General features: G+C 38.4%; 2 protein-coding genes across 2 annotated transcripts; one reads left to right on the top strand and one right to left on the bottom strand.

The window, feature by feature from the left end:
* The first annotated feature begins 8918 nt into the window (after positions 1-8918).
* Positions 8919-26196, top strand: LOC139717003 (uncharacterized). The gene is made up of 4 exons (XM_071628520.1): positions 8919-8984; positions 13447-13522; positions 14990-15805; positions 26129-26196. Exons 1-4 carry the CDS (start codon positions 8934-8936, stop codon positions 26194-26196), a joined length of 1011 nt encoding a protein of 336 aa, XP_071484621.1. The 5' UTR covers positions 8919-8933.
* A 799-nt stretch (positions 26197-26995) lies between these two features.
* Positions 26996-49262, bottom strand: LOC139717002 (solute carrier family 15 member 2-like). Its single transcript, XM_071628519.1, has 18 exons — positions 49175-49262; positions 46011-46152; positions 44677-44769; positions 44085-44184; positions 42617-42785; positions 40870-40952; positions 39602-39685; positions 38737-38871; positions 37718-37750; positions 36804-36974; positions 36198-36314; positions 35211-35372; positions 34128-34174; positions 33470-33601; positions 30490-30622; positions 29753-29884; positions 28852-28959; positions 26996-28025 (listed from the first exon to the last, which is right to left on the bottom strand). The coding sequence occupies exons 1-18, from the start codon at positions 49260-49262 to the stop codon at positions 27822-27824; spliced, it is 2133 nt and encodes a 710-aa protein (XP_071484620.1). The 3' UTR covers positions 26996-27821.
* Between the last annotated feature and the right edge of the window lie 4846 nt (positions 49263-54108).

Genomic DNA, 54108 nt, shown 5'->3' with positions numbered 1-54108 from the left:
AAAAAAAAGTGGTAGGACATGACTGTGATCCAAAAGAATGGAAGGAAAAGAAGGAGAGACTACATGGACGATATGAAGGAGAGGTGACTATGAGATGGAAGAGAAGAAGTGGAGTGAGAATGATGTAGAAGAGATGAAGGGAGCAGGCGAGATAGAAGAGAAGAAAACACTTGTACATTTTATCTTGGTTAAATTGTCATGAACTCGGAAAGCTACCTCCTACAACTGCGTTTGGGGCAGCATTACCGGCCGTGATCGTATCAGGGCGATTACCCCCCCCCCCCCCCCCCCCCCCCCTCCGGCTAAATACTGGTTAGTGATAATATTAGAGTAAAGATTAGGATTAGGGTTAGGGTCAGAGGAAGGGAAGGGTCTGGGGTATAACAGCCAAGGGGGTAGGGGAGAGCGGGGAGAAGTGAGACATTATTTCAAGCTCGCCGATTTTCTTATACTGTATCTTTTTATAGAAGAGATGATTACACTTCCTTTCGGGCTTGCATGAAGGTTCATATGGTAGGTTACATAAAGAGCTGTAGTGGCTCGATTAATATCAATAATTTTCCCACAGAGCTATAAACTGGGTGTGGCACTGTTCTCAATTTTCTGCAGTCAATGAAAAGAAAAAACCTTATTTTGGGGGAGAAGTTGACCCACCCGTGGGTAAAGTGGGACAACGGCAAGGGAGAAATGAGACGATGTTGGTAAAGTGTGACATCTTATAGAAATGTCGGAAATGTCAAAGTTGGAAGGTGTAATGAAACATTGGTAATGAAAACAGTCAAACATGCTTAAAAATGATCTTTATTTCAACAAAACAAGTTTGAACAATATGTTTGAAAATCTGAACTGTTTTACATGTAATGCTATTGGTGACACGACATTTGCTCCTGCGACAATTGCTCCGGTCTTATTTTCTCCAAGGACTTAGGGTTAGGGTTAGGGTTGTGATAGGGTTTCAGGTTTATTTTGATGTGAGGATTAGGATTAGGGTGAGGGTTACGTGTTTGAGTAGGTTTTATGTTTGGCTTAGCGTGCAGATATTTCATGGGAGCAATTGTCGCAGGAGCAAATGTCATGGAACCATTATGAGCGACAAATGGGACACGTTGTCCCAACTGTCCCTCACATGGCATATACATAAATGTGTACGACTGCTCAGTAACCATGCAGGCATTTGTCAAAAACAAGTTATATTAGTTGCATATCAATAAGACTCATCACCAGCTTCAATTGTGCCCTTGAAATCATGAATACAAAGACAACAGGTTAATTAACCTGATTTCAAAAAAATATATCATATTTTGGGGCAATTTTTCAATAGCAATTTATACATACATAATGTACTTAGAATTTGCCGAACTGTATGGCTTTTTTAGTGTGATGCATGGTTGCTAGGGGCTTATTGTAGATATAAGCCAATCGCTGATTGGTTGAACAGTTTTTGATTCAGAGAACGTGTCGTGTTACGGTCACATATTTCATACACTTAATAATATACGGAGAGGGGTAATGTCGCAACATTTACTGCACGAGCTGCTATTTCTGCAAATGAGGAGATCACATACATTTTCGCGAGATGTTCTTTTCTCGTTTGACACTGAGGTTCTCGTAAGTGCACAAATATACTCCATACGCCAGCATGTGACGATTATTTTCGCGTGTTGGTAATACAAAATAAGCCCTTCCAAAAAGAATGGAGTAAGTGAATGAACGGTATGCGCAAATGACGCACCTATATCACACATGAAAGAAGCAGAAGCGGCGTTCGGGGTCTGCCTGTACAGTACTCTCCGCGTAATCGGGTATCGTTTAAACGGGTACTCCGTTTAATTGGGTAGTAATATCAGAGTCAGTTCCAATGAATGCACATTAAAATAACCTGATAATCGGGTTGCCTCTCCGCATAAATGGGTAAATAATTTTCATCTAATCTAATTTCTACCCACATTTTATCGCAGATATAACACTTTAAGAAATCATGCGTGTCAAGCACGGCAAATCGCATTCTCTGTTTAATTTGCAAAGAAGACCGATCATTTGGGGAGTGATTGATCAAGTCATGAAAACACATGTACCCGTACCGACTTGCCACACGAAAACGAACATTACAAAATGCAGCTGGCACTCACGGATCATAATTGCATAGGCAGACAGGAGTTGAACACAATTAATTGCGCTCCTCCCTTGCTCCGCAACAACATTTACAATACGAGAAGTTTGCAACGAAAGTCAGGCCATGCACCAGCTCCATAATTTTGCTTTTCCCAAGTCACTTCTCGAAAATTTAGTAACCCGGACGTTCTACGTGACTATATAGTGCACGCAAAGAGATGTGGTCATTTCAAAAAACGCCTGCGTGTTAGCGAGGAGTGTATATATAGTCAAACGACAAAGTTTTCTGAAGACATATTTGTCCATAAAAAGAGTGTCTGTTGCTCGTGACTGAGCAAGTGTAAGTTATGTATAATGTGCCGTGCAAGCACGCGTGTTATAAGCATACAGTGGAGGTGTTTGATGCAGTGTACAATGCACGTAGATACACATTGTGTGTCTATTGTGAATGAGACGTGTTCATCTGTTTAAATCGGGTACTCCGCTTAATCGGGTAAGAAACACTCTGCCCGAGCCTACCCGATTATGCGGAGAGTACTGTACTTCCTTTTTTCTTTCCGTCCTTACTTTACTTACTTACAAATACTTACTTACTTGTTTACGTACTTACTTACTTAACTATACTTTTACCTTTTCGGAACGATGGTGTATAGGACAGGGCCTGTTCATCAATCATGGCTGGGTTATCCTCCTCTGCTCTCGATCCTTCCAACATAATGGCCTCCGCTAATCTCATTCAAATAAAGTTATATCTTAAAATAATATCCTGAAATTAAGGAACACACATTGGGGGGGGGGGGGTGAAACCTGCTGGAGACTAAGGACCTAATGTGATTACTCAATAGTCAAATGACACATTTAGCTTTCTTATACTGCACTAAAAGAAATATACACTCAGCAAAAAAAGTACGTTCCCCCCTAGCATTTGTGGATATATCTCAAAAAGTATTCAACCGATTTTCATAATTCAAACGGAAATGAATAAAGAATTTTATTACTCATAACATGAGTGGAAAATCATTGCCACCAGATATCATTATTGGTGTGAAAAAATGCATTTTATGTCAAAAATGCAAGGAAACAAAAGTTGCACTTTAGTGATTTGCAATGACTTTTACACAAATAATCAAACAATCACTCATGATTCTGAACATTTAAGCATGGGTTATTGCATATTTTTCTATCTCTTTCTTTTCATGAGCATATAGTGAAGTATTTGATGATTATGTCCACCACCCGCAATGACCAGCCGCCATCTCCTCCTCAAACTGTTAACTAAAGTTTGTACTTGGCGCTGCTCAATGTTGGTCTATGCTCTCTGCAAGATGCGCTGAAATTCTTGCAGTGAAGTGTCATCTTTCAACTTCTTGCTCGCTTTCCACTTAATGATATCCCAAAGATTCTCTACTGGATTACAGTCAGGGGATCTTGCAGGCCACTCCATACGTTCGATGCCATTTCCCTCAGCAAACTGATCTACAACTTGAGGGCATGATGCAAAATGCCCACAGGCACATTAATGTGATCAACCTGAATTGGAATTACAAATCACATGGCTTCTACCAATATTTTCATATTGAGAAGGCCTATTGTTCAAAAAGTATGCATAACATCTGTTTAATAGGGAGGCACATTGTACCTGAAGAAATTCCTGAGAATTACACAATTTAAAAAGATCATTTGATAACTTACATAGGAAATGTATACAATATGCTCTCTATGGCCTAAAGTGCAACTTTTTTCCCATGCATTTTGACATAAAATGCGATTTTTTACACCAATAATGATATCTGGTGGCAATGATATGCCATTCATGTTATGAGTAATGAAATTCCCTATCCATTCCCGTTCGAATTATGAACATCCGTCAAATACTTTTTGAGATATATCCAAAAATGTTAGGGGGGAACTTACTTTTTTTTGCTGAGTGTATATATACTGTATATATATATATATATATATATATATATATATATATATATATATATATATATACATATAATGTCACAATAGAGGAATGCATTAAATGCCGATTGCCTTGATTTTAATTAAAAATCCGAATTTTCGGGGGCCTCCCCATTCGTCAGGGATGAAAGTGCTAGTAGGGAGCTTTCGATTTATGGATGCGGACGTAAATTGAGCGTGTAATCCGCGTCCACAAATCGAAAGCTCCCTATTAGCACTCTCATCCCTGACGAAGGGGGAGGCCCCCGAAAATTCGGATTTTGAATTGAAATCAAGGCAATTGGCATTTAATGCATTCCTCTATTGCAACATTATTATTGCTATTTTTAGTACTGCCAATACGCCTAGCAAATACAATATACAGGATATACATTGTATATATATGTGTCTTTTCTTTTGCGCGTTCTAATTTTACAGCAATAGCAGTCAAAATACCAATTTAAGGTGTTTGTGCAAATAACCTTCGATGTCCTGTCGAGCAAACAAAATCCTAATCAAAGGGCCGTTGGTATAGTTAGGCTTCCAAGGGAAATACCTGATGAGAACAGATTCAACCCGAAAAATAAATGTGAAAACGTACAAGTGTGTAGTACCAAGTAGGCAGTGTAACACTAGCGGAGCAGGGATATTCTCGGTTACTTTGTACAAGGCCATACCTCCTTAATTCACTTTATCGATTCATTCGTTTAATCCGGAGGTAAAGGACGTACAAGCACTGCATTGAAGGAACATTTTTGTGACGAAATAAACAGAGCGCAGAAAGCAAATGTGCACGAGTTCGTAGGAATAGTGCTTGGAAATTTTTAGGACAATGATAGAAAAACTTCACCTCTTCCTAAATATTGGATAATATTCCTCCTTTAAAACAAAGAATTAAACTGTGAGCTATACACGTAGTATTTAAGCAATCACTTACCCCAATTTCGTTTTGAATCCGCAAGAGGCAAGGGCGTATCATCTTTCCATCCAAGCTGCACGGGTATGCATTGTTTTGTCTCTGATGGGTTTACGCAATTTGATAAGAATGCTAAATAATTGCGTGCATGCCGTGAAAATTCTGATACAAATGAGATGTATGCTACTGAAGGGCGCCAAAACGCGATTGAATTGGGGTCATTTTTCTTTACAGACAAAAAAAGTTGGCCAGGGGCTGCACCCCCCCCCCCCCCCAATTTGTCCGACAAATTTGTCAGACAAAACGCTTCTTTAAATGTTCCCAAATCATAATTAAGGGCGGGGGAAAGGGTGGGGCACTCATTGATGATGTTTTTTTTTCTTTCGATTTTTTTTTCTTTTTTCTTTTTTTCTTCTTTACAGACAAAAAAACAAGTGAGCTAGGGGCTGCACCCCCCCCCCCTCCCGCGGTCCCGCGGTCCGCGACCCCTGGATATGATGTGCAGTCTGTTCCACAACGCAACTTAATGGTTAGGCTGAGGAAGGGCGCAAAACCCCAGTAAGTCACAAAATGAAACATATATAATTGTTGACGAAAAAGAAGTGTCAACGTAATAATCATACTACAAAGTAAGCTCTATGTTTATTATGGCTTTATGGCTTTTATGGCTTAGACTCATCCTCTTGTCTTCACTCATGTCATTAACATAGGCAATGATAGGGAGTGTCGTTTGACACAACTGTTACTGAATAGCCAATGAGCCGATTTTATTTCTGGTGCCCTGCTTTCAAAGTATGGAGCCATGCAAGTAGCTCCATCTTCAAACTAAGCGTATGTCCCATTTACTCTATTCATATGCGTCTTCCATTCCAGCGTACCTGATAAAAGACGGTGTGACTATGTCAGCGGGACGGAACCTCAAAGGGAATCTCCACAATCAATCCTCAAGCGCCTCGACAAACATCATTTGAAACAAAGAAAGAAAAACACTGTCCACTGTATGTATAATAGTTGCTGCAGATCTCTGACTTTAAAAGCCGCACAACTGACGCAACATGCAGGGTACAGGCAAGAACACCTCAAGTTTTCGTCGTAAGGTATGTACTCACGTATGGGCCATACATGGGCGAGCCTATACCATCTTAAGAAACCTCATATTCATCCATTTTAGGTTTATTAACTTTAAATTTATCAACTAGAAATTACTAAATTCATCTAAACCTTTTTTATATGCACCTCTTGAAAGTAAGACTAATCTGAGAAACACATACAATTTGAGAAACTATACAAACAACAGGCAAGAAATCATGTGTTTGAAATCCTCTGTTTGCGAATGGCTATCCCCAATTTTCATCATCTCAAATACGAATACATCAAATAGGCTAAATTGCTAAGAGCTTAAAAAAGATTTAAAGCTTTTCCTAAACATTTGAAATATTACGATGTGATGTATGAGCTTTCTTCAATCTATCTGCCCTCACGATACAAATAAACATTCGTAAGATCGCAACTGCTGATCTACATTTTTGACAAATGCTTCGGGGAAAGAAAAACACAGCGGGAATCGAACTTGCCATATACTGCTTTTATATTCCCCCTGGTTCTTTTGTTCGTTTTTGACATATTTGTTAAAAGCATAGATCAGCAACCTTATTCATTTGTACAGAGGGCAGACAAAATAATTGATGAAAACCTGGCACCTCACTGCCTCATAATTCTTCACCCTCCTACTTGATAATCACTTGCTTTAATAATAATGTGATGCATTAAAATGTTGAACGCAAGTAATTTCCGTTTTGTTGTTCAATGAATAAACAAACAAAGAAACAAACAAACACATTACTTACTTTCAATTCTTCTTCTGTGATACATTCCAGCAATAGAAATGGTTGATTTTGTCTAACTTGTATTTGAAGAGCTTTGGCTTCCAAAAGGCGCTAAATCCATCATTTTTCAATGGATTTAGCGCCTGTTTGGAAGCAAGCTCTTCATTTATTGCTATAGTCTGTTCTCGCACGATATTTCTTCATCTAAGGATCTTCTTCTCTTTTTCGTATTACTGCAAATTTCGGAAAGTTCAGGTAAAACCACAAGCTGTCTTTTAAATCTACAAAATCTCTCTCTGATTAAATTAAAGTTTATATGATTTTGACATAGAGACAAATAATATTTTACACATGACTTGCCAATGTGGTTAAATTACTATGTATCTTATTAAGATTACTTTAAGATAGGTCTTCCAATTACATAGCATCACTATACATGACTGTAATGGTATTTAGGCGCTACATCTCATAATCATTATCTCTATGTTCAATGTTCATCCAAATCCTTCGAATTCGCCTTGCTATTTTGTATGCTTGGGTATCTGTGTTTGTGACAAAGGATAGAAGTAAGTTTAAATAAGAAAAAAAAAGTATTCTGTTTTGCAGCCACGAGTTTAAAGTAGCGAAAACATTCAATCTATCTAAGTAGCTTAATCATGCAAGTGATGCCATGATTGAGTCTGCTCAATCTGCACTATCATATTCTAACATCTTTTAAATCTCCGTTTTCCCTCTTGCATTCCTCCATTAACTGAAATTCTCTTTCTTTCTGTCTAGATCTACATTGTTCTTCTTCCATACCCTTTCCTCACTCATTAATTTTGCGATGACCCTTTATCACTCTATACCATGAGTCTCACATTCCTCACTCTCCCTCTCTTCTTTATTCTATCACCTTCTTCTCGTCGGTTCCTGAATCTGTATCAACCTGTTTATAGCTATCTCTACGTCCCCTATTTCTAAATTGCAAATAGTACTCGTGTACTTTTGCTCCTTTTGCTCTGTTGCCTGCCTATTGTGAAAAACAAAAGACATTTTCGTTCGAGCATTGCGAGGTCTGTTTTAGCGGCTTCCAAAGACATTCGATTTCAGGATGTTTTCTTTCGCACTTTCTGGTCCGGCGGTAAATCTAAACAGGCACCACCAAACCAAGGAGGTACTTGTCTAGTACCTCACCGATCAAACGAAATTTGCTTTGGACCCATTTCAAATGACTTTTTTTTTTTTTTTTTTTTTTTTTTTTTTTTGGGGGGGGGGGGGGGGGTTCTTGTTTTACATTGTCATGCATGTGTGCTAACGATATACCTGCCCACCCACCTTGTACCAGTACATGCGTGCGCATAGTGTTAACTCACACACGCACACACACACACATACACACACACAAATATATATATATATATATGCACACACAACACACACACATGCACACACACACACACATACACACACACACACACACACACACACACACACAATATCAAAGGAATTTGAAAGAGAAGTATACAGTCAAAACTGGGAACTGATGCTGTTTGCTCGATGCAAATCGTAGACGCCCCACAAAATAAACGCCACTCCGACGAGGCTTGGCCTGAATCAGAACCAACAATCCAAACACGATGGTAAACATTGCTGACTGACTCTGCATACAGGATGAAAGATTAGCGAAAGTTCACGAGATGTCGCCACCAGAGAGACGGCCTTACTTTTATGTCCCTGTACACGCATAGAGCGATGTGATGTACGAATTAGCATTTTAACAACCACGGAGAACCTTAAAAACATTCCGCTGCCTTTTCAAACTGAATCTTCAACAGAATTCGTTCCAGATGCCTCGGGCAGTGATGACACCCAAACACGGACAGTCGTAGATAAGAAAGGAGGAAGCCAAATTTTCTTCGTTAGTGCGCTTTTTTTTACTTCACACGCCGGGAGGGAAAAACCACGGTATTGCAGTCACGGCCCGCATTTGCATAAAACTTTGCTAAGTAGCCTCGGCAAGCATAGAAAATCGTTGGAACTTCCCACGAAGTCTGCATCCCTCAACGGAAGAAAATGGATGAGAGAAAGTTATTTCTTGCGTAAAATGTGAAATAAATTTGCTTGGAGCTGAGGATGTCTACTTCATCAGAACTATGAAGAATGATGGAGAGTCCACTATGAGGATACCAACAAGGCATATGCAGGTAAACTCTTGAAAATAGCTTGACCATTCCTGAATCGAGCTTGTGCCGTTGAAAACTCGCCATACCAGCAGCGGAATGATCGATAGTTATTTTGTTTTGCTCTGTTCAAAAAAAAAAAATAATAAGATAGAGGAACCGCGATTTACTAGATGAACACAGATTTGGACGTACAGCATTATTACATTCCACCCCTTTTTTAAGGGCGGTTAATTATATGATACACTGTTTTGTAAATCTCCCTCATAAAGCATATGATATGATATCATAAGATTATATCTATACCTCTATCTCTATCTATATCTGTTTCTATCTTTATATCATTTCTGATTATACGATATATTAAATCAATCTCCTTTGTAAGTAAATTTGTGTTCGTAGTAATTGAAAGATTCTCTTTGCAGATTTAAATGATTTTACACATGCTTCTGATGTGTCTCTTCATTTGACATTTCGATCTCGTTAAATCTTAATGACTGAAGGGATTGTAAGTAATTTTATCTGCACTGTTTGATGTGTATTACGTTTAATTTAGTTGAATTTACGAATATCGGTATTCAAGAAAGCTATGAAAATGAAGAATGGCATAGTTTTGACTGATACGGGGCTCCATATCTTTATTCATTTATTCATTAATTCATTTATCTCTCTTTAATTCAGTTATTTACTTATCTATTCATCTTCAATTGAAGAGACGATGAGATGCTACTTATAGAATATGATAGTGTAGACAATAATCGAATCCAAAGTTTATTGTTATTTTGATTTTGTTTTAAAAATCAGTTTTGAAATGGCTGAGATATCCAAAAATAAAGTGGTCCTAATAAAAGATGCAACCCGCCTTTTTGTTAGGGCTACTTTGATTAGGGGTATCTCAACCATTTCAAAACTGGTGTCTATCAGATAAAACACTTATAAGATATGAAAGAGTGCGCAATTCTAAGAGGAATTCAAAATTCATTTGATGAATATTGGTTTGAAATGTCTGAGATGTCAAGAAAGTGGTTCTGATAAAATGTGGGATCCACCATGCGTAAAAGACATCTGCTGTAATCATTTTATTATCAAGAAAAACAGTGCATGCTGTACATTTCAGCCAACCACTAAACTGTTTCCATGTAATTTACTGTTCAAATATTACTCAATAACTGCTCAATATTGACCTCCTGTTATATTTCTGTATGGAAAAAGGAATGTAAAAATCAAATCAAATCAAAACAAATAAAAAAATCATCAACGGTTTGCAGGTCCTGTTTACCTTTGGAAACAGTGATTCAAAAACAAATTTCAAGATATGACAGATTGAAATGCATATTTGTAGATCTGTTGTAACACACGGAAAACATCCTATCGTATAAAATTTTCGCGATAAAGCCTAAAATATAAGGAGACATGTGTATTTTTCTCAATAAACCGTAACTGTAGACGGTTTAGTCTGGAAACATTTTTATTATAACTATTGTTCACATTTTTTATATTTAACAATACTTAACATCGATTTTACCAATTCAATCTTTTATCCCTAACTCACATTTTAGAGCTATTTTAAAGCACTAATGCTGTGTGTTGTTTTTTTTTTTTTTTTTTGGTCTCATCTGCAAATCGTAAATTATGCCTCTAAGGTTTCTTCTCTCCCTTCAACCAATATTGCTATCAGACGGAGTATTTGAGCTGCAATGGCAAAGAAATTGAAGTGTAGTAGGAATAATTCGCAAGGAGAACGACTATTATAACATGTGTAAGAGCGGGAGAGAGGACAATTCTTTACATATCGAATTTAAAACTGTCTGCTATCAAATTTCAAGAGTTAGATTAGTGTCAGTGATCCATGTCAATTGTTAGATCATCTTTTGCTTATGTTCTCTTAAACTTTTGTGTGCCGACGGACTCAGAAGACCCCATAGTTATACATATCTTCCAAAGTACTTTACACGGAAAATGTTAGATGAGGCAAAGGGGAGAAAAAAATTGAATGCATGTCATCCCCCCCCCCCCCCCCCCCCCACGACCAAAGAAACGGCAAACAAAGCCATCGGCTAAGTTTACTTTTGCCTTTCTAGAACTCTCTTTCTCTCTCTCCCTCTCTTTTCTTCGCTATTTCTTCCTCATCACTGTGGTTCTTTTGATGTTTGCCTTCACACTCATGTCTGGTTCAAATAGGGAAGGAGGAGTGAAACAGGGTATAGTTACGTAACGAGTCTAAAGTTGCACCCATACGTTCATTGTCAATTGTATTCCTAATCGACAAGTTTGAGCTGCACCGTCCAATAGATCCGTTCAATAGTATATAGTTTGACAACTCAATTAGCCATAACTCTGGTTCTGGATCTGGATCTGGATCTGGATGTTTACGATGCAGGGCCCTACTGGGCATAACGCATCGGATGAGAGAGGGCGCAGAGGTGATTAGAAAGTTCTATCAATGGCCTTTTTGAATGAGGCGATTGATGGCGAGTTAATAGTGGCGTCACTCAGGTGGTTCCACTCGATGACAGTAGACGGGAAGAATGAGTTTCTGAATTGTTCTGTTTGTGCTCTTATTTGATTAAAGCACTTACTGTTATTTGTCACTTGTCTGTCCAAGATATTTACAGTATCGCAGTTTGTGAATTGCTTAACACGGATACGTCGTCTAAGTTTTTTAGGTTGAGCAAAGGTTTGAATTGGGAGAGCTGGCACCAGCCCCCCGACCACTTTGAAGAAGAGGGTGAGCTTGAGATTCCTTCTTCTTTCCTTCAGGCTTGGGAGACAAAGTTCAGCCAGCTTGTTTGTGATAAAGCCGTCATCTCTGGACACGTAATCCCCTGTTATGAATCGGACAGCTCTTCGTTGGACACTTTCAAGTCTGTTTATGTCCTTTTGTAGATATGGGTCCCAGGCAGTGGCACCGTACTCAAGGAGTGATCTAACGAGTGAAGTATAGGCAGTTCGCTTTTGCTGTTCGTTTTGCTGCTGTCACAAAATGAACAATTACCGTGGCATGGCTACGCGTATGGATGAGACAGTCATCCCATGATTTCATTTCTAGCAATCATTCTTTAGTCCGTTGTGAAAGAGATGCATTGCATGCAGTTTGCTTACAACTTTGTATGTAATAAACAACTAAAATGGCATTAAACCGCTTTGTCCTGGCGAGGAAAGCGCATGTTTTAGAAACAAGACACCAAACAGGTTAGTCAGAGACTCCTGAAGAAGGTGGAGGCCACCGATAATTTGAGTATAATAAACTCATTCTTATTGGCGAAATAATGCATTACTCGTTTATTTCTTGATTCTTCGTTTTATATAACATATATATATATATATATATATATATATATATATATATATAATATAATATAACTGCAATATAATACAGTTGAATATAATATAACTATATTATACATATATATATATATATATATATATATATATATGCGGGTTTTTTTTTTTATATTAGCAAGCTTTAGATTTGCGACGCGAACGACGACGCTGTTAGGCCACAAATTGTGTTCTGCACATGCGCGAGACAGCTGTTTCCGTTGTCCTACCAGGGAGGTTGCGTCATCTTAGCGTTCACGTCTCGGATCTAAACCTCACTACTGTGTTGGGGGAGGGGGGGGGGGGGGAAGGGAATTCTCTGGTTATTGTTTCATAAGATTGATTAATTCTAATATCAAAAGCACATTGATTTATTACGCTTACCCACAACCACATATAATGATTAGTTTGAAATGTACCACTCGTCAACAATATTACTGCATGAAAGATCTACGAATAGGTTTTTCTTTTTAATTTTTCCCCTCGATAACTCCAGACTTCGTGGAAGTCATTGGTAGCCACGTTAAGCCAGTTATAACTTTGTCTCGTTATACACACTCTCTTTCTCTATCCCTTTACCTATCAGTAATGCTGCGTGTGTGTGTTTGTGCGCCTGTGTGTGTGTGTGTTTTAAGTGTGTCCTGTGTATGTCTGATATATTATGTGTGCTCATGTATAGTTGATGTGATTTGACTTCACATAAAATCATTGAACCATATTTTAAGATATATTATAAACTACGGCGTAAACTACGGCATAATATATATATATATATATATATATATATATATATATATATATATATATATATATGTGTGTGTGTGTGTGTGTGTGTGTGTGTGTCTGTCTGTCTGTGTGTGTGTGTGTGTGTTTATATATATCTTTATATCATATATACTTTTTTTCTTTAAGTGACAAGATCATGCTAGCACAAGATGCGTTCAATATTGCCTGGCTGTTTTTGTAAACGAAAGGCCATGTGATTTATTACTTTCACGTTCGTGTTCTCTTTTCCGAATAATGTCCTAAATTTGCCTCAAAATAGTCATCTTATCAATTTTCATTATATAGCCGAACATGAAGTTGTTTTGAATTCACTGATGTTCTATAATCAAAAGTTTTAATAAATTCGCTTTCTCTTATCCGCACTCTCCTCTCCGTACAGCTCTTCTATCTTGCCCCTGTTTTCTGTCTCGGATTCATAGGCGGCTTTCTGCTGGCATGGGATTTCCAATACGGCAGTAAGTACCTCATCATTCGACCTATAATAGCAGAACACTGAAAAGTAGTTTTAAAGAATTTTAAAGCTGGAGATCAAATTGCAGGGAAAGTTGGTAACAAACAAAAGAAGAAAATGTCTCATAAAATTTTGTCCATGCAAATGAAACTTGGTCGTATACGAGTATGTTCCTTGGATGCTTCTTACAGGCTTGTCGGTTGGGTAGCAAAACACGCATTTTCCTTGCCCAATATATTCGATAAGTCATAGTATATAAGAGACACGGATGTTCGTATATAGTATAATTATGATAAAAGTATTTATAGTAGGGTAGGCCTAACTATATAAGTGGTAGTAGTAGTAGTAGTTGTAGTAGTAGTAGTAGTAGTAGTAGAAGTAGTAGTAGTTGTTGTAGTAGTAGTAGTAGTAGTAGTAGTAGTAGTTGTTGTTGTTGTAGTAGTAGTAGTAGTAGTAGTAGTTGTTGTTGTAGTAGTAGTAGTAGTAGTAGTAGTAGTTGTAGTAGTAGTAGTAGTAGTAGTAGTAGTTGTTGTTGTTGTTGTTGTTGTAGAGGTAGAAGCAGCAGCAGTAGTGGCAGCAGTAGGCGTATAGGCTAGTAGTAGTAGATGTAGAAGTATAGTAGTAGAAGTAATAGTAGCCATATGTAGTAGTAGTAGTAGTAGTGGTAGTAGTAGTAGTAGCAGCAGTAGCAGTAGGCATAGTAGCATAGAGGTAGAGGCAGCAGCAGTAGTGGCAGCAGTATAGTCTATTGTAGATGTAGATGTAGAAGTAGTAGTATAGTAGTAGTATAGTAGTAGTATATTAGCAGTAGTATAGCAGTAGTAGTCAGTGGTAGTAGTTGAGTAGCGGCAGTAGTAGTAGAAGTAGTAGTAGTACTAGTAGCAATAGTAGCAGTAGTATGCCCTAATAATAGCAGTAGTAGCCTAGGGTACAACAACAACAACAACAACAACAACATGAACAGCAACAACAACTGCTGCTGCTACTACTACTACTTTTACTACTACTACTACTACTACTGCTACCACAGTGTATGGAAACAGGTGTCACGCGCACGTGCAGAAAAAAGCATTATTTTTAGCCCAACATGAGCGTCGTCTTAACGTTCACGTCGCAGATCTAAAGATAATGTCAAAGGTTCGAACATTTAATTGCCATTCTCAGGACTCAGCACGCATACAATTTTATTTTCATGACAACAACATGTAATAGGTTTAAATGGCAAAACCAAAGACTTCAAGAAACAACCCTTAACCTATTATGATCATCGTAACGGACACACGCCAATTATTCATAAGTTAGGGGGAAAGAAATGGTTAAAAGGGATTTCTTGGAATAAGAAAATTAACTGAGCGTATATGATTGACGTAAGAAGTTTAAAATACCATTCATTCACATCGCGCATTTATTGACTTCTCCATCTTCTTCGATCTTTTATTTTCCTTATCCACCGTCCATGTCATTGCTGAAGACATTGAAGGCAGGTCTTGGCGGTCCGTGCCCCTGCCCTCTCAACCAGACGAGCCCAAGTCCATTCTTCAGACCCTTCAACTGGTCCTGGACCAACACACCCCGCCGGCTGCCGCGTGTCGAGAGACCCAGTCGGAGACCTCATCGGTGGAGACGCCACAGGGCAGACGCGTGATACTGACGACGTCCAATTACGGCTTTGTCAACATGACCAAGAACTGGCTAAAGAGCCTGCGAAACAGCGGAGTCCAAGAACGTGTGGTCATAATCGCAGAGGACAAGGCCTCGCACAGCGAACTCCGGGCCATCCGCAGGCCGAACTTGACCGTCGAGTACACCGAACTTGGACGATCGCAGCGTAAGGTTATGACGTGGGGCGAACAGAGCTATCGCGACTTCGTCAGCAAGAGAGCAATCTACATCCTGCGCTTATTACGCCGCGGCGTCGACGTTTTGTTTTCCGACGCGGATGTCGTATGGTTGAAAGACCCTTTACCGGTGTTCACACCGCCCGAATACGACGTTTATTATTCGAAGGCGAATCAGATGCTCGCTTGTGTCGGATTCGCGTACTACGCGGCTACGGAGCAGACGATAAAACTCATGGAAGAATGGATCATACGCATGCGCTCGAACCCGACGATGCAGACTCAAGTGATTCTAAATCGAATTATCACAAGCAAATATATCCCCTCTCTGAAAGTGGGTATCCTAGACCAAAGCGCATTTACGAATGTCAAGGGATACAAGAACAGTAGTGCAGGCACTGAGAGGGAGGACATTTATATGGTGCATGTCAACAGTGTCACGGGTAGCAGTGAGAAAACAGATATTCTCAAATCAATTAATCTTTGGTATTTAGAATAGACAGAATCAATGCATGAGATGCATTGTCTATGTAGAACGGAGAGCAGATCCGATGTGGCTGCCTGCGGGGTCATCATTTTCATATTTCAGAAGTCGTCGGTTTCACGATAGAGTCGGCAAATATTTGATTTACCCCGTCTGACTCCTCAGTTTCAATTCAATTCCAATGAATTTATTGGAAATTTTCTGCATTGAATATAACATATAAGAAATGAAATACAGTCATTTCTTTTTGTTTTCAAGACAATAAAACATACAATGTGTACATCCGAACATATATACTGAGATATACGTGTACAGAATAATGAAAAGAATAAGAGAACACATCAATTGGGAACCACTCGGGATAAAGTGAATCATTATGATCTGACTGAATTATGGCACATGTATTGGGAGTGTGAATGCAGAAGACTGTCGTCCCGGGCATATAGCTTGAAGATACGACAGCCTTGAAAGAGAAGAAAAAAAGGGAAAACTCCTCCGTAGCTCGTTCAATTGTCAAGTTAACAAAGCTTTACCACGTTACTCCCTGCCTTTGACCAAATCAACATGAAACTAATCTGTTCACATCATATTTATGTGTGTGTACGTGTGTTTGTGTGTGTGAGTGTGTGCGTGCGCGCGTGTTTCAATGTGATAAAATAGTTGAATTCACGAGTCTTTTTCCAATTATGAGTGCACGAAGACAGTACAGACAAAATTCATTTTCAGTTAAGTTTATCTAGCTTTATGTACAGCTATAACCATTGACTAACAATCAGTGAGTAAACCTAAGGTTCGTTATGTCGAAGGTTCGTTGATTCGAAAATGAAATACAAGGTTCGTTATTCCAAACTATGTTCATTAATCCGACAATGAAATAATGTTCGTTACTTCGATGGTTCGTTTATACGAAAATCTAATCAGGTTTACTATTCCGAAGGTCCGTTTGCACACCAAAACTGAAAAAGAAAAAAAAAACGCATCTTTTTTTCTCTTCATTTTCTGATTAACGAACCTTATTTCATTTTCGGATTATCGAACATTTGGAATAACGCCACAAGGAATGTTCCGATTAATGAACCCTATTTCATACTCGGATTAACGAATATCTGGGTGGAGGGAATTGATGTGTTTCGGAATAACAAACCTTTACGATAAAAAAATCTTATTACATAGATTTTCTTCTTTTTTTGATGAAAGAACCTTTCGGAATATCTAGCAACGTCACTCGATTATCAAAATAAATGACAATGTATAATGACAGAGAGAATGTAATGCACTAACTTTATCTTTGGAGATGCTCAAGGCATATAAGAAGACTTCATCTACACATACTATGTAATTCAAGAAAAATAAGGTTGTTTTACAAAAAAAAAAAAATGACCAAAGGATTCGTGGATGGGAAAGACGAGACGTAATGATATTCCCCAGAGACCTTGATGCAGAGACCAAAGCACTGCTAGAACATTTTACAACTTGTATTTAGTTTTCTGTTATTTGATTTGATGGACCAATAATTACATCGACACTATCTACCAGGCCAACGATAAGTGTAACCTTGACTTGTTCTGCCCTGTGAGCTCTATTTCTCGGGTTCAATTTGAAGGTATTTTAGTCTATTCAAGAAATAAAAAGATTAAGTTGGTTGCACCGTTTCCCTATTCCACCGCACATTTCACAAAGCCTTTTTTTCGGGGGATATTAGTTATTCGGAAGATTTTATAGCTTTTTGATATCATATTGAACTGAGTATAATGACATAGCCCGTTGGTCAAAGGGTTGTCGGTTTGGTAGAATTCTTGTTCAGAAAGATTCTTCCAAATGGCTTGTTTTTGTTTTGTTTGTTTGCTTGGTTTTGCATGTCCTGTTCCTTTTTAGGCTCATCGTTGTTCAAGGGTTTCTACAGTAGGCCGATAGGCTCATCGTTGTTCAAGGGTTTCTACAGTAGGCCGATAGGTAAACAGCGATATTGTTCCAAACTGTTCCAAAAGCTCAGGGGCCCTGGAACGTTTGTGGGCTTCCGACCGGGAGGGGAGGGCTTCCTCCACGGAATAATTGAAAATTCGTGTGTTTTCTGGCTTGCGTTGCTGCTGCTGTTGTTGTTGATGGTGGTGGTGGTTTTGTTCATTTCGGATCGAACCGAAAGTGCATCTCCACGGCAGTCCCCCAGTTCCGCGGCCCTTGAGTTTTTGTTAAATAGAGACTTTGTTGTCCGACTTCAAAAATTACTTCTGTCAGCTGAAAACCTTTCTTATTAAGAATGAATGGTATATTCATACGGAAGAAACAGTGCCCCCGAGGGTCAGTGCGCATGAAGACAGTTTGTGAGCTATTAAAAGGAATCACTCGTGGTTTGTTTCACCGGGAACGTTCAAGAGCTGGAGTTCCAAATGGCTGTATTTAAAACAGCTGTCAGTTTTCTGTGGATGGAGAAAACTATTCCACAGGTGCATTTCTGCCTTTGATGTTCGGGGTTTGAAGACGCCGTCTTTTTGAGCAATGAGGATTCATTTTGAACAGAATTATTTTTGGCGTATATTTTGCTTGTTTTTAATTCAATGGATTGGAATTTCAGCTAACGATAAAACGTTTAATATCCCGTCCAGAAACAATATGTGTAAAAGTGTTCTTCAGAGCTGTAGGCCCTACATAATGTTGCGAAGTGTTTGAAAATGTGCCCTTCTGCAAAGGTCAATCAGATCTATGTAATTTTTCTGCTTAATTCCTACAAATAATACTGATATCCATAATCTTCAAGGCAAATATAGTTCTTTATTAACCGATATATCAGATTAGTGCCCGGAAACACTCTGTCGAATAATTCTAATTTTGATTTTATCAATCTTTGCATAACTTCAATCTGAGCTTCCCCCTTGTCTTTATTATTATGTACCGCTCAGCGTTTATAAGTGGATAGGGATGACGAAAAGTAATTACTATCATAGACTTTTCTTTCTTAGAGAATGGCTGGTCATTATGCAATGAGACAATGAATTGAAATACTTATTTACTTATGTAGTTAAATTTATGACCGTTTCTTTCCCGGGGTCCTCTAACAAGGATCCGAAAATGAAAAAAAAAAAAACGTATTCTTTAAACAAATCGTCGGAATTAGAACCTTATTTTGTCCTCGGATTAAAGAACCTTCAGATTAACGAAATTTTGTAACAATGAGTTGTAATCACGTACTGGTATACAGTGAAGTGATTCCTGTGGCAGATTCATAAATTCTACGTTATAATGGTAAAATAACCTGATATTTATGCTAATTGAGAGACTTTGTGTGACTTTTTAGATAACAAGCTGTATCTTATAGTACGAGAAAGTGGAAGCGGAGAGGTAGAAGATGAATTTTGAGGGAAGGCGTGATGAATTGTGATTATAACAATAAAAATGACGACACAGTTATCATTCATATTGTTGTTATCATCATTATGATTTGAACAGGAGAGCAGGATAAGAAATCAAAAGATGCGATGAGATGAAAGTGAATAATTGGTGGTGAGCGGGACTTTTTTGTCAGTACACATGTAATATATATAAACATCTATATTATTTGATTGTAAATTGCACCTACAAACATTGTAAAAGCATTACATAGATTACAAATGTAATTATAATAATGATGATAATGATAATAGTAATGATAATAATAATAATTATAATAGTAATCATTATTATTATTGATACTACTACTACTACTACATGTATTACTATTGCTATCATTGTTGTTGTTAATGTATGTATTAACACATTTACATAAATATCAAAGGCATAATGATTTATTCTATTTTCATGTGCTGGAATTTTACAAATAAGAAACCCATGCAGTGCCTACCATTCTCCATAAACTAATTGTAATATGTTCCCGTAAGGATTGGGTTGGATAAAACGGTTCATACTGGATGCTACTTTGCCATTCCAATCTGTTGATGCAACTTTGAGAGACAGAGAATGATTAGCTGTGTGAACACACCTGGCTTGGGTGTGTTTACACTTGTCTCTGTTTCATGGACTTGTACCTCCCCGTTTCATTAAAGTTATCACAATTCGGTGAAGACAAAGTTGATGAGTCAATTTATGATGAAAGCAATATATACTTTATTTCTAAAACCTTGAAAGGAGTCATCTTTCTAATCATTCAACAGCACATTTTATACTGAATTCACATTTTAAATGATACATAGGAACATCTTTACCACATTATGTACACATAAACCTAAATAAATATTTCTGAGTAAGCAAATGTATACGCTAATACAAGTACTGGGTTACACATAAATACAGAATAAATCATCCCAAAAGAATCAATGATGCATTTAATGGGAACCAATAAAACATTTTATGATCTTTCACAAAACAGATCATTAACATAATTATGCTCTTCACACATGTAAACTTGGGTACCTAACGTTACTGCAAGGAAACTGAATCTGTTTTTCTACTATGCATATCTATACTTGATAACATTTCAAGTATTCAAGATTGGTCCACAAGGGATTTTGAACATGTGCGATGTTTTTCCACAGAAGTCAAAAACCCATCATACCCCTACCTGCGCAGACAGTCATGCTTGGAAGGAATTTCAAAATGTATCATGTAACATCTTTTTTCAACCATTCATGATCTGGCAGGTACTTGTGATTGAATATCTATTTTCTATGAAGACAAACACAACAAAAGGAATTTAATCAATATCCCATAATCAGCTGTGGCTAAGTAGCACATCTGTTCTTAAATGGAGTCGAGATGAAAATAGTATCGTAAAACACAGGCTAAATTGGAAGAAAAAAAATTGTATTACTTAGATATGAAACATTGAGCTAATACATTAATTAAACAAGTAACTGAAAACACAATATGAGCATAAACAAAAACATTCAAACAAAAGGGAAACACTTAAAATTCCTCTCTATTTGTGCACTGGCTTAAATGTGTGTTTATCACAAAGAAGGAAGCTAGTTTGGAAAAAATGTAAACTTGGCAATGAGGTTTTATTCAAATTAGAACCTGGATATACATTCCACATTTCAAATAAAAGTTTCTAAATAATAATTCATATCTTCTTTATCTTTCTTTATCTTGTTATAGAATGAACAGTAATTTTGTGTAAGCCAATATAAACCAGAGAATTGTCACCTTTTTAAAAAAAAATTTACATGCATTTTCATTTCATTTATTTATTTGTTCTTATTCACTTATGTATTTAAGGCATAAAACTACCACCTTTCTTTTTGGAAATCAAATGAAGTGTAACAATGGCTGTGTGTTTAGATGAATTATACAAGAGTTTTCATGTCCTGATATAAAAGGTTAATAAGTTTAATTTTGTATGGAAGCTCATGACATCAGTTTTGATTTACATGAGTAGATGTTTTCAGAGCAAGAAAAAGACATGTCATCTAAAGTGACAGTAAAGTCCACAATGGCATTTTTCATTGATATTGCAAAAGTAATATAAAAATATTCTATATGAAAATTCACATTCAATCTAGATAATGATGGTAATATAGCTGGTATATTTTGTGGGCTTTTTATAGCATAAAATGACCCAAAACAGATATGAATAGCAAATAATTAGTGATGTGCACAATTAATGGAATTTTGAGACTAAATATTTGGCAGTTCAACCACGGGACAAGATAAAGCTGTTATCAAAATTAATCATTCTTGCATCAAGTTGTTTACATTACAATTGATCTATCATCAATGCTGATCGGGAGTTCTTGCAGACCTTTATAAACTGATATATAATTACTATTAGCACTTTCATTATCATTCATTGTTACTATGACTACTACTAATTACCATCTTCTACGATCCTCATCATACTTGGTGAGTTGGTACTGGCTCTGCTTCTTCCTACCCCCTCTTTGCTTACTTACAATTACTAGTACTACAGCCACACAGCTGTGACAAACAGTGAACAAATAGCAAGCATAGATAACACTCAAGCAATAGTCATTTTCTCCTGTCAAATTTACCCTGTGTATCTTTGGTATATCATGATATCAAAAACATTTAACATGTGATACATGTGCAAAATTGTGACCAAATTATGGGTTCTCTCGCAAGTTCATGAGATACGAAAGGGCAATTCCATTAATTTCTGATAGGGACATATTCCACTTTTGTGAAATCATTGACGTGCTGTGCAAACATCTTTTGATGTACATCAATATTCCACATTCTACATTCAAACCACACATAGAAACTAATGTTGGAAAACAGCAATCATTCAGCGTAATGGCTTACTGAGTCTGGAACTTACGAGTAAACTTTGCAATTTCGATCACGACATGACAGAATTTGCATATCAATAGCCGAGGTCACACTGGCAAAACTTCGAGAACACTTCACAGAGTTTGCTCGTCCGTTCACACTGGCAGGCAAATTTCTCAGATATCAGTTCTCGGGTTTTCAAAGTTTGGATCACTGGTGCGCATGCACAACAAAGACACAAGCATGCACGGTCTGACAGCTTTGGAGGCACCACAAACAGAAAGAGGACTGGTCATGTGATGGACTTTGAGAACGTGACAAACTTTGAGATGTTTTAACTGCATGCGGTCAGACTGCACAAACTTGGAGAAGACTTGTGGGGGGGGGGGGGTCAGGAAATTTCCCTAGTTTAAAGTGGGAAGTTCCACAAGAACTTTGGTGAGAAGTTTTTAGGAAGTGTACGGTCATGCTGACAAAGTTTGAGAACTTCTAGAAATATTGTCAGTGTGTCTGCGGCTGATGAATAGAAAAGAAATGCACTCAAGTCTCTTAAGATGCTAGTGACATTGCATATGTAAAAGTGACTCACGACATGAAGGACTATAAAAGCAGCACACACATATGCTTGCTTCACAAAGAAAATGAAAACAAAAAGTGTGATTGCACAATATTAGACCACTGGAAGAAAGCTCTCTTACAAATGAAGTTTAGAACACATCACCTGCACCTCTGTTGGATCCACAGTATAGAGATTTGGATCATTACAAAGGACAATTACACTGATTCTATCTTTATGTCTAATTACAAGCAATCTCTTCTAAATAGACAACTCAAATACTGCTACAGATGCAACCTCTGAAGATCTAACAATCCCAAACAGACTAGGATATCGTTAGACTAGCCTCTTGTCATTTTTTTTAAATATTTGCATATGTCCCAATTCTCTGATTATACATTAAATCTATACAAATACTGCCTCTACAACATAGATCTACACACAATCATACAAAAATATCTCCTATTGTGACATAAGTGAATGCTATAAATAATCATCTGATATTGCAGAATCTTACTGAAGTATCAGTGAGGTACAGTAATTGGTTAGAGCATATGAAAATAGAACATTCCTCTACAATTGTACCAGCATTTTGGGTTATAAAGAATGTGTGAAAATCACAAACACGTAAGTGTGTGTGTGTGTGTGTGTGTGTGTGTGTGTGATTTCTCATAATCTAAAACACACATGGACACTAAAAGTTAGCATATTTTTCAAGAAAAGACAATCATAGACATATCATCAACCGCAGACCAATTTAGTATTACATGTACTTTCAATCTTACCTATTTAAAGCCTACCTGGCAAGAGTTTAAAAATCATCGAGGTCAAAGAAAACAATTCTACCCCAGATGGACATAAACAAATTTAAATTCTGGGGTATGATTTTTTTTTCTTCAATTTGTCTCCCTCTGTACAAATAAAATTTGTAAGATCACAACTGCTTATCTACATTTCTTTACAAACATGTCAGGGAAAAAAAAGGAACCAGCGGGAATCGAACCTGTCACTACTGCTTTCCGGGCAGACACACTATCATCAGGCTGTCCCTGGTTGCCGGCAGTGACACGAACCTGGAACAAATACCCAAGCTCCAAATTTTGACATGGTTTTGTACACTGGTTCCTTATTTCTGACATGTTTCTTAAAAATGTAGATCTTATCTTTGCCATCTTACAAATATCATCTATATAGAGGGAGAGAAATTGATTTACCCCCCCCCCAAACAAACAAAAAAAAACAAAACAAAACAAAAAAAAAACATACCCTGCATCTTTACTCCTCTGCAATTGCACAAATTTTATATTAGAATCGCTTGCTAACTGGAGTAGAAGTTTGATTCGGAACATTTGCATAAGACTAACTGAGTGCTTGCCCACCAAACCAGCCAACAGTCCACACAATGATTCCTATAATATACCACCTCCTTCAAAGTTCTTTCGGCAGAGATACAGATATCCAGAGATTTCTAAACTAGTAAACGGGAGAATTCATAAAATTGCCACTGTCATATGATCACATATGATTCATATTAATCAGGCATCCAAGTTAAACACATGCCACCTTTGGATATCTTTGGAAGTGTTTGACATAGTCAGCAACCTTGTTATTTGTCCCAGAGTGGTCTTTGGCTTGCCTGACCTAGCAGCATTGAACAATGCATACATGAATACAGATGCCACAGAGAAGAGATCACCTTACACCTGGTTAAATGGGCCAAGAACCAACCATCATGATAACACAAACTTTAATCTACAGCTGTATTATGCGTCATCAAAATACTTGCTACACAACCCAGCTTTTGTGACCACTTTTTGATTATTCTTCAGGTTCTTTCTCTAAAATTAATTTAAAAAAAGTAACAACACACACACAAACACATTGCATACATACATTGGTACTTAATCAAGCAGGCCTGTGGTAATAGTTAATATGTGCATGATGTGGGAATGAACGGAAATTAAATTATGCAATGATGCAGTGATGATATGCATGATCTGGCAACAATGAGAAAGTTTAAATACGATTTGAAACCATGACCAAATTTTGTTTCCACACCACACAATCTCCCTCGCCCTTCAGTGCAGCCATACCAATATTAACGGCATTATTTTTTTCTTAACATGTACAAAAACAAAATTAAACATCAACAAAGCACGATGAACAGAGTATGTTATGTGCCAGCAGTTGCGCAATTTTGATTCGTCTGATCTAATCATGTGACCTCTTCTATTGATTGCAGTGTAGCCGACATGGGAAACATACTCCTCTGTTCTATCCCTTGCTATGTTATGCCTGTGTGCTTTCATGCAGTACTCACTCAAAACATGTACATACAATTTGTTGTATCTTTGACAAAATACAGGGGGTGCAAGTGAACATGAAAAGAATGAAAAAACAAACAAACAAAGTTCAGTGATTGGATTTGAATAAAACTTGCAGGAAAAGTTGATGATAACACAAGGAACAGATGATTAAATTTTGGTAGTGATCCAGGAATTTTTATGGATTTGTGAAGGATTTTTTATCTTTGGTCAATGGTCAAGGAATTGGGGAGTTCAAGCTGTATGTACTGGAGATTTACATACACACACGAAAGCACATGCTCTGCGCAGGCAAGACACCGCACAGCTGGAAGCTGATGACGTAAACAAAGGCTCCTATATTGGGAAATTGCATGCGTGTACATGTTGAAATGAGTTGCTTGCTTGGCAGAGGTCTGCACTCTCCAACTGCTTTCCTAGTTTCTACAGTTTTGAGACTGCATTTTTATGAAATATCATCACTTTGGCAAATATCAATATCTTATGAGGATGTCGAGTATTATATCACACCTCTACGAAGGAAATATCAGTATATTAAGAATACATCTAGACGATTATCACAATTTTACTGACATGCACAACATATTTCTACAATTCAACTTTTTCTTTTGACTTAACATAGTTTTCAAATAGGTTAATACATGAATCTCCTTCCAAGAGACAATCTTCCACACTAATTAACCCCAACAATCTTCGTGAGGTACTAATAAAATTTGGATAATAATAATCTCCTCAACATGCATATATTCAAAAATAATCACTATGCAGTGACATTACAGAGCACACCAGCAGCTGCATAATACATGTATCACAACTGTAAAACACATTTGACTCTAATCTTACTAAATATGTAAGCAAATTATGAGACACACTTCTCCCATTGCAGAAAAATTTATCCACCATTTAAGTGACTGCGTGCATATATTTTTTAGCTGTACAGGCAGCCAAGATTAAGCCATCCCTATGCATAATATCTTCCAAACATTCAACTATTTTTAAATATCTTATGGTACAAGTCCCTTCAGTTCTATCTGTACAGAATCAAGAGGCAATTCATGCTCTGGAAAGACGGGAGCTGGAATACGCGAGTGTCAGACACAAATTTGAATTAGTGAGGCAGCTATGAATTGGGTCTTGTTACGACACCAGGAATGTTTCATCTTTCTTTCACTTTTTTTTTCTTTGACAGGAGAGAGAGACGAGAGTGGCACGAAGGAGTCAGAGAAAAAAGACAAGGCATCCTTACCACCGATTTAGCTGCTTTAAGACACACCGAGTTATTGTGTATCCATTCATCATATGGATATGCAACATATTGATATGAGTGCAGACAAAATGTCCAAATAGACATTAATCGTATGGCAGCTCCAGACCTTGTGAACCGTCATGTTTCATGGGAAGGTCATAGATACGTGTACGTAAAAATCTATCCCTTGTGCAGTACAAACTTCACAGATGCTTTGGACATGGTGTTTGTACTTCGAAGTGCATTCATCGGTAGAGTCGGTGCTAACTCTTGCATCTTTCAGGAATAAGCCCCGCCTGCTCATACACCACATGGATATGGGGGCGTTCAGACATGCATAAGCATCGCATAGATAATACAAGTATGTCATATCAATGTAAGAGGATTTCAGACTAGCTCCATACATCTAATATCCAAACATTGTATGTCCATATGAGAACTCTCCAGTCAAAGGGGGGGGGGGGGGGGGGGGAGGTCTAAAGCACAATAGATGGTGATACTCCGTACTTATCTGTTTTTCATTCTCCTGTGAGTATAAGACAAAAAGTTTCATTAATATTTTTTTATTGGCAAGTGGTGATTTTTTGAGGAAGGCAGAATAATTTTTGAATGATTTTTGTAGGCACTGATTGAACTGGAACTACAATGTACTTACATCAAATGATATTTCATGCAATATTTCAACAGTGATTCATTTATAAATGTCATTATTTACCTATCATACATCAAAGATCACTTATATTGTTAAGTTACAAAAGGAAATGCAATCAATCACGGTCTATAACTGTACGGAAAACCGATTTGATTAAAACTGTTTTGTAAACATACAACAATCCCAAATTGATAAAGTATATAAAGGATATACTGTGTTGGCAAGGGAGAACTTTTAGTAAAGAAAGTTTGGTTCATAATCTATCACACCTCATTTCCACTCATCTTCAATACAAAGCATCAATGCACATCACAAGAGCTGAATGGAGGTTTCTCCAAACTTCACTGATAAAGCAAAGTCTTAATCTACGACCATCCAACTTATAAATTTATGCATTTTGGCAGCAGCGTCTCACATGAACTGATTTCTTTTCTAAACATATTTTTTGCTTCTGTTCATTTCAGCATGGCTTGCCTAACCTGCCAACAGCTGATTAAAGCAAGACGGGCATGCCACCATAAAACACACTTGTTTGGTACAATACGTTTGCAGGATAACTCCCACACATGTTATCAGAACACTGACAATCACGGATATCTCACGCCATTGTTACCATACAGGCAACATAATACTGTCTGTCTAAAGTCAGGAAGATTCTGGAGATTCTATCTATCCTAGAAACACGCTATGGGCACCATTAATTCATCCTTACATAAAAATGCTTCATTCTGCAAAGGGAGCATCGCATATGGATCAGGGAAACGGTCACTTTTAGTGAAAAACAAACAAACACACAAACAATGACTGAGTTTCTTTAAACATCTAGAATGTCTTCCTGCCAATGAGGGCTTATCACACCTAAACAGGCACATTTACTGACACGATTGCAGAAATAAGTGCACAACATCCAATTGGCACTATCCAATTAAAAACACTGAACATTGTAACTTAGCACTTATCACATGCAGCCAGCCAGGCTAGTCATTATTTCTGCGAATCCTCTAAACTTTGGTAGCTCCCCGATGGCGGGGCCGCGTCCTCGAAATCGTCGTTTGAAATGAGGCCAGCATTGTCACTCATCGGGACGTCAGGGGGTTGCGGTGTGACGTACACATAGCACCACGCCATGATTGAGAATATAAAAATGACCACTGCCATCAGGCCAGCAAACATGAAGAATTCTATCGCCTGCATGCAAAATGGAAACGGGAAAGACAAAAATTTGTCTGCATAAGATACCTGGTATTACAAGTGTGACACTCAGTGAAATAAAACTACATTGTACTTTATAGACATCCAAACTTTTCTTTTCTTTACACACATCACTAACTACTTCTGTTTCATATTGAACATCCAGTACTATTACAGAGCTAACTTGGGTTGGTCACTAGTAAAGAAAACTGACTGGTCACTAGTACGGTTGACATACATTAAAATCCCTGATCATAACAATCATTAACTAGCCACTTTCGTGTAAAAGGATTTTTTTTTTTCAATTCCTTCAAAACATTTTTGTTGTTGGACAAACACACCCAACAAAAAAACACTACAAAAGGAGAAAAAGTAACAGTAATATCCCTTTGGAAAACATCAGGAAACAATCTCAACCAAATGAACTGTTATATTCATTAAAATTTCTATTCTTCTTTTTATCTGAATTGCTTTGACAGGAATTAGATGGAAATACTGGTGATATTCCCATAACTACATTTTATATATTTCAAGAATGATATAGATTTGTCATATTCCAAAACTGCACATAAGCCAACTATTCCCCACCCCCCCCACTCCCCCTTTTCTTTTTTCTTTTTTTTTTCTTTTTTTTTTTTTGGGGGGGGGGGGGTGAGTTACAATTAGCACTTATGAGTTCACTAGTTTTTTACATTGTCATTTACTACTTGATTATGTTGGTATACCAACCTTGCAAATACAGATGCATGCATATTTTAAAATAAAAATATAAACTGCATGTGTTAGACAGTGGAAGGGAGCGCTGTGAAGAGAATCAACTCACCTGACTTCCAATAAGCTGCACCTCCGCCACAATGACTACGATGAGGTTGCCAAAAGCAACGGTCAAGAGCCAGGCCGCCTGGACGCAGGATTTCATGCTGACCGGAGCCTGGTTTAGGAACAAGAGACCAACATCACTTTCTGCTACTGCTAAAAAAAAAAAAAAGATGTGCCATGTACAACTGCACATGGAGCTCAGTATATGTGCCAGTTTCATTTGAATCACTTGAAAACTGGAGAGATAGTTTAATCCGCAAGCTTGCTACCTGATTTTAAGTCCCAAATGTGCTGTTACCATGGAAATGCCCTTTCCTACACTTTGTGCTACTGTCGAAAAATGTGTCTTGCACAACTTCACACTGAGACTAGCATGTGTGCCATATTTTGTTTGAATCATAAACTGGTGAAGTTCAATCCACAACCTTTTTACCTGATTTTGAGACCATAATGTGCTGTTACCTTCTTGGCAACATTCTTTTCTCTACTGTTGAAAAATGTGTCTGGCATAACTTCACATTGAGCTCAAAATGTGTGCCAGATTTCATTTAAATCACTTACAAATTGTAAAGACTGAAGAACTACTATGACAAAGTTCACCTATTACATCTTTGCAGCCATCTACTGGTTCTCTTTAAAGAAAGATGCATCCAAATCTTACTCGCACAGCGCACCCTAGCAATTACCACCTGTGGATAATTACCCCCGGCTAAATACTGGTTAGTAATACGGTTAGAGTATGGATTGAGGTTAGGATTAGGTTCAGGATTAGGACTAGGGTTAGGGTCAGGGGAAGGGTCTGGGGTAATTGTCCAGGGGGTAATTGCCCTAGACCCGATCCCAGTCTAGCTTCCAGGAGCTACAAGAGGGATTACCTCATCAAACATCAAGTATCACCTAGTTACCTGTGAGTATGAGAACTCCAGACCAGTGATGGAGAAGAGAATCTCTCCACAGGTCATGATCATGTACTGGGGAATCTGTAGCATCATGGACACACTGTTTGGCTCCACCTCCACATGCACAGCGAGGAGAACCTGTAACATGGAGAAGAGAGAGTGCTATATCTACCATGGTGAGGAAGACCAAGTACATTTTCAGAAAAAAACAAATGTACTTTTGTTTGTTTTCTTTTATTGTGAAAATAAAAAATACTTCCTTTCATCATTTCTTCATTTCGCTGAGAAATACTCCTGGAGTGCTTCTAAGGGGCACTCAAATGGGTGCTTCCCAGGGGTGCTTCCCAAGGGTGCTTCCCAAGGGTGCTGCCCAAGAATGTTCCCCTGGAACGCTTCCCAGGCAAGCTTCCCAGAGGTGCTTCCCAGGGGCACTTCCAAAGGGAGCTTCCTGGAGGCACTTCTAGGGATAACTCTTCAGGGGTGCTTCCAATGGGCACTTCCAATGGATGCTCCCTGAAGGCCGTTTGACAGGGAGCTTCCTGAAGATGAATCCAAGGGGTGCTTTCCAAGGCTGCTTCCAATGGGAGCATTCCAGGGCTGCTTTCCAGGAGTGCCTAATTCCCAGAAATGCTTCCCAGGGAGCAGAGTACGTAAGTGTGCTGTAAGTGCAAGGTTGATCTCATCAGCGCACAATGCAAATCATGACTACAATTTTCTCTGCAAGCAAACGGAAAGTAACAAACCTCATCCTGGTGTGTCTTATTTGCTGGTTGCAAGAACAGACGGTAGATTCCCCCACTCCAGACATCAACTTGGCCTAGGTGTTCCTTGGTGCCGTTGACTCCATCTGCAACTTGAAGAGCATAGATGTTGTATCTGCATGGGGAGAAGCCATAGGACATGTGGTACTTTTCATGGAAACGTAAATGCACATCACTGAAGGGAAAACCTGACATCATGTTCACGTTGAGTAAAAAGGAAGGTGCAAATTCAAACAGAAGACAAAACACAGAAGTTGAGTAATTCAAGATTTTATCCTAAGTGTCACAAGACAGGAATATCGGTCACAGCTAAATATTCAAATTAAATGAGGTAATGGGCAGTTCTCCCACTACTTTGGACAATAAGATATAAAGATTACGCTTACACTGGTTAGTTGGCAGAACAATCCTAGAAAGAGTTATCATTTTGCTAAATCATTGCAACACTGTTCAGTAATTTGGTGCCAGTGATATACATGTAATTTCTTTTAAGTTCATCTAAGAAATGGGACATTAAGTGACAACTTGTGAGACAGATACATACATCACATTGGCATACACTTGAACCCCCTTGAACCCACTGTACCCCCTTCTCTTCTCCCCATCTCCCCTCCCTAATCTCCCCTGCCTTCATCCCACTCCCTCCCTCGCCCCTCCTCAAATTCATCATCCCCTCCCTCACCTGCTCCATCTCTGCCCCTCCCTATTGTACCTCCTCCTCCCATTCTTTCTGTGATTGTATGTACACGTGTATATAGGGTCAGTGGAAGAACTGTACCTGTCCACTATGCTGTACTTTGTGTAAATCTCATTGTTTTATTACCTCCGCCAAGGGAGGATGTTATGTTTTCGTTACCATTGGTTTGTATGTTTGTGTGTTCGTTCGTTAGTTAGTTAGTTAGTTTGTCTGTGTGCAAAATAGCTCAAATAGTAGTTATTGGATTGGGATGAAACTTGCAGGAAAAGTTGAGAATGACACAAGTACCAAACGATTAACTTTTGGTAGTGATCCGAGAATTTTTGGGGAATTTATGAAGGATTTTTTAAATTTTGGCAGGTAGGGTCAATGAACTTGGGAGTTCAGGCTGCGCGTATTTGAGGTTTGCATGCGTGCACTAAAGTGTGTGCTCTAGTTTCTGCTAGGGCGAGGCGCGCCGTGAAGCTGAGGGTAAGACGTAACAAAGGCTTCTATATTGCAGGCTTTCAAGCGGGATAATGTAAAAAAGTAGGAAAAAGTAGGAACAAAATCTCTAAAAAAGTAGGAAAAAGTAGGATATGAGAGGGAAAAAGTAGGGCATTAAAGAAAAAAAAGTAGGAATAAATCACGTGCAGGCTTTTTGGAGTAGTTTTCGTTGATACTCACCAGAACTCTTGATGCTACATGTAAATCTTAATTTGTACTCACAACCCTGCTGCCTCAGCCTCACTTTTGCTATTATTTGGAGAGCCTGGTAATTTTGAGCGATGATGAGAGCTGGATGAGCACTGCTCCAAGTCCTAGGCGGCAATACCGGTGGGATCAATCACATCTGCACAGGAGCAAAAGCTGAGGCTGGCAGCAGTCTTGTGGTTGATTGGTGTGTGTTATCCCTCTTTCATGCTGAAGAGGCTCTCCCCACCAGTAAGAATCTGCAACTACATGTTGTTGTAGAGACTACTCATCATTTCTTAATATCAACTATTCAAGTAGCCTTGCACATTTTTTTGCGGGGTTTTTCACCAAAAAAGTAGGAAAAAGTAGGAAAAAGTAGGAAAAAGTAGGATTTTGAGCAAAAAAGTAGGAAAAGTAGGGACAGCAGTAAAAAAGTAGGAAAAAGTAGGAAAAGTAGGGCCACTTGAAAGCCTATTGGGAAATCGGGCGACTTTCAGCACACAATGCTATATAAGTACGTATGGGTGGAAATCACTGATATCCCTATGGAAGAACAAGATCAGTGGTGGAAATGAGCTGCATGCTTGGCGGAGGTCTGCGCTCTCAGAGTGCTTTTCTAGTTATCTGTTATGAATGTTTGGGCAAGGCTCCCAGGAAGAACAGTACCTGCCCACTGATGGGGCTACCTAGTTGAAATGAGACTGAATATAATAAAATAAAACAAATATAAAATGAGTTAGAATTAATATAAATAAATTCATCATCCTCCCTCGCCTTCTCCCCCTCTACCCCTCTCTGACGCCCTCCTCTCTCTCTCTTCCACCTCACTCTCTATCATCCTCTCCTCCAATCCACCACCCCTCCCTCACCTCCCCATTTCCCTTTCACCCCTTCCCATTCATCTTTCTCTTTCCTACAATGATTCCTACTCTCCCTAGCCCCTCGCCCCCCCCCCCCCCCCCCCCCCGTCACTCCCTCCACTGTTACATCATTCCCCCCTCCTCTCTCACTTTCTTTCACTGCCCTCTCCCCATCTCTCCCCTCCACCCATCCTTGAACCCCTCATCCTCCTATCTCTCCCACTTTGTCTTCTCCTCTCCCTTGCCTCTCCCTTCTCTTACACCCCTTTTCCAATTAATCACCCCTCCCTCACCCCTTTCCCCTCCATCCCTCCAAATACCCCTCCTCTCTCTCTCTCTCACTTCCCTTCCTCGTCTCCCTTGTACCTCCCTTCCTCATCCGCTCTTTCCCTCACCTCCTTCCCCCTCCCAGACCTCCCAATCTTTCTGACAGAAAAATAGGGATGATTTGGCTCAAAAGTAGGAAAGAAAGAGCAGTACCCATAGGAGTGTGTAGTGAAATTATCAAGAAAAATAGGAAAATACTATTGAAATAAGAGCCTGGAATAGTCAAAATTCAAATTCTTTCCTCCAAATTCAGAATGGCTGGGAGGTCTGCTCTCCACCCATTCCTGAACCCCTCATCCTCATCCTATTTCCCAAACCTCCCCATCCTTCCTCCTCTCACATCACCCGCTTCCCTAAAATATCAAGCACATGACAATGCTTGGTCTCCATGGCGACCACTTACTGTTCTGGCTCCACATCAATTGGACTGCTGACATTAAAGATGAGGGCATTCAGCTTATAACTCCGAGCAGAATTCTCGAGAGACACTGTCAGATTAGTGGGCAGAGAATCATCGGCAATGAAGTAACCAAGGCTGGAGGAATAAATATCAGAAAGGAAATATTAATGACAGTTTGAACTCCTATGACAATAAAAATTTTCATTCTGTGGAAATTTTTGTGCATTTTAAGTGACATAAATCTACATGTAGCTTCCTTTATTTCATTTCATTGTTTCAAAAGGGTAACTCTTAGCACTCTTGAAGGACCTGAAAATTCAAAGACAAATCAAATAATGCAGTCTCATTTATGAAGTAAAGAAGAAGAAAGGGAATTACATATTTCTATCAGTTTGAAAGTACTGCTGTGAGGAAATATTTAAATGTTGAAACACAAACTGGTGCAGGGATGCAAGTTACAATGAAAGAGAGGGCCTGAAGTACAGTTGTACATCTACAAGAATCTGCTTTAAACACAAAGGACACAAGGGGTGAACTTTGTCTGTTCGAACAGTTCATACTGTATATTCTCAAAATCTGTGTTCACATTTCATATCTAAATAAGAAAATTAGATGCATTGTGTGCATCATAGTTAAAGAAGTCTAACAAGAATCTGCTTACCTGACCGTCCCTAGTCCTCTTTCCGGCTTCTCTAAATGACCCTTGACCTGAAACAGATTGGAAGACAATACCCATGTACGGCCTTGAAGACATCACAAGGCTAAAGATCACTACACTTCATTCATTAGCTACAATATGTGAGTCAATCATGCAGTATTTTGCATTAGAGCAAAACACTGGGCTACATTTCACAAAAAGTTGCTATGTTGGTAACTATTGCTAGAATGGCGACTGTCATGGTAACGACAAGAATCCAGCTTCCTGACTGGCTGTCACTATAGGAAGTTGCTATTCTGGCAAGAATTGCTATCCTAACACCTTTTATGAAACGGGGTCCAGAAGCATCCTCCACATTAACCACACAATGGCATTTGTTAGGGGCTGGTGAAGATTTAGAAATTTTGCAGAGGAGGGGTGGGGGGGGGGGGGGGGGGGGGGGAGAGCATGGAAGGGGATTTCCCATGGCATCTCACTCTGTGATTGACAAGCAGTGTAATGTGAATCATCCACTCATTATACCACACACCCTGGTGTGAAACATACGGTACTATTTCAGAAGAATTTTTTCCAGCAATCTGCCTGATGAAAAAAAGAGAAGACAAATCAGTGGCCATCATTACACAAGTAATATGTGCATTCTGATTTAATACATTTGTCATTAGAATGATGTTTAATTTTGACCAGCTGAATATATTTAGTGTAATACAATGCACCTAGGTTAGTCCCTCCACAATCTCAGGGGATTGGCCAGCGACCCAGACAAGTGCATGCATTTACTTTTGATCCCTCGCAATCACAAATAAAAACTTTTTCGAAGACAGCTAACACAACTTACACAGCTACTTTTTATTTCAGAATGTCTAGCATAGTAAGCTTACTTTATGTATTTACATCTGTACTTTTGCTTGCTTATAAACACAAATTTAAGCACTTTTACAAAGAGAGCCGACACAACTTATACAGCCAGTTTTTAGAGCAGATTATCAAGCATACAGCCAATGTCATTCATCTGTCTGAGAGAGGTAAAAAAAAAAAGAAAACTGTCTGATCACAAAGCTAGAATCAGAGTCAATTTTTTCATACCTGGATGACTTTGAGCTGGTTTGACTGGCTGTAGACGATAACCGTTTCTTCTCCTCTTTCGTCGAGGTTTGCAGAAAATGGAAGAGCTGGTGTCAGCCCCTGGCAACCAGGCTGGAAGCTCATTTCATACGTTCCTACGGCAAATGTTTTTCCTTTTGTGCTCTGCAGACAATCAAAATATAAAATACTGTACATGCCATATAATGTGCGGTGTTTAAATTTTCGTATATTTCAGCACACCTATTGTGTGAATGGATAAGTACACTTCTTCTTGAAAATGAGTGAATGATACTGATTTTTTGGTCCACTGCTCTACTCTACGATCACTATTTTACCCATTCTTAAAATTGTCGCGAAGTTCAGATTCTGGAAAACTTAAGACTTGCTATATGGTGTGTACAGTACCTTACAGCACAGCTCTCGTACTATAAATGCAATGAGAGAAATGAAGGGGATCAAATAGTACAGATTTCATTAAAAAATCAAGCCTCAATATATCTATAAGAATCCAAACTGAAATAAATGTAATGAAAAACAAAAACTATGAATGAATTAACGTCATGTGCGAGTACTGGATTGCACATTTCAGTGATGACACCCAACCTGTTCAGATCAACAAACAACAATCACAATCCAGCCCCCTCCCTCCCTCCCCCCCCCTACCCCTCAAAAAAAAAAAAAGGCACACAGTTATTTTCAAAGTGTGGACAGACAGCATGAGGGAAGACTCCCCATGGACAAGAAATGACAAATGTCAAATTTGTCAGAAGGATGAGCTAAAAATAGATCTAACATCGCTGTTCAATCCCATCAAATCTCTCTGCATCTTGTGCCGACAACTCCTGGCAAGCACTGTACTTACAAGAGTCCTCCAAATCCCTTGCAATTACAAACTGGTCCTAACTCCATCACAAATACACAGTGTGTAGAGAACAACTGCACAATACACCAAGACTGAAATGTGTACGGATTTCAGACAATTCTCACCTCCGCAATGTCCAGCTGGCCAGAGTAGAATTTGCTCTGGACATCTATTGGGCAAGGCGACGAGTTGATGACATTCACTATGGCTTGCTCATCTCCCGGAAGGCTAATCTCTGTACCCTGAAAGGTGAATGAGGGACAGAAGGAAGAAGGATGGAAGATGGAGAAGGAATAAAGACTAGACAGAGCAGGTGTACAAGACTAGAACTCACTGTAGGTAGATCACCATGCATCATAAAACTCACAAAAAAATTGAATTTCTCTTAGAACTGAGAGGATGAATTTTGGGTCACAAAGTGGGTTTTTATGTGTTTGATATGAATTTTTTTGTTGATTTTTCAATTTCAATTTATTGAAATCAGACATACATGGAGTCACAGTAATGAATGAACATGAAGCAGATGGATATGAGTCCCCAAGAAGCAGAACTTGTGAGTGGGGCCCATTATGAATGATCTGACATAGAAGCCTGCCTTCTATTTAAATAGATATGTAAACTAGGACTGTTAGGTATAAACAGTATATTTGATTTTTTTTTTTTACTTTTTTTTTTTCATGACATATCCAGCAAAATAGTTAGCAGTGGCAGTCACAAAGATAAAAATGTACCTCAATCTTGAGTTGCAAGAAGCCGGCGCACACAAATGCCAGCATGGCCAGAGCCATCCCTGCAGCCATTCTCTGTAGAGGGCGCTTCGGCACTCCGCATTTGTCCAGGAGGGGGTAGATGCCCCCCTCAAACAGAGGGATGAATAGCAGAATAAAAACTGGATTCAAAGCCTGTGAATGGAAAGAGTATGAAAACAAACCCGAGTACTTATGATGTAAGTTAGATACTTGAATAAGAGAGTTAAGCTGTTTTTCACCAATTCGTTTTTCATAACATAAAATGATCATCACTCGAGCTATTTAAAGAGCTCTACATGTATGTACCTGGAAATGAAAGAGAAATTAGACAAAAATGCCTAATGCAAATACACAACAACTTAAGACCTGAAGGGTGACTTGAATGAATTCAATAAATGACACCAAATTTCATCACATTTTTCACCAAATCATTGAAAAATAATACAAAAGAGTTTAAGATTTCAAAAATCAACATACACATACATAATGTAGATGAGTAGGGTTTCAAGTGCTTACTTGCTTAAAGCATTAGATCATTTTTCTGTAAAGATCATTTGATTTCTATTGGACTACACTTTTAACTCTCTTCTCTTTTTTCAGTTGAAACTTTACTTAATGCAACATACATTGTAGTTCTCTCAGATGTTGAAATGAGTTTTACTACTACAAAATGACATTAAACTGTTTACAGGGCTAAATAACTGGTTTGGGGTCAAAATCATCGACAATATGTGGCATCATTTGCAACTCTTTTAATAGTGACTACGTTACATTCTAGTTTATAGCAATTGGTCTTAAAGACTTACAGCATAATCCAGTGTGTGCCAACTATTACACTTTCAATATACACACACAAGAGGAATGATAATGATATTGAATATGACAAGTTTTCTTACCTGCATTTGGTCTGGCTTGATTTGCCATGATCCCTGTAAAATGGTACAAATTAGAAAATATGTGAACAAAAAACAAACAAACAAACAAACAAAACGATATGTATAGAAAGACAATAAATGCTTGGTATAGAGCATGACACTTGACATCAAATTTAGATGTAACTTCCTTAGTGTCACATCTTCATGTTCAACACCACATAAAACAGAAATGATAGATGATGTATGTTCACAAAATTGCCATATGGTTCTGTCTTCTTTTGATTATGGTCATGTCTCATTTAAAAAATCACAGACATTGATTACATGATTTCCCAATATCGGACATTCATAAAGATACCCTATATTTAGGTGTTTTTTTTTTTGTTTGTTTTTTTAAGGTGGATTAACATTTGTATGACTGAAAAATATTAAAAAAAAAGAGGGGTGATTCAAGCCATATACCGTATATTAGGTATTTATCAAATATACTCTTGGGTAAAGTTTATATCAGAAGGTCTTTTAAGCATGCACACTGACAGACATTCATTTACAAACCAGACCACGTGTCTCAGGGCTTGTTATAAATACACATTTTGATGTTGTTGAAGCTGACAATAATTTGAATTAACAGCAAACTCATGAAGATTTCAGCCTCAACCCTAAGCTGCCTGATGGAGTTCATGTGAAACGTGATGATGCATGAAAGGAAGAAAAAATTATGCAAATGGACCAATATACTGTACTCAAATCACTTCTCATGCCTTTTTTATGGCATTAAAGAAACTGCATCAAAACACAGAATATTTTGTTAGATGGTTAACCCAGTGAAGACTAGTCCTGAGTATACTCAGCCAGGTGTCTATGGGAAATGTGTGTTGTAGTAAAATCAGCTTGTCCTTTAATGGGTTAAAGTCAAACACTTCTCACACATATCAATGGCATAAGAGTGTCTTTTTTTTTTTTGGGGGGGGGGGAGGGTTGGGGTCGGGTGAAGGGAATGATACGGGGTGTGTGGCGATGGGCCCCACAACTGAACTGACCAGTCTCCCATCCATATGTTCCGCCTGCAGTGTCCACCTAGATCCCTGCTGGTCAAAGAGAGCCCAGAAAAACGGCAGCGGGAGGTAGATGAAGAGGACGTGGTAGAGGGTCTTGATGTCTTCAATCAACCCGCTCTATAAAGTGAGACAGTGATGACATAAAAACTGCTACGATTATCTATTTTTATTTTTGTTGCTGTATTCTTATTTCAATTATTCACAACTTAAACCCTTGAGGACGAGTCTTGAGTATACTCGGGCAGGTGTCAATGGGAAATGCCTGTTGTAGCAAAATCAGTCCATCCTCAACAGGTTAAAATAGCAAAACAAAAAGAAGGAACATTACATAGTACTTGCACAAGTATGCTATTGGCTAAAATCACTTGACTTCTTTGCTTACACTACAAGATGAACTGCAATGGCAGTAACTACTTTATATTCATAGCTATCAAACATAACAGATCAAGCAACAAACAAACATTTAGGATTTCTTCTTATTGATACCATAGTCGCTGTTACTGTCACCACTGTGGCATAAAATACATGAAACTTGGAAAAAAATCTGTCACTGATTTTGTTTTCTCAATCACTCCAAAGGTTCAGGAGATTAACCAGGTAGATGCCAATAATCACATTGGATGGCTTTGATTCATGGAATACCAGGGAATATTGCACTCTTTAAGGCCCTTATTGCACTCATTTTTTATTCATGCAATATGGGCCCTAAATTGTGCAATATTCCCTGGTATCCCATCAATTGCCATCCAATAGAACATATCAAAGTACTCAATGAAAAGATTGTAGCACAAATGATGTAAATTCTGCCACAGGTAAGAGGAAATCATGGATTGCTCCTGAGTCTTACCTCGTACTTATCGGAAGCCCAGTCCATCCAGTGACTTCTCCCCTCCCCGCTTTTTCGCTGCTGGAAACGATTTTTCACTGCATACTGTTGACAAAAATAAAGGCAAGGACGATAATGATTACCAAAAATATAGAACAGAAAACGAAAATTCATATCAGAATATCCTAAAATGACATATTGCTAATTTAAAGAAATGGGACAAAATCTTTACACTCTTGTCATCACAGGGGATATTGAAATAAGTTAAGCCTCGGTCACAACCCGCCGCACTTGCAAGGGCGTGCTGTTTACTTGCAAACACGTGGGCAAAATTTGGGGATCCGTACGTAATAAGTACCGCCTCAGTACGGATTTTGGAGCACACAGACATGCCGTAGCACTTTGGGGACACAAAGAACTTTCACTGCATTCGGGCTACCGATTCATACTCCCTGCTCTTGCCACTCCCTCCATTTTCAGAGAAACATGAATGCCATGGTCACCACCAAAAATGTAACGGACTACATACACGGACGGTGGGTTGTGACCGAGACTTGAAAGATGAAAAATTAGAGGAAAATTAGACAAATTACACACACAAAAAGGAGTAACTCATCCTGCATTTAAGTATCCATTGGAAATATGAATGAAATCACCAAGGCTATGTGTCCACAATGTGTCCTACAGTTGTACATGTGGCCTGCATGGCACTCTTCATTTGACTTTATGCATTAACATGTCAGTAATTTTTATCACTTCTGGAAGAAAATTTTGATGACAACGCTAAGGCAAATCAAAGGAATGATGTCAGCTCACATGCACTATTAAATAAGGCAGATGATCTGTTTGTGCTGATACAAGAAACACTATATTTTGTTCTTTCCAGTCATTTCTAAAAATTTTTTCTTCATGTTATGTTCACATGCATTGAGTACATCTCATTCTTTTGTAGCATATGGAAGAGTATGTAGAAAGCAAATGAAGTCAAATCAACTCCAAATACAAAACAAATAAAGAGTTATGTCATGCGATGGACAATATTTTTATATCACTAATGTCACATATTTCTGACATTGATATTGATATCATAGTATTACACATTCCTTGTATTCCTACGTAACTATGCTATGCCTGTGTCTAGTAAGTATGCATTCTATGTAACGATATGTTCTACGCATGCATGTAAGCAAAGCAAAAGTATGGGAAATGGGAAATAAAGTCAAACTGAATTGAATTGAATTGAATTTAAACATTTTAATGGAAAATGAAAAAAAAAATGATTTGCATACAGCTGTAGCCTTGATCACTTCCCCGACCACGTTGCCTGTCGGAGGGGTGTTCCTGTAGGAATTGCGGCCGATGATAAAGATGACTGCAGAAACAGAGAAGGAAAACAATAAATGAATATTTTAATATTTCTATGCTACCATACAACTGTAGCGGTAAAGAAATGATGCAATGCACATGTACGTTGACTTATATTGATTAATGACAACCTCAACACCACTTATGTGGCCAAATGAATACATATCTCACAACTTTTTTCGAAACTATATTTAGTCAGATAACTTGGATACTCTTAGACCCCGTTTACAGTGCGGGGCTGGGCCGAGCCGCGGCCGAGCCCAGCCTCAATTGCGAGGCTGGGCCCCGCAATTTTGTCCGTTTACACTGCCGGGCTCGGCCGCGCTTTTGATTCAAACCTTTCAATATTTTGTCGTAGTGGCGCTCTGCATGTAAACAAATGCAATTTGGTATTGTCTGGTTTTCAGACCCTTTGCCAAATAAATTCTGTGGCGACGAAGTCGCCGTTTGGGCAAAGGCCTTTGCCGAAGGAAAGAATCCTTTGCAGGACAAAACCACCTTAAACTATACTAGTTTTTGACGTTGAGGGGGTTAATATCCTGAATAGCAAAAGATACAGGCAGAGGGTTTGGAGGCCAGACTAAAATTGGCCGCGCAATTGGCCGCGCATTTGGCCCAGTTTGCGTTTACACCAAGAAAAGGCCGGGCTCGGCCACGGCCGAGCCGCGGCCGAGACCACCTCCAGAGCGAGGCCAAATGCGAGGCCAATTTTGGCCTCGCATTTGGCCTTTTGCGCGTTTACACTGAAGCGGGGCTGGGCACGGCCGCAGCCGAGCCGCGGCCGAGCCTCGCACTGTAAACGGGGTCATGCACAAATAAACATCCAAAGATGCCGCAATGACATCATCTGCCAATCATTGCTAAAGTAATAAATGTGCTCAAAAACAAAAGACATTGGAATGCACCTTTCCCTAAACTGAGCATATGCTGCGTGTTTCCAATGTCATTAGTAGGGATTAACAACAGACATTGCAAGGATATTCCAGTTGCATTCCATTGTCTTTTGTTCATCATTTCAGTATTTTCCAGTGATTGACAGATGATGTCATGGACAGAATCTTCATTCTTTTAGGGTAATGTCGCCTTGGGAAGACATGGAGTACCTTCAATAAACCAGTGTCTTTTAATGTGCATGTTTATGTTTCTGTAATAGAGAAAAAAGAAATATGCTCATGTACTATAGCTCATCAGGTTGTTTGGATTACATAAACATACAGTCACCCGTAAGTATTTTGTTGAAATCTCCCCATAAGCATTGTGTTGAAATCTCCGTACTACATACACTTCATACAAGAAACAATCATCAGTATCATAACCTGAAGGAATGCAAAGCTGGTTTGAGATGGCACACTATTAAAAACTCTTTATTTCTTCATCGAAATCTGAGAAAAATGCTGGCACATACTGCATGCTGAGGTTTTTGATTTATCCACTCATTGAAAGGAAACATAAAGAATATTGAGACAAATGAATAGAAGGACAATGGCAACATGAACACAAACAGAAATGGCAAACACTTGAAAACACATGTCGGACATCAACAGAACAAAGGCACAGAGGTGTTTAATCATGAGTGAGAATAAAAGAAGAAAGGAAGGGTCAAGAACCCTCCCCTCCTTCCCATGATGCCTAGCAAACAAAGACTGATGTTAGTCTGTTCTCAAAACTCACTTATCGCCACAGCCATAAGAGCCGCTGGGACCCCAAATGCCAAGGTGTAGCAGTCGTTGCCAAAGCACTGGACATCGTGACGAAGGATGGGCGTGAGAAAGGTGGACAGGAGACTTCCACAGTTGATGGAGAAGTAGAAGATGGAGAAGAATCTCTGGATATCTCTCTCCTGGACGCGGAAAAGTTTCAAAGTAAGGTGTCTTCATTCCCCGCATTTAATTTGGATGCAAAGTCTTTCAGATTTACTGCTCATTTGTTTGTTTACAAGTATTCTGCTTCTAAAATCAATGCAAAATAGAATTACATTGTTGCAGAGAATTAAACAAAACTTGAGTACATCACAAAGAATCAAAATAGAAGTATGTACAATGTTATAGAATACTACAGCACAATTATTATACAACATTTTTGGTTGTATAAATCAAAACAGGCAGTACATTTGATTCAACAAGGAAGCAGGAGACTATGATCAGCATAAGCATGGCTTGACTGGGCTGAATTATGGCCTCACGAGGAATGTAGCTCAGGTTTGCCACTAAAGAAGGTGGATTTTGGGGATAGTATGTAGCGGGAGAAAGATACAAAGTAGTGCTGTGCATAGGATCTGTGAATCATACAAAACTTACAATGATTCTTATTGACAGACTGGTCAAGTGACGTTGATTAGAAAATACCACTGCATACTTTTCACTGATGAGCATACAACTTTTGTCAGCCCGTTTGAACAGCACACGACAATGCTATCAATAATGTACATTTACTCCAATACGCTCTTCCTCAAGATCCCAGTTTTCCTGTGACATCACATGATGTACACTTTTGTAGTGCACACTCACTCAGGAACAAAAGCACCTTAAATAGTTCCAATGATATAATTTTCATATCAATCTCTAATTTCTCACACAACTGTACTATTTGCTTTTCCTGAGAAATGGTTGTCATCACCTTACTTGCCAAGACTTTGCAATTTTAAATTTCTCAATATTTTGCCAGTCTGACCGCCCCTAATGAGTGTGCCCAGACAAAAAAAGAAATTAACAAAAATGCCTTGGTAAAAGTCAAAGATCAATATCTCAGACACAAAATACTGGAACAAAAAAGGGTTCCTAATGAAACATTAATACACTCACTATAACAATTATATGCATATACATGTATTGAGTACATTTTAACTATCATAGACTTATGTATGTAGATTAAGAATACATGTGTACTATCAAAAGAAGACTAGCTGATATCATACATTGTATATCGTGAGAACTACTGGTATTAGAAATCTCCATAAACTACTTTCCATATGTGCTGAATTACAATGTGTCTGTAAAACTGAAAGACTATCATTCATCACCGATGAAAATAGGAGCATATGCTACATATATATGACTGATGTCTTAGATAGTTGTGATTTGAATGTAACAAACAAACAAACAAACAAACAAACAAAAAGAAAACAAAAAACAAGCTGTACCTGATCAGCATTAAACTGGTCTCCTCCAAAAGCCGACACACAGGGCTTAATACCACCAGTTCCAAGACCTATTAGGATAAGGCCTATCATTGGTCCATATCTGCAGAGAAAGAAGTGAACAATGTGATCACACAAGGCACGCGCAACCTGAACACACACAACGATTGTGGGGGCGTGCTGTATTGTTAGTCTAACACTATTGGTTTGTGTGGACAGCATGCACATACACACACTTTGAAGGCTACCAGTATATTACAGAGCATATTTTACTCATGTTCACTTTAAATTCACTGATACAATGCTAAGCACTAGAAATCCCTTTAAATGTTTTAAGAACACACTCATACCATCCTGACGGATTTGGGGGCCAAAATGTTCTGTTACTCAAGTGAACATAGATGTATGCTCCCTCAAGTGAACATACATGTAGATGTACAGTACGCACCCGAAATCCATCTTTTAAATGTCTATTTGAGTCACCAAAGTGTTATTTAATGAAGTACGAAGTCGTCAAAGTGAAATTCGATGTTACAGAGAGCACCAAAGTGCAAAAACAAAAGAATAAAAAGAAGTTTGAATGTCATCCACTTACAGTTCGGGTGATCCCGTAGTCTGGGGAGGTAAGGCGGTGAAACACATCACGGCATTGCCAATCATGTAGATCTGGGCGATGTACACGATGGTCCTGGAGCAGCGGAAAAGAGATGAGGTGGACAGTGACTAATAAAACATGAAAAGTGTGATGTCATCGTCATGGATACAGATTTCAAAAACATCAATGGAAGGCCTACTCCAGTTAGCTAAATTGATTGAATGCAAAAGGGAGGATTATTTCTATTCCACATACCTGTTGCTCAAAGATTGGGACAAGTGTAATAATACTAAACTTTTACATTGCGAGATGCACAGATGTCGTACACTATAAACTTTAATATTACCTACTGTATAAGTGAATATTTTGCGCAAGTAATTTTTTGCGTTCTCCTAAGCTGACTTTTGTGTGTTCTTTATTCTGTGGAATCAAGACACTACACTGTAGAACATACAAGAGAAAATATTTCTGTGGTTTTATTTTTGTGCTAGTTTTTGATCATACAAAATGTGAGAAAATTTCCACTTTTACAGTATTTTATTTTCTCTCTCTGACTTAGGGTACCATGACATTTTCGCTGGCAACAAAATAAAAGGATCAAGTCTGGCCTGACAAGCTGATCTACTCCAATGTCAATTTGATGCTTAAAATGACTGGTTTTAAGCAAAAAGACCAAGGCTAAGGGCAGGTGTCTCGCTAGTGGCCATGACCAAAAAAAAAAAATAATAATAACAATAATTGGAATCAGTCAACCACCTATCAGTATCATATTTTAAAACACACACACACAAAACAAAAACAAAAAAAGAAAAAAAAAACTCAGCAACCTTATTAAATGAGCCTTAGAAAATTGCATCATCATTTTACCAGTAAGTCATAATCTTTCATTCTTGCATCTGGACAAAATGAAAAATAAATAAATGCAGGCAAACTTTATTCACAGAGCGTGAATGGCTCCTAACCCCTTGAGGATGGGCTGATTTTGCTTCGACGTGCATTTCGTTGGTGAGGTGACAAAACCTCGTATCTCAATATTTGGTGAAAATTAGTTTTCTTCATTATATTGAAGCTAGGAACCATTACTATGTAATTCCCAATCCTTATATGCCCATCTGCAAAAATAAGGTCACAAATGATAAATAAAAGTTGGCTGTTTCCATTGACTTACATGTTATGGCAGCCATGTTTTTTAGCTCTCCTGAACATTTGACATTTTTGAGATACGAGGTTTTGTCACCCCACCAACGATTTGCCATTAGACACTTGCTCGAGTGTACTCGGGCCTCGTACTCAACGGGTTAATTGTGCTAAGTCAGAATTTTCCTGCTACCTACCTGTACTTCCCCAGCCATCCGTCCGCTATCATGGCTCCAAAGATGGGGGAGAAATAGCAGAGCATGTTGAAGGAGTGGTAGATGGCTGTCGCCGTGTTGTCGCCAAGGAGAAGGATGTTGGTGAAGTAGAGCACCAGGATAGCTGGAGGAGTGGAGCAATGCAAACAGCTGACTTCATCAGCACCCCATTCATACGGGAGTTATCTGGCTTCAGGTCCAGACCCGAAGCAAAAATTACTCTCAGTATACAAGAATAAAAGATATGTAATAGCCCTCGCTAAAAGCTAGCCCACTCTCAGATGTAGTATAGGCCAGCTCCAGGCCCAAGCTAATGTCAGTATAAATATGACCCGCCACAACAAACGGATCTGAACGTCGCTGACGGCTGAGCTGAGAAAATTGAGATTGAAGTCAAATGATCAAAATCAGTCAAAACCGTCTAATTGCTTTTTTTGGGTATAACTATGTAGACTAATGTTTTGTCTATCATCTACAGAAATTTCGAAGCTAAATGATCAAAGGAAAGGCAAGAAATTAGCATTTTTCTGGGCCATGATTTTCTGAATTTTACCAGAACAGATATGTGTCCAAAGATTTGGATTTAGCGCCGCAGATAGACTCCTCCCCTAGCAATGAGGAAGTGATCTTACTGGTCAGTGCGTGACATCTTGGTTACTGATTGGTTGTGCGTAGACCATTGGCGCTAAGCTTGAATTAACATTGTGAAGGTTGCTAGGGCATACCTTCTATTGTCCAGAGGTGAAAACTGTCATACTTCCCCTTGATCACAATTGCATCAGAAAGAAAACATTAAAGGTAGTTTTCTCGAATCGCTGATTTCCTAGACCACTTGACATGCTCTCATAAAATCATCGATACCTCTGCAACCGAGCACTTTTAGGAATCATGTTATATATGAACTTAAAGGGACTGTACAGTACTGACTGAGGTAGGGATTCAGGTTTTGAACATTTCTAAGTGAGATAATGAAAAGCCTCTTATGAAATATGAAAGAGCATGTAATTTTAAGAAGGATTCAACGTTTATTTGATGAAAATTGGTTTTCAAACGGCTGAGATATCCCAAAAAAGTACTAATAATAAAAAGCGACATGCCACAACTTTATTAGGATCTCTTTGTTTCACCTTGTTCTTGGATATCTCAGCCCTTTCAAAACCGATTTTCATCGAATAAACTTTTGATACCCCTTAGAACTGCATGCTCTTTAACATCTCCTAGAGTGGTTTCTGAATATCTCGCAAAACGTTAAAAGCTAAATCTTCACCTTGACCAAAACTGTACACACCCTTTAAAGCGGAAGAGTAAGGAAATAATGTCATGTCATTTTCAGAAAATCGACCTCCCCCAACTTTTGGATCCTGTTGTAGCAGGTCACAAGTAGTATCTCGATTTTAACTCAAACTAAATTCAGTAACCCATGAAGTACATATTGATTTTAAAAAATGCATGTGTGGGAAGCACAGCTGGGGGGAGGGGTGATAAAGAATACCAAGTTTAACTCTGGTCTTGCATGGAACTCGGGTGGTGAAGAATGACAATATAAAATGACTTATCCTGAGCTAAAGCTTCAGAAGTGAGTAAAAGTTATGTGCAGTACAAAAGGGGTATGGGTTTTCAAATCATGCTCCCTCTAATTCATTAGTCATGGCTCCATTTTAGAAGCGCCTGTCCAACTTTGCTGACTGAACTGCATCATGATGTTCAAAAACATGGATAAACACTTCAGAATACAAATGTTTTGAGAATTATGCCATTACAATCACAAGATTTACAAATGAATACCAGCATGTTTAAATTGATGAAATTCTTGTGTCAAGTTGTTTTTATTGCAACTGATTGACAAATTGCCCCTGATTGACAAATTGCCCCACATCATATGAGCACTAAATTGATCAGTGTTTCAGTGGCAGCCATGACAAAAGACACACTGATCAATTCAGTGCTTATTTACGTCAATAAGGCAATTTGTCAATCAGCTTGAATACTACCATTCTTGTAAACTATACTGCACTGTTTATTCATACGCCATTGTCTGTGGTAAAGTGATTTGTATTGGAAATCTGCACACTATCATAGTTTCACTCAGTTGTAAGCAATTAGCATTTACTTCCTAGCCTATTTTTTTCACAGCTTTATGTCAACATAATATCAGAGGCTTTGTTACGTAGCAAACAGGAAACAACGTGAATGTTAAAAGTGGTGCCTTTAAATCCTGGGTGGTCAAGAGTAACAAATCACTGACATCACATTGATTCTTCTCTTAACTCTTTCTGCACCACATCATGGAAATATGTGACTTGTGATGCTTTTGACATCGTGTAAAAATCTACCCCTACCCCCCCCCCCCAAAAAAAAAGAATTGTTATTGCCAGACATCAAGTCAGACACAGCAATTCTGTTTAAACAAATACAATCTTGATACAATATGGATATGGATAACACTTTACAAAGCAAACATGTTTGACATTTGGAATGCAAAGACACCTTGTCATATGTAAATATAGCTATCTGTATACCTGCCATTTCTTTCTCATTACATTTGATTAGAGAGGACAAAATTGTTCAATCATTTCCCCATGAACATCATTTCATTAACACCATCACCCTTAGCTTTTACTAAACAATGTGTAGTAGTAGTAGTAGCAGTAGTAGTCGTAGGAGTAGTAGTAGTAGTAGTAGTACAGACTGTAGTAGTGCAAACTTGTAGTAGCAGTAGTACTGGTAGTAGTAGTAGTAATAGTAGTAGTAGTAGTAGTAGTAGTAGTAGTAGTAGTAGTAGTAGTAGTAGTAGTAGTAGTAGTAGTAGTAGTAGTAGTAGTAGTTACTAGTAGTGGTTGTAGCAGTAGCAGCAGCAGCAGTAGTAGTAGTAGTAGTAGTACAACGTGTAGTAGACGTAGTAGTAGTAGTAGTAGTAGTCGTAGTAGTAGTAGTAGTAGACGTAGTAGTAGTAGTAGTAGTCGTAGTAGTAGTATCATTACAATCATCATTATCATCCTTACTATGAGAGCTTCTATCATCACTAACATCTTCACAATCATCAGTAACCATCCATGATCAACATCCTAATCAATACTGATATTGTTTTTGTTGTTCTTTTTACCACAAAGTACATCTAAAAAGGAACGGCGTTATGGTTTACAAACCTTTCATGCCATAGTATGAAAACCTCTCGCAGAACTCCGTGCCAACGATGAAAAAGACACTCTTGGGGAACCCGGACTTGCCTGTCATGAATTTCTGGAACCGACAAACAAACAGACAGATAGACACACAAACAGACAGACAGACAGACAGACAAATAGACATATACAGACAGACAAACAAATAGATATACACAGACAGATGGAGAGACAGACAGTAAAAATAAACAAGAAGAAATGAAAAAGACAGTCAGACAGACAGAAATACAGAGAGATAGCCAAAGAAACAGACAAATACACAGACATAAACAAAAACAAACAGAAAGACATGCAGACAGACCAACAGACACAGATGGACAGATAGAGAGTTATACAGAAGAGAGGCAGAAAAAAAAGAACAAGTTAGGGAGAAAATGGAAATTACAGAGCTCATTGAATGCATTGACCAAATGAATGGAGCACAAAACTACTATTGTCACATGCAACTCAGTGTGTCACTAAATACCAGCCATCGAACCATTGCATTCAATTACTGTCATGGCACAACACATCAATGAGCAGCCAGTGGCTGTTTTGTAAAGCAGCACAAGGGTTAAAGGTCGAGAACAGTGATTTGAAAAATGTTGAAAATATCACATTCGATGCATGTATGTAGGTCTGTGGTATCACAAAACATCCTACTATGTAAAATTTTTGCAATTAAGCCTAAAATATAAGGAGATACATGATCAGTATTTTTCTCATCAAACCATAACTGTAGACGGCTTAGTCTGGTAACATTTTTATTACAACTACTGTTCATATTTTGCGTCTTTAACAATACTTTATAACATAATCTGATTATATGGATTCAAATTTTTACAGTGGTTGCTTCTATCCCAAGCTCACATTTTGAAACTACATGTAGTTTAAAGCACTAATGCTGGGATTTTGTTTCATCTGCAAATGGTAAATTGTGCCTTTTAAGGAGCAAAATGAAGAATTGAATGAAACTGATGACAATTAGAATGATTATCTTTAGGATGGCATGACCAACTAACATTTCAACTGTGGAACTTTTCTGTCCATTTTCTTCAATCAATTGCTGTTACGCTGCTCCGATTTCTGGTGTGTCATTATCAACAACCAATTCAAGCAAGCTTGATAAATGATACAAAATAGGAAGGTTCATTTTGTCGTCTTGATGTTTTGCACCGACCTACATTTTGCCACTGCCGCCCCAACAGCAGCAGGGTAGCGAAATATGTTCAAATCGCGTAATTGCATTTACCCATTTGGTGAGCTCTTCCGACAAACTCATGCACACGCATCCTTCCTTAATATGAAATTAGTTCTCATTAGGACCTAACGAGGGATTCATGACTTACCCCTACACGCCCCCATCCTTTGCCGCTTATCTTCTTGTCAGGCTGTTTGCCTATCAGCGACGTATCTGCAACATCAATCAGGCACAGACGATGGGAGGAAAAACTCTTGACAAAAGAATTCTGAATTTAATACATGAATTTGATCATGGAATAATTATCATCATGAGCACTGTAATACTCTATGAACTCTGTTAGAGTTAAATTCATAAGAAGCTTTACATCACATATGAAGCATGAACATCAGCTCTTTTTTGTTGTTGTGTTGACCTGTCTTCAGGTTTGGTTTCATGGTGATACACTTTGGGCCCATAGTAAATGAATTCACAAAGAAATATTAAAGCACTTGATATACAGCACTGATCTTACTAGCATACTGAGGTGATGGTGTCCTTTAATATTTGTTTTCAATGAGATTTTTTTTTTTCATACATCAGACTGAAATGGCATTACCAGAAGCAGATGAAGCATATATGTAGCATCTGGAGAAAGTGTACAACAAGCATGCATTGCCATTGTTGAAGGAGTGACAAACTTAGTAAGAGTAGCAGAAGAAGGAATTGTCTCAGAATGTAAACTAAAATGACTTTATCACAGCTGTAAGCATATGTACATCACAGTAATCATAGTGGAGATATCACTTGTAGCAGAAAATATGGTGGCAGCTATTAATAGTAGTAGAGGTAGTGGTAGCAGCAGTAATAGTAGTAGTGGTGGGAGCAGAAGTAGAAGTAGTAGCAGCAGTAGTAGTCGTCATCGTCGTCGTAGTAGTAGTCAGGGCCGGCGGATAGGGGGCGAGGGGGCGAGGGCCCCCCCCCCACAAACTCTTTTTTTTTTCACCATACAAAGGAATACATAAGGTCTCACCCCCACTTTGGGCCCCCACTTTTTTAACCCAGAAGTGCTTAAGTGGCACTAGAAAGAAATAGTATAGAAATCTTGAAGTGTGAGTGCGGTAAGGCATTCTTTTTTTTTTTGCTTGTTAGCTGGTGAAATCAGGAAGTGGTACCAGAAGTGTGAAGTGCCCCCCCCTCCCATACACACTTTTGAAAACATGGCGCTGGCCATGGTAGTAGTAGCAGTTAGTAATAGTAGTAGGAATAGAAGTACAATACAGCAGTAGTATCAATATAAGCAACAAAGCAGTAGATAGTAGAAATAATAGATGTATAGTACATTTAGTAGAAGCACCAGCGGAAGTAGTTGCAGTACTAGTAGACCATGTATCTGTCAAACAAAAGCTTTCAATTTGGCAACAAAAAAAAAAAAGGAGGGGGAAGGTAATGGGGAAGGAAGGTTAGATTTTCACTCAGCACTAAACACTCCAGATATGTGAAGAATATCCCACATCAACAAACATCTTGCTGTTTATACCTTGGTTTGGAGTAGGTTTGCCACCATTATTGGGGGCGCTATTTTCTTCCATGATGAAAGGAACCAGCTCGCTTTCTTCGGCCAGGTCCGTCATCCGTCGTCCAGCTCACTCCAGCCAATCAAAGGCTAGACCCTTTCCCCCTCTGTAGTCCGCTGCTCTTCCCCGCTTTGTGCAGTGTTAGAGATATTAATAAGCCTTACAACTTTCCCTCTACCAGCAAGCGCTCAAAATCATTCAGCCTACCGTCAAAACATTTTACAATACTAGACAGAAAGATGAAACATTAAAGTACTTTATAACCCCTAAAGAGATAATGAACAAGGACCTTGTGGTCCCCTCATTTAACATCTGGATTCTGAGGATAGTGAGATGGCAAGCACAATTTCAGTAAAATCTGAATGGTATTGTTTTAAAAATTAGCATGATTAAAGGTAAACAGAAGATCTATCATCACAAACTCTGTTTATAGTATTTCAGCATTCTACCCTTAAAGATCACTGAGTATTAAAAGTGATACAGACTAGATTTCTAGATGAATCATTTAAAGGGATAGTTACGATGTATGTTTCATGCACTGTGTATATGATTAGTGGATTTTTTTATGAGAATGGGAAAAGAGCTTTTTGTGTTGGATATATTGGCTTTAATATGATAGAGCGGTGAAAGCAGAGGTTGTCATGGAAACGGGGGAAGGTACAAGGTGGAGGTCAACTGGAGGGACTACGATGCTATGCTGAGACCTGTCACAGAGTGAAATGGATGCAGAAAAACAGAATGGGGTTAAGTAGATTAGCATTGTCATGTACTTCATAATGAATCGCATGGTTGATTAATAAAACAATGATTTTCATGATTGCCCATTCAAGCAAAGTCATTACATTTCTAGCTCAACATTCAGCACAGCAATGTGCAAACTGAATATAAATACAATATGTTCAATGGATTAAGATCTGTTTTGCATTGAATTTGTACTGTACATACATACAAAATGTAGATGACAAAATAAGCATGTATACTGTATGTATTATGTATAATCAAGGAGGTCACCTCCCTGACAAGCGACCTAAAATCACATAAAACCTTCATAAGACTGCATTGCTAAACTCCATGGACCAGAACATATCATCTAGTGGTATTACGTGTACATATGCCAGCCAGTCCTTCAGTGCATGTGTTGTGCATGTGTGCATTGTATGGTCTCTTTCATTCTGGCATACCATATATTGTCATCATGCTGCATTTAAAAACAATGTGAAAGAGTAACTCATGGTCAAACTAAAATTATGTATTGCAGCTATTTAACAGTGTTTAGTCTCTTTTGTCCTTGAACAGTTTCCACATGATCACAAAGTATATAATCTGGCTCTTTTTATCACAAAAGTTTTTTGTTTATTTACTTTTATTTTTGTATTTATAATGATTGATATACAGCGTTGGCAAGGCCTCAGATGCAGGCTACATTAATGCACCTTTTTTTAAGTCTCATACTTAAGGGTTTTCCTATTAAAGTAACTGATCCATTTGAAAATATGTACACACTGCTCAGAAACATTTCAACAAGCATCAACAGTGGCGGATCCAGGAATTCTGTAAAGGGGAGGGGATGAAAAAAAAACAACTTCTGGTGCCACTTCCAGGAATTTAATCAGCTGACAAGAAAAAAAAAAAATGCTCCTGTGCTATTTGCACCCATCCCCAATCCACCACTGACCAGTATCTGTGTGACTAATTTTTTTCAAGCTATAGCCCTGTAGATCAATTAAGATAAATTTTACATGGTTTTGCATTTTCTTCTGCATTTTGTATTGTGTTTAGTCTTGCAACTACATTGTATTTTTAATACTGGCAGAGGAGGATAAACACATCAAAACTTCTTGATTTATGTAGGCCCTATATACTCTATTACCTTACAACAGTATCATATTTTGCTGCATCTTTTAGCAGTATGAATGGGGCCCCCAGTGGATGAACTGACTGTGTGAATAGCACTAGAAATAAATCCTGACATTTGAATAATATTCTGGTGCCATGAGGAACGAGGTCGGTGAATGTTTCTGGTATTTGCCACTGACTGCAACTTCACTGACCATCATTTTAAAGATTCATGAATAGTCTGTAATTCAGCTTATTACGCATTCAAGAGTCGCTACAGTAATCCCCCAGTGCATGTGGGCAAAAATTTTTTCCTCAAATCTAGT

Source organism: Diadema antillarum, unplaced genomic scaffold (genome assembly GCF_040938485.1).
Source record: "Diadema antillarum isolate AM-2024a unplaced genomic scaffold, OU_Dant_1.0 scf00000071, whole genome shotgun sequence".
NCBI lineage: Eukaryota > Metazoa > Echinodermata > Echinoidea > Diadematoida > Diadematidae > Diadema > Diadema antillarum.
This window is presented reverse-complemented; position numbering and strand designations above follow the sequence as displayed.

Excerpts from the sequence above, each read along its gene's own strand:
- LOC139717003 (XM_071628520.1), top strand. The coding sequence starts at position 8,934 with ATGAAGAATGATGGAGAGTCCACTATGAGGATACCAACAAGGCATATG. Across the intron at positions 8,985-13,446 it reads TACCAACAAGGCATATGCAG|CTCTTCTATCTTGCCCCTGT; the intron begins GTAAACTCTTGA and ends CTCTCCGTACAG. Across the intron at positions 13,523-14,989 it reads ATGGGATTTCCAATACGGCA|ACATTGAAGGCAGGTCTTGG; the intron begins GTAAGTACCTCA and ends TCATTGCTGAAG.
- LOC139717002 (XM_071628519.1), bottom strand. The coding sequence starts at position 49,262 with ATGACAGGCAAGTCCGGGTTCCCCAAGAGTGTCTTTTTCATCGTTGGC. Across the intron at positions 44,770-46,010 it reads GGATGGCTGGGGAAGTACAG|GACCATCGTGTACATCGCCC; the intron begins GTAGGTAGCAGG and ends CCGCTGCTCCAG. Across the intron at positions 36,975-37,717 it reads TCAAGCCAGACCAAATGCAG|GCTTTGAATCCAGTTTTTAT; the intron begins GTAAGAAAACTT and ends TTCCATTCACAG.